The sequence below is a fragment of the Moschus berezovskii genome, chromosome X (assembly GCF_049115385.1).
Source record: "Moschus berezovskii isolate FMDL1 chromosome X, NW_MosBer_1.0, whole genome shotgun sequence".
NCBI classification, from domain to species: domain Eukaryota; kingdom Metazoa; phylum Chordata; class Mammalia; order Artiodactyla; family Moschidae; genus Moschus; species Moschus berezovskii.
Genome location: NC_142488.1, coordinates 32,462,950 through 32,535,038, shown reverse-complemented (window position 1 = coordinate 32,535,038; position 72,089 = coordinate 32,462,950). Strand labels below are relative to the sequence as shown.

Genomic DNA, 72,089 nt, shown 5'->3' with positions numbered 1-72,089 from the left:
TTTTTCTGGAACTCTCCTGCTTTTTCGATGATCCAGCAGATGTTGGCAATTTGATCTCTGGTTCCTCTGCCTTTTCTAAAACCAGCTTTATCATCTGGAAGTTCACGCTTTACGTATTGCTGAAGCCTGGCTTGGAGAATTTTGAGCATGACTTTACTAGTGTGTGAGATGAGTGCTGTCATGAAAGATGGTGTGATAAAGGAATAATCCAAGATGAATTTGCCTGTATTTAATCTTTATAAAACAGCTTTTCACAGGTAATGTTTTAAGTAGTGTAAAAGAGATAAAAATCCAACTGATACTATTCATGATAAAATCAAGGATTGAAATTGAATCTATATAGTAACAAATATGAATCTGTGATGTTAATTGTTTACTGCTTAAGAGGAAAATGTCTCAGTTTTCAAAATCTAATGCATTTACTTTTATTTCTTTGGTGCTTTATTTTCCTCTTATAGATCATAGGATGTCACCACTGTTTAAAAATCTCATATTATTCTTTCATTTAAAAATTATTTGTTAAAAAACTTAAGAGGGTGAGGGTGGGATGATTTGGGAGAATGGCATTGAAACATGTATATTATCATATGTGAAATGAATCGCCAGTCCAGGTTCGATTCATGATACAGGATGCTCGGGGCTGGTGCACTAGGATGAACCAGAGGGATGTGATGGGGAGGGAGGTGGGAGGGGGGTTCAAGATGGGGAACACATGTACACCCAGGGCAGATTCATGTCAATGTATGGCAAAATCAATAAAATATTGTAAAGTAATTAGCCTCCAATCAAAATAAATAAATTAAAAAAAAACTTACAGAATTTTTAAAGGTTACTTTCCATTTGTTTTGAACATTGGGATGCATGTATATTTTTGAATTAGAATTTTTGTTGTTTTTTGGATATGTACCCAGGAGTAGAATTGCTGGGTCATATGGTAGTTCTGTCTTTAGTGTTTTGAGAAACTTCCATACTGCTTTTCACAGTGGCTGCACAGATTTATATTTCCACTTTTCTCCACATCCTCCCCGACATTTGTTATTTATCAACTTTTTTGATAGTAGCCATTTGGACAGGTGTGAAGTGATATCTCATTGTGGTTTTGGTTTGCATTTCCCTGATTATTAGTTGCAGATGCTGATTGCAGCCATGAAATTAAAAGACGCTTACTCTTTGGAAGGAAAGTTATGACCAACCTAGATAGCATATTAAAAAGCAGAGACATTACTTTGCCAACAAAGGTCCGTCTAGTCAAGGCTATGGTTTTTCCCGTGGTCATGTATGGATGTGAGAGTTGGACTGTGAAGAAGGCTGATCGCCGAAGAATTGATGCTTTTGAACTGTGGTGTTGGAGAAGACTCTTGAGAGTCCCTTGGACTGCAAGGAGATCCAACCAGTCCATTCTAAAGGAGATCAGTCCTGGGTGTTCATTGGAAGGACTGCTGCTAAAGCTGAAACTCCAATACTTTGGCCACCTCATGCGAAGAGTTGACTCACTGGAAAAGACTCTGATGCTGGGAAAGGTTGGGGGCGGGAGGAGAAGGGGACGACAGAGAATGAGATGGCTGGATGGCATCACCGACTCTGTGGACATGAGTTTGAGTGAACTCCGGGAGTTGGTGATGGACAGGGAGGCCTGGCATGCTGTGATTCATGGGGTCACGGAGAGTCGGACACGACTGAGTGACTGAACTGAACTGAACTGAGCATCTTTTCATGTGCCAGTTGGCTATCTGCATTTCTTCTTTGGAAAAACATCTTTTCAGTTCTTCTTCCCATTTTTAAAATTGGGTTGTCTGCTTTTTTATGTTGAATTGCATATATATATGTATGTTTGATATTAATCCCATATTGTTCATATCATTTTCAAATATATTCCTCCCATTCATCAGGTTGTCTTTTCATTTTGTTGATGGTTTCCTTTGCTTTGAAAAAGCTTTTAAGTTTAATTAGGTCCCATTTGTTTATTTTTTCTTGTATTTTCTTTACTTTAGGAGAGGGATCCAAAAAATACAGCAGAAATAAGCCAAAGGGGGGAAAAAGTTCAATGAAACTAAAATATGGTTCTTTGAAAAGATAAGCAAAATTGATAAATTTTTAAACTCATCAAGAAAAAAAAAAGGAGAGGGCCTAAATCAATAAAATTAGAAATGAAAAAGAAGTTACAACAGACACCACAGAAAATAAGGAATGGAGCAATCTAGAAAAAAATGTTTAAATTCTTAGAAAGGTACAATCTCTCAAGATTGATTACCAGTACTGAAGTTGAATCAGTAATTAAAAACTCCCAACAAACAAAAACTCCCAACAACTCCCAACAAAAAAGTCCAGGACAAGGTGGCTTCACAGATGAATCCTACCAAACATTTGTGCTTCGTCACTCATTCGTATATGACTCTTTGTGACCCCATGGATTATATGTAGTCCGCCAGGCTCCTCTGTCCATGGAGATTCTCCAGGCGAGAATACTGGAATGGATTTCCATGCCCTCCTCTAGGGGATCTTCCCAACCCAGGGATCAAACCCAGGTCTCCTGCATTGCAGGCAGATTCTTTACTGTCTGAGTCACCATGGAAACCAAATATTTAGAGAAGAGTTAATACCTATCCTCCTGAATCTAATCCAAAAAATTGCAGAGGCAGGAATACTTCTGAATTCATTCTTTGAGGTCACCGTCACTCTGGTAGCAAAACCAGACAAAGGTACCAGAGAAAAAGAAAATTACAGGCCCAATATCACTGATGAGCATAGATGCAAAAAGTCTTACAAAATTGCTAGCAAACTGAATCCACCAATACATTAAAAAGATCATTTGCCATGAGCAAGTGGGATTTATCTCAGGGATGCAAGTGTTTTTCAATATATAAAATCAGTGTGATATACCATAATATTAATAACAAATTGAAGCATAAAAGTCGTATGATCATCTCAATAGATGCAGAAAAAGCTTTTGATAATATTCAGCATCAGTTTATGGTAAAAACTCTCTAGAAAGTAGGTCTAGATGGAACCTAGCTCAACATAATAAGGGTCATATATGACAAGCCCACAGCTAACCTCACACTCAAAAGTGAAAACCTGAAAGCATTCCCTCTAAGATCAGGAACCAGACAAGGATGCTCAGTCTTGCCATTTTCATTCAGTATAGTTTTGAAAGCCCTAGCCATAGCAATTGGAGAAGAAATAAATAAAAGGAATCTAAATTGGGTTTGCAGATGACATGATACTATGGTTTTTCCTGTGGTCATGTATGGATGTGAGAGTTAGACTGTGAAGAAAGCTGAGTGCCGAAGAATTGGTGCTTTTGAACTGTGGTACTGGAGAAGCCTCTTGAGAGTCCCTTGGACTGCAAGGAGATCTGACCAGTCCACTCTAAAGAAGATCAATCCTGGGTGTTCATTGGAAGGACTGATGCTAAAGCTGAAACTGCAATACTTTGGCCACCTCATGCGACGAGTTGACTCACTGGAAAAGACTCTGATGGTGGGAAAGGTTGGGGGCGGGAGGAGAAGGGGACGACAGAGAATGAGATGGCTGAATGGCATCACCGACTCTGTGGACATGAGTTTGAGTGAACTCTGGGAGTTGGTGATGGACAGGGAGGCCTGGCGTGCTGTGATTCATGGGGTCGCGGAGAGTCGGACACGACTGAGCGACTGAACTGAACTGAACTGAACTGATACTATTATACATAGAAAATCCTAAAGGCACCAGTAGGAAACCACTAAAGTTCATCAATGAATTTGATAAAGTTGCAGGGTACAAAATTAATGTATAGAAATCTATTGCATTTTTATATGCTAACAAAGAAATGTCAGAAAGAAAAACTAAGGAGACAATCTAATTTGCTATCTCACCAGGAAGAAAAAAATCCCAGGAATGACTCACTGGAAAAGACTCTGATGTTGGGAAAGTTTGGGGGCGGGAGGAGAAGGGGACAACAGAGAGTGAGATGGCTGGATGGCATCACCGACTCGATGGACATGAGTCTGAGTGAACTCCAAGTGTTGGTGATGGACAGGGAGGCCTGGCGTGCTGTGATTCATGGGGTCACAGAGAGTTGGACACGACTGAGCAACTGAACTAACTAACTAACTAAGGAGGCAAAAGACCTGTACTCCAAAATCTGCTGGATACTAGATGTCAACAGAATAATGCCTAATGAAAATTATTTTATACCAACAATTTATACCGTCAGAAGACCAATTCTGTGAGAGAAGTATGGTAAAATTTTTTCCTATCATGCATTCATATAAAAAAATCTATCAAAAGTACTTTATCAAATATTAATTTGATTCATGTCAAAGTGTTCTGCCTGTTTTCTTCTAGGAGTTTTATAGTGTCCTGTATTACAGTGAGGTCTTTAATCCATTTTGAGTTTATTTCCATGTATGGATTTAGAAAAATTGCCAACATCCGTTGGATCATAGAAAAAGCAAGAGGCCAAGAAAAACATCTACTTATGCTTTATTGACTATGCTAATGCCTTTGACTGCGTAGATCACAGCAAACTATGGAAAATTCTTAAAGAGATGGGGATACCGCCACTTCACCTGCCTCTTGAGAAATCTCTATGCAGGTCAAGAAGCAACAGTTAGAACCAGCCATGGAACAATGAACTGGTTCCAAATTGGGAAAGGAGTACATCAAGGCTCTATATTGTCACCTTGTTGATTTAACTTATATGCAGAGTACATCATGCGAAATTCTGGGTTGGATGAAGAACAAGCTGGAATCAAGATTGCCGGGAGAAATATCAATAACCTCAGATATACAGATGACACCACCCTTATGGCAGAAAGCGAAGAGGAACTAAAGAGTCTCTTGAAAGTGAAAGAGAAGAGTGAAAAAGCTGGCTTAAAACTCAACTTTCAAAAAACAAAGATCATGGCATCTGGTCTGATCAATTTATGGCAAATAGATGGGGAAACAATGAAAACAGTGACAGACTTTATTTTTGGGGGCTCCAAAATCATGGTGACTGCAGCCATGAAATTAAAAAATGCTTGCTCCTTCGAAGAAAAGCTATGACCAACCTAGACAGCATATTAAAAAGCAGAGACATTACTTTGCTGACCAAGGTCCATCTAGTCAAAGTTATGGTTTTTTCCATAGTCATGTATGGATGTGAGAGTTGGACTGTAAAGAAAGCTGAACACCAAAGAATGGATGCTTTTGAACTGTGGTGTTTGAGAAGACTCTTGAGAGTCCCTTGGACTGCAAGGAGATCCAACCAGTCCATCCTAAAGGAAATGAGTCCTGAATATTCATTGGAAAGACTGATGCTGAAGCTGAAGCTCCAATACTTTGGCCACCTGATACAAAGAACTGACTCATTTGAAAAGACCCTGATGCTGGGAAAGATTGAAGGCGGGAGGAGAAGTGGATGACAGAGGATGAGATGGTTTGATGGCATCACCGACTCAATGGACGTGAGTTTGAGCAAGCTGTGGGAGTTGGTGATGGACAGGGAAGCCTGACATGCTGCCGTTCATGGGGTTGCTAAGAGTTGGACACAGCTGAGTGACTGAACTGAACTGATGATGTTAGAGAATGTTCTAATTTCATTCTTGTACATGTAGCACCACTTATTGAAGACTGTCTTTTCTTCATTTTAAATTCTTGACTCTTTTATCAGGGATTATTCTATTGAGATCTAGTATCCAGCCGTTATAGTAAAGAGTACAGTGTACATCTGATTATTCTTCCTTAGTAGATCCCTTGTTTTTCTGCTCTGACATCTTTATAAAAAAACTTATACATGGGGTTCTGAAATTTCATCAGCATGTTTCAGTATGGATCTTTTTAAATAATATTTTTAACTCTACTCTGTTATCTTATTTCAATCTGAAAGCTAAGGTATTTCTTTAGCTCGGTAATATTATTTTACTAATGTGCTCTGGGAGTTGGTGAAGGACAGGGAAGACTGGCGTGCTGCAGTCCGCGGGGTTGTAAGGAGTCAGACAGGACTGAACTGAACTGAACTGAATGACCCTGATGATTTCTTCTCTGTTTCATATGTTATCTGATTTTAGAACTTTTGCTAGTTTTGTATTGGACTTAATCACCACATTTCTTAATTATGCATCATATATTTAATCACTTTACATTTTGTTCAACATTCTGTAATATTTCTTCAATTTTATTTCCCTTTTGCCTGATTCATTACATTATTTAGTTCACCTACTCAAGATCCAAATTATAGAAATAGTATTTAATTATTTATTTTTACTATGTAATTGTAGTATAGTATATTACCTATAGTATATATATATACACTATATATATACTATATAATTGTAACATTGTGTTAGTTTCAAATGATTAATCTTTATAACTTGTTTAAACTGAATTGTAAATACAGAAAATATTTGCTTATCTGATTTTTTTCCCAAGGATGTTCCACTTGATCTATGAGAGTTTAGGTACTCCTTGAAAAAAAAATTTTTTTTTGATATCAAATGGGTTTGGAAACACTGCTTTTTAAAATATTAAATTTATTTCTTGAATCCTTTATTATAAATAGCATTTAATGAACTCATGGACATTAGGCAACCCTAAAGCAATTTTATAAGGAAAATTTTTCAGGTTTATTTTACTAAAAATATTTATGAATTAACATATTCAGTCTCTGGGCAGTTTAAGAAATGGAACAATGTGACTTTAGAATATATTGCATTGAAAAAACATTTTTTATAATCAAATTTTGTTCAATTTAATGTGTATTTCTAGAAATTTCTAATATGTTTGTATTAAATATAATAAATGCTTTCTGAAAATAGGAGCAAGGGAATATCATTTATTCCTCCTTGCCCCATATCATTTCCTCCTCCAGGATTTCAAAACTAATTTTTCACAGTTTTATTTTGGTGACAAGTTAGAGTTTGGTTGTCTTTTCTCTAGATGATTATAATGATATTAAATGAATTCATTTAAAATCTTGAAATTTGGATGCCAGTTAAAGTACTGCAGAAAGGCTTGACTAAGTTTATTCAACTTCCCTTCTTATCACTATTATGAAAAAAAAGTATTCAATCAAGATCTGTCTGTATGGAGACAGTTTACAGGGTCTAAAAAGCACTGTGTAAGATTATTTCTTGTAGAAAATTTTTTATGATTAGATCAAAAGTGGGCCACAGAAATAGCTTTGTAAAAGCTTCCTATACCTTTGTAATGTAGAGAACTGTATTACTTGTATATTTACTGTTTTGTTGCCAAATTACAGGAAAAAAGACATTTGTTTACTGCAGTAACTATTTTACCCAACAGGATGGACAAAACATTCTCAGAAACATTATATTTTCAATGTAGTCAGTTTTGTCTTTCAGTTCAGTTCAGTTCAGTCACTTAGTCGTGTCCGACTCTCCGCGACCCCATGAATCACAGCACGCCAGGCAGCTCTATTTATTTTAATTGATTTCACACATGGTTACGTATTTGTAAGGACTTTGGCATGTAAATCTTTGGTGCATTATTGTGCATTTTTGAACTAGAGTTCATTAGACAACAGTTTTAAGAACTTTATTTTTTTTCCTTTATTTACCCAGAAGTAAATAAATAAGAGTCTTTCTCTAAATAATAAATTTTTTAAACTGTTGGTGAGATGGCTTTACTTTAAAAAAAGACTAGCAAAAATAAACAAATAAATGAAAAGCTTGTTGCTATCTTCTACCATCATCATCTTGCAGAACACGAATTTCATATTCACATTAAAAAGACATATTGCTCATGTTGATCATTAACTAGGAAAATGAGCCATAGGGGATACATTATGCTAAAGAACAGTTAAATGAGACAAATTCCCAAAATACTTGCCTCTTGAAAACAGCCTATAAGTAAAATATTTTTAGCACCATATTATCATTTGATAAACTGTTATATTGAAAAGGTAAAAGTCAGTACCCAAATTTGAGATGTCACCACATGCATATACTGTGTGACTTCATTTGTCTGTAATTGGCATCCTCTTTTTACAAGTGGTGATTGCTACAACAGGAAAGGCGGAATAGCAGAGTACAACTTGTTCTAGAAAATGAAAGTATATCTTATTTTTCCTTTATTAGAGGCTCTGGTACATATGCTATTGCCCTAGTTTCAGTGGTTAGGGTCCAAGGTTTCAAGATGAATATTTCATTTTTAATTATATTGCTGAATGTCAGTGTGGAATAACATACACAATTCGAAGACATTGACTTGGATCTCACACTTTAGATAACTCAAGTTATGTGGAGTTTTCTCAGTTATAAAAATGACAGTAATACTTTTGGGTTTCTCTATATTGTAAACCTTAAAAAAAAATCAAAGATTGTGAATGGGCTTTGAAAACTTTAGAAGGCTACACTGACACAGATACATAACGCTCTCCTGATTTCTCTGTCTTAAAAACTACAGGTTTGAGGTCAGATTATTTTTTAAAGTCTCATTGATGCTAAGTAAATAAATCCAAAACATCAAACACTGCTCTTTTTTATTTCTATATGGCAACTAATAGCAATATAGGTAATTACAGCAATGAAAAAACCCACATAATTTCTCCAAGGAAAGTTTATTTCACTGGAAGTAGCCATCACCAATAAGCGAAAGAAAGCTTTACTAGTGACTCTCATTTTGCTAATACATTGTTTTCATCTTAATAGATGAGATTTGACTGAGCTTTAATTGAAGGCTATCACATGGGATAAACACCATTAACGCTTTTCTTTGTCTTGGGTTCTTTCTTCCTTTTTAGAACTCTCTTTCCTTCCACTCTTCTACAAATATATGCTGAGTGTCCTATGAGGGCTTCCCTTGTGGCTCAGTAGTAAAGAATTGACCTGCCAATGAAGAGACGTGGATTTTATCACTGGGTCAGGAAGATCCTTTGGAGAAGGAAATGGCAACCCCTGGTAACTCAGCTGGTAAAGAATTCACCTGCAATGCAGGAGACCTCGGTTTGATTCGTGGGTCACGAAGATCTGCTGGAGAAGGGATAGGCTACCCACTCCAGTATTCTTGGGCTTCCCTGGTGGCTCAGAGAGTAAAGAATCTGCCTGCAATATGGGACACCTGGGTTCGATCCCTGGGTTGGGAAGATCCTCTGGAGAAGGGAATGGCTACCCACTCCAGTATTCTTTCCTGGAGAATTCCATGGGATCGCAAAGAGTAGGACACAGTTGAGCGCCCTTCACTTTCACTTTCAGCAGTATTCTTGCCTGGGGAATCCCATGGACAGTGGAACCTGGTGGGTTATAGACCATGGGGTTGCAAAGAGTCAGATCCTACTTAGGGACTAAAAAATGACAAACAACAAATTGTTCTGTGATGCTTGTAATATTTGGCACTTATGTAATCATTTAATTCTAACCAAAATTTGAGTTTGATGAAGTGGTTTTCATTTTACAGATGAGGACATATGTTCTGTGAAATGTAAGGTCACTTAACCAAAATGTGGAAAAGCAGATTTTATGGAACAGAATAGTAAATGTATAAGGGAGGAAGTTGCTGCACAAAGTCTAAGACTTGAATGGAAAGTCACAGAAACCAGATAATGCTGAGCCAGAGGACATAATATTGCCCTCTTTGATATCTGAATAGATAAGTTTGGCAATTTTCTAGATTTTGAAGGCATTAGTCACTCATTTCTCTAGGGTATTAGAGTGAGTTCTTTAGTAGAAGGCAACTGGCAAATGAGAGCCCTTGTCTAAAAATATCGGATCTTAATAAAACCAACCATAAAATTGGCCTTGAAGAAAAGAGCATTTAAACAGGATCACAGTGGTCTGAGTGAAGTCCTAACAATAGGGAAGACCATGTACTAAGACAGAGAGGTATGAAAAGAACATGTTGACTGAAATCTGGCTCTGTGTGTGTGTGAGAGAGATGTGTTTCTGCATATGGGTAAGTTTAGATGAGTCTGGAGAATTAATAGTCATATGAATTTGATCAGATTTGCATTTTAGAAAAATGTGCTTAAGAAGAGAGACTAACTTGGAAATCATTGTGTAAATAAGATATAGCAGTGATACAGATTTAAGGTTATGGTAAGAAATTTTAGTTTAGAAAGAAATTCTAGGCTTTGGCTTACAAAACTATATAGAAAAGACCTGGATCTTCAGGCACCTGATGGTCACAGGCAAACTTCATTTGAAATAGAAAATTTGCACATACACAGATGTCCTCTTGTATAAGGATGAAATATATACATACACTTCCATTTATAGATGAATTCCTCCAGTAATGGAAGCAGAAATGCACTCTAGATCTGTACTATAAATTTTCCTAGCTACAAGTTTTCCTGTCCCAGACAGTTTTAATTATTATTTTGGAAATGTAAAGCAGTTGCTTGATTTCTTATATTAAATTAACGAGTGAATTTTAAATTGCTATTCATGAAATGCAAAGAATATGAAGAGATTTGTGAGGATATTTGATGTGGTTCTGTAGTTTTGCTTAAATATGTATTTTTCAAACTAGATTTGCCAGGGACTTGAAGAACTCTGCTGTTCTGTATCTGTGTTTATAATAATGGAATGACTCCTTTGTAGTAAATTTTTATCAATATTGTGAAATTTAACAAATATATTCAGTTGGGAGGCATGACTCAAGTTTTACCTATAATTTAAGTAAGTAGTTTTCAATTTGGTTTTTGAGGGCTCGATGGAATCTTAAAAGGGGAGATCATTTCATTATTAAGGAGAGTTAACGTTGTTTGGAAGGCCTCCTCAGACAGTCATTTTGCTTTTCTGAGGAGGCCTGACAACTAGCTGTGAAAAGAAGAGGAGCGAAAAGCAAAGGAGAAAAGGAAAGATATAAGCATCTGAATGCAGAGTTCTAAAGAATAGCTAGGAGAGATAAGAAAGCCTTCCTCAGCGATCAATGCAAAGAAAGAGAGGAAAACTACAGAATAGGAAAAACGAGATTTCTTCAAGAAAATTAGAGATACCAAGGGAACATTTCATGCAAAGATGGGCTCGATAAAGGACAGAAATGGTATGGACCTAACAGAAGCAGAAGATATTAAGAAGAGGTGGCAAGAATACACAGAAGAACTGTACAAAAAATATCTTCACGACGAAGATAATCATGATGGTGTGATCACTCACCTGGAGCCAGACATCTTGGAATGTGAAGTCAAGTGGGCCTTAGAGAGCATCACTACAAACAAAGCTAATGGAGGTGATGGAATTCCAATTGAGCTATTTCAAATCCTGAAAGATGATGCTGTGAAAGTGCTGCACTCAATATGCCAGCAAATTTGGAAAACTCAGCAGTGGCCACAAGACTGGAAAAGGTCAGTCTTCATTCCAATCCCAAAGAAAGGGAATGCCAAAGAATGCTCAAACTACCGCACAATTGCACTCATCTCACACGCTAGTAAAGTCGTGCTAAAAATTCTCCAATCCAGGCTTCAGCAATATGTGAACCGTGAACTTCCAGATGTTCAAGCAGGTTTTAGAAAAGGCAGAGGAACCAGAGATCAAATTGGCAACATCCTCTGGATCATGGAGAAAGCAAGAGAGTTCCAGAAAAACATCTCTTTCTGCTTCATTGACTATGCCAAAACCTTTAACTGTGTGGATCACAATAAACTGTGGAACATTCTGAAAGAGATGGGAATCCCAGACCACCTGACCTGCCTCTTGAGAAACCTGTATGCAGGTCAGGAAGCAACAGTTAGAACTGTAAATGGAACAACAGACTGGTTCCAAATAGGAAAAGGAGTACGTCAAGGCTGTATATTGTCACCCTGCTTATTTAACTTATATGCAGAGTACATCATGAGGAACGCTGGGCTGGAGGAAGCACAAGCTGGAATCAAGATTGGTGGGAGAAATATCAATAACCTCAGATATGCAGATGACACCACCCTTATGGCAGAAAGTGAAGAGGAACTCAAAGGCCTCTTGATGAAAGTGAAAGAGGAGAGTGAAAAGGTTGGCTTGAAGCTCAACATTCAGAAAACAAAGATCATGGCATCTGGTCCCATCACTTCATGGGAAATAGATGGGGAAACAGTGGAAACAGTGTCAGACTTTATTTTTTTGGGCTCCAAAATCACTGCAGATGCTGATTGCAGCCATGAAATTAAAAGACGCTTACTCCTTGGAAGGAAAGTTATGACCAACCTGGATAGCATATTAAAAAGCAGAGACATTACTTTGCCAACCAAGGTCCGTCTAGTCAAGGCTATGATTTTTCCAGTGGTCATGAATGGATGTGAGTGTTGGACTGTGAAGAAGGCTGATCGCTGAAGAATTGATGCTTTTGAACTGTGGTGTTGGAGAAGACTCTTGAGAGTCCCTTGGACTGCAAGGAGATCCAACCAGTCTATTCTAAAGGAGATCAATCCTGGGTGTTCATTGGAAGGACTGATGCTAAAGGTGAAACTGCAATCCTTTGGCCACCTCATGCGACGAGTTGACTCACTGGAAAAGAGTCTGATGCTGGGAGGGATTGCGGGTGGGAGGAGACGGGGACGACAGAGAATGAGATGGCTGGATAGCATCACCGACTCTGTGGACATGAGTTTGAGTGAACTCCGGGAGTTGGTGATGGACAGGGAGGCCTGGAGTGCTGTGATTCATGGGGTTGCAAAGAGTCGGACACGACTGAGCAACTGAACTGAACTGAACATTGTTTTGACTATGAATTTCAGTTTTTGGTTAACAATATAATTGTCATAATTATTTCACTACAATTTTAGTAAGTGAAGCTATACAATTCTCTTATCTTGGCACTATTATTTTCATATTCGTCCCATGATGTACTGACTTAAATAGATCATTTCTTTTGGGATGATTTGGGAGAATGACATTGAAACATGTATATTACCACATGAGAAATGAATCGCCAGTCCAATTTCGATGCATGATACAAGATGCTCGGGGCTGGTGTACTGGGATGAACCAGAGGGATGGGATGGGGAGGGAGGTGGAAGGGGGATTCAAGATGGGGAACATATGTACACCCGGGGGAGATTCATGTCAATGTGTGGCAAAACCAATACAATAATGCAAAGTAAAAAAAAAAAATTAAAAAAAGAAGTGTATGTCAAAAAAATAAATAAAAGGTACAGAAACAAACAAACAAGAGTAATTCTGCTTTTATTTATGGCTTCATTTTCACCACTAATTGATATAACAGTATAATTCTCAGAGTACTACAAAAATGTGAGAAAAGTGTATATGAATGTTGGTCTCATAGTTGATAAAATATTGATGAACCTGAACTTTAATAGATATAGGTTTATTTAGATTTTCTGTTTCTTCTTGAATGAACTTGATTAGTTTTTATGTTTTAAGGAATATATCTATTTCATCTATCTTGTCAAAATTTTAGTCAGAGTATTTGTATTACTTCTTGTGTCCTTTAAATATCTGTGGAATCTGTAGAGTGATGTCACCTTTTTCTTTGTTGATTTTAATAGTCTTTTTTTTTCACTAATTAGACTGGCTTGAGGTTAATGTATTTTGTTGGCCTTAAAGAATCAGCTTTTACTTTCATTGATATATCTCATTTTCCTGTCTTCTGTTTGAGGTCTCCTCCCAATTTTGTTCTACAGTTGATATCCATTTCGCTCTTAAATGTCTTTTAAATTTCACACTACTTAAAAAAATTACCTTTTCCTAAATACTGCATCATCACTGATTTTAATATATAGGAAATCTTATGTGTTTACCCATGTAGTTATCAATTTCACTTCTCTTTATTCCTTTAAACACTTATTTCCATCTGGTATAATTTTCTTTCTTCCTAGATGAAATCATTCAACTGTTTTAGGGGTACTTTATGTCTGCTGGTAATGAATTTGTTCATAGTATTTAAAAACAAATCCCTATTTTTTGCCTTGATTTAAAGAGGTGTTTTCACTGTGTATAGAATTCTAAGTTGACCAGTTTTTTTTTCTTTCTTTCTTTAAGAAGCCTGTCCACTGTTTTCTTAATTGCTTTATTCAAATAAGAGGTCTGATTTCATCTTGATTTTTGTTTCTTTGTATGTAATGTGTCTTTTTTCCCTCTGGCTCTTTTAAAAGTTTTCTGTTTATCATCATTTTTGAACAATTTTCTTATGATATGATTTGCCATGTTTTATGTTTCTTTTGCTTAAAGTGTGTCAAAGTTCTTGGATCTGGGGATTTATACTTTCCATCAGATTTGGGTTGCCATTATTTCTTCAACCATGTTTTTTGTCCTGCCTTCTCTCCTTTAGAGCCTCTAATCTAGAGATTAGATTGTTCAAAGTTTTCTTCAGTTCACTGATGCTCTGCTCATTAAAATTTTTTTCTTTGTTGTTTGTGTTTTATTTTAGTTATTATTTCTTGCTTAGTCTTTAAGTTCATTAATCGTCTACAGTGTCTGTCATTAAATGCCATTCGATGTGTTCTTTTTTTTTCATCTTACACTTTGAATTTTTTCATTTTTAGAAGTTTGATTTAGGACTTTAAAAAATGCATTCCATGTCTCTAACTTAACTTTTTGAACATTTTGAGTATAGTTACAGGAATTGTTTTATGGTCATTTCTGCTGATTCTAACATCTGTATCAATTATGAGCTGGCTTTGATTGCTTCTTTATTACAAGGGAGATTACTGCCTCTTTGTAAACTTTACTTCTTTGGATGCTGGATAATATTCTTTACAAATATTTTTTACCTTTTCTCTGAGGTATTGTTAAGTTGCTTTGAAATGGTTTGATCCTTTTAGGTCCTTTTTAAGATTTGATACAGATATAGCAGTCTCCTGTTATATGGTTAAATAATGTTGTTGCATTATTAATTATAAATGGTTAAATATTCACCACTGAGGCAAGACCTTTCCATGTATATTATCCACTGCCTTATTAATCTTGGTTTTACAGTTTGGCTGATAGGAAAAGTGTGTTTCAGGCCCTACATGAGTGTTAGTCATTGTTTTCTATAATCCATCTAAGGGTTTCCTTTCCTGGCCTCTAGTAATGTGTTCACAGACATAAACTGATCAGTAATCCGACAGGCTACAGTCCATGGGGTTGTAAAGAAGTCAGACACAACTTAGCTACTGAACAACAACAAATCGGGTGAACTGTTATGGAAGTGCAAAATTCTAGAGTTCCCACTCTGTGAATCATTCTCCTCTCTGATACTATATCTTGAGAACTCTACCCACTTTGTTCTCTAGGTTCTCTCAGCCCTTTCTCCTCAATTTAGTGAGACTGCTGGTCTGCCTGTGATCTCTCTCCCTGAGCTGAGGCCTTGAAACTCAGGTTATATGAAGTAATCATTAGGCTCACATCATTTGTTTCCTGCCTCTGAGACATCAGTTTCTGCTCCATAATGTCCGGTGTGTTGCAAACTGTTGTATTATTTCCCTAACATTAAATTTAAAAAAATTTTTTTAAAGGTGTTCCAGAGGGTAACTCTTATCCCTGATACTCTGTTTTGGCCAGAACAGAAAATATAATTTATCTTTTCTTGCTTTGTCTTCACCAATTTGTCAATATATTAGTAGCTTCTCAAAGGTCACCAAAGACCACCAAGTATAGACAGTCCCTGACTTACCATGGTTCGACTTTGTGATGGTGTGGAAGTAAAACACATTCAGTAGAAACTGTATTTCAAATTTTGAAGTTTTATCTTTTCCTAGGCTAGTGATATGTGATATGATACTCTTTTATGATGCTGGACAGCAGGAATGAGCTGCAGCTCTGAGTCAGCCACACGATCATGAGTGTGAACAACTGGTATATACTTAAAGCCATTCTGTACCCATAAACCATTCTGTTTTGCACTTTCAGTATAATATTCAGTAAATTACGTGAGTTATTTAACTCTTTATTTAAAAGTAGGCTATTATGTTAGTTGATTTTGCCCAACTCTTCAGTTCAGTCTCTCAGTCGTGTCCAACTCTTTGCAACCCCATGAATCACAGCACGCCAGGCCTCCCTGTCCATCACCAACTCCCGGGGTTCACTCAAACCCACCTCCATCGAGTCGGTGATGCCATCCAGCCATCTCATTCTCTGTCGTCCCCTTCTCCTCCCACCCCCAATCCCTCTCAGCATCAGACTCTTTTCAAGTGAGTCAACTCTTCGCATGAGGTGGCCAAAGTATTGGAGTTTCAGCTTTAGCATCAGTCCTTCCAATGAACACCCAGGACTGATCTCCTTTAGAATAGACTGGTTGGATCTCCTTGCAGTCCAAGGGACTCTCAAGAGTCTTTTCCAGCACCACAGTTCAAAAGCATCAATTCTTCGGTGATCAGATTTCTTCACAGTCCAACTCTCACATCCATACATGACCACGGGAAAAACCATAACCTTGACTAGACGGACCTTGGTTGGCAATGTAATGTCTCTGCTTTTTAATATACTGTCTAGGTTGGTCATAACTTTCCTTCCGAGGAGTAAGCGTCTTTTAATTTCATGGCTGCAATCAGCATCCGCAGTGATTTTGGAGCCCAAAAAAATAAAGTCTGACACTGTTTCCACTGTTTTCCCATCTATTTCCCATGAAGTGATGGGCCCAGATGCCATGATTAGCAAATTGCCTACAGTCAATGACCAGTTATGAAAACATCCGATATTCAAATACCTTTGAAAGTTCACTATCTCCCCACTGTGTTATATGGTATATACTTTTTCCATATGAGGAGAGATATACAACTGAAATTACACACACCCATTATTATAGTTGTCAACTGAAATGTAATAAATCCACATCATGTGGTCCAAGTAATGCTTCCAGAACTCCCTTCACTCAAATGAAAGAGATTACTTTATGATAGGAAAATCAACATCTTACATCCATCCTACTCTGGTCATGGAAGTCAATTATCTAGAGATAAGGCTATTATAAAGAAACCTGCTGAGATTGTTAAAAAATATCTCCAAAAGTCTATTTCTGAAAAGTGATTATCGATGTAGAGTCCCATCTCTTTGCTCAATTGCCCCATTATTTGTTTCTTAAAGCATTAGGGAGAATATTAATGTTGTATCTCAAAGGTAATTGTTACCATAATTTTGGTTCTTTATACCAACACATAATAAGAACATTTTTGATATCTTATTATCTAGCTAACCTTTTCAATATCAGGTTATTGTACTATCTTTCTCTTTTAGTTTTCATTTTGATTTTCCTTTTTTTGAATCAACACGGCATTGTTAATTATTTCTGTATATTCTTGGCTTCTGTGTGTCGCTTTTCTTTCCTTTGACATCTATCAGATATTGTATATAATTATGCTTCCACTTAGTTGTCTGCTTTACAAGTTTTCCAAAATTTAGTCTCCCTTGTTTAATATTTCTTTATAAATCATTCCAGGCATACAACATTCTGTTCATCTTTTCTGAACTTCAATTTCATCTAATTTTTCCCTTAATTTTCACTATGGAAACATGCGAAGTTTGTTCTTGCTGAAATATCAAGTTCATATTTTGTTTGAATACTCAAATGAAAAGAACTTAACTGTGAAATTTTAGATTCATTTCTGGACTTGAAAAAGGAAGCAGAAGCAAGATGCTATGTTGTGTGAAGTTCAACCTTTATAGCATCAGAATCATAATGTGATAATCACAGACCAAAACTTTGTGAATTTTAGAAATTAAAGTGTTAAAAGATGAAATTCAGCTTTGAACTGTCATGAGAGGCATGGATTCTTTCCTTCTCTGATAGCTCAGATGGGAAAGAAGTTGCCTGAAATGTAGGAGATCAGGATTTGATCCCTGTCAGGAAGATTCCCTGGAGAAGGGAATGACAGCCCACACCAGAATTCTTGCCTGGAGAATTCCTTGGACAGAGGATCCTGGCAGACTACAGTCCATGGGATCGCAAAGAATTGGACATGACTAAGTGAGTAACACTTACTTACTTTATAGGAAAATAGATGGGGAAACAGTGGAAACAGTGTCAGACTTTATTTTTTTGGACTCCAAAATCACTGCAGATAGTGATTGCAGCCATGAAATTAAAAGACGCTTGCTCCTTGGAAGGAAAGTTATGACCAACCTAGACAGCATATTAAAAAGCAGAGACATTACTTTGCCAACCAAGGTCCGTCTAGTCAAGGTTATGGTTTTTCCAGTGGTCATGTATGGATGTGAGAGTTGGACTGTGAAGAAAGCTGATCGCCGAAGAATTGATGCTTTTGAACTGTGGTGTTTGAGAAGACTCTTGAGAGTCCCTTGTACTGCAAGGAGATCCAACCAGTCCATCCTAAAGGAGACCAGTCCTGGGTGTTCATTGGAAGGACTGTTGCTGAGGCTGAAACTCCAATACTTTGGCCACCTGATGAGAAGAGCTTACTTATTTGAAAAGACCCTGATGCTGGGAGGAATTGGGGGCAGGAGGAGAAGGGGACGACAAAGGATGAGATGGCTGCATCACCGACTTGATGCACGTGAGTTTGGGTGAACTTCGGGAGTTGGTGATGAACAGGGAGGCCTGGCATGCTGCGATTCATGGGGTTGCAATGAGTCGGACACGACTGAGCAACTGAACTGAACTGAACTGAACCAAGGTAAAAACTCACTTCTGATTTCTTAAATAAAAAAATATATTTTATCTTTTTAGAAATATAAGTCTGATACATGTTATTTTTTCTCCATTTTCCTGGATCAGATTTTCAGCATGTCTCATCAGAAAAAAAGTACTATTATCCTCATGGCCTCTCTTATGTCAAGCTTGTACCCCTCCACTTTCTCCACTGATGTAGAATATGCTCTTCTTTTCTTAAATAACAGCTTTATTTTGATTATAATTCAAATACCATATAATCAGCCCATTTAAAGTGAACAATTCAATGGCTTTTAGTGTATTCACTTAGCTGTGCAGCTATCATAGCAATCAATTTTAAAACATTGTCATCATCCCTAAAAGAAATATTGTACCTATTAGTAGCCACTCCCTATTACTCCCAACTCCCTCAGGCTTTGACAACCACAAATCTTTTTGTCTGTAGATTTTCCCATTTTGAATAGTTCATGAAAATGATTACATAGAATATGTGGTCTTCTGTGACTGGTTTATTTCACTTACCATGATCTTTTTAAGATTTATCTATGTTGTAGCATATATCAGTACTTCACTTCTTTTTATTGCTAAATGGTATTCCATTGCATAGATATACAATATTTTATTTTTCTACTGTGAATAAAGCTGCTATAAACATTTGCATATACTTTTTTATGTGGCATACATTTTTGTATTTCTTGGGTATATGCCCAGGAATGGAATTTCTGAGTCATACAGTAACTCCATGTTTAAGTTTTAGAGGAGTTGTGAGATTATTTCAAAGCACCTGCACCATTTTACATTCCCAGTAGTAGTGTATGAGGGTTCTAATTTCTTCACATCCTCTCCAACACTTGTTATGTCTTTTTGATGACAGTCATGTAAGTCTGTGTGAAGTGGTATCTTGTTGTTTCAATTTGCATTTCTCTGATGGTTAATAACAGTAAACTTTTTTTCATGAGCTTATATTGTATATCTCCTTTGGAGAAATATTAATTCACATATTTTGCCCATTTATAATTGTATTGCTTGTCTTATTAATCTATAAGAATTTTTTATATATTCTAGATTATTGGCCCTTTATTATATATATATGCTTTGTAAATATTTCCTCCCATTCTGTAGATTGCCTTTTCATTTTCTTGATGATGTTTTTTGAAGCATTAATCTTTTCTAAAAAAAATTTATAAAGTCCAATTTATTTATTTTTTCTTTTGTTGCTTGTGCTGTGATTTTTATGTCATATTTAAGAAGCTATTGCCTAATGTAACATCACAAAGATTTGCCCCTATGTTTTCTTATAAGAGTTTAGCTCTTACATTTCCATTTTGAGTTAAATTTTTATATGATATGAGAGGTGGGTCATAATTCATTCTTTTGAATATGAATATTCAGTCATCTCAGTCCCATTTGTTGAAAAGATTCTTCTTTCCCCCATTGACTTATCTTAGCAGTGCTGTTGAAAACCAGTTAACTGTATACATGAAGATTTAATTCTGGACTATCCATTATATTCCACTGATCTATATGTCTAGCCTTATGTCAGTACCAAACTTGCTTGATTATTATAGTTTTGTTTTATATTTTGAAATATGAAAGTGTGAGTCCTCCATTTTTTATCCTTTTCAAGGTTGTTTTTGCTATGCTTGATTTCTTGACTGTCCATATAATTTTAGGATCAATGTGTCAAATTCTGCAAAACTAACTGGAATTTTGATGGGTATTGTGTTTAGGTAAAGATAAATTGGGGGAGTATTGCTACCTTAACAATATGAAGTCTTCTGACCCATGATGTCTTTTCATTTATATAGTTTTTTAATTACTTTCAACAATGTAATGTTATTTTCAGAGTATAAATTTTATGCTTCTTTTGTTATAAGCCTCTGCCTATGAGTAGAGGCTTTAAATGTTTTTTTTTAAAAAAATAATATTCACCAGTTATGCTGGCGTATGGATTTACTTTTCATATCATCATTCCATAAGCACTAGTGTGAGAATAATCTTGAGGTGGTTTCTGATAATATCCATTTCTTCCTTGAATTATATTGCTTTCTCATTACTTTATATACAATTAATTACCATTTTCTAAATGTGATGTGCCATCTGCCTTACAAACGTTGTTTTTCATTTTTTCCATGATAATCTAGGCACAGAGAATGACTCACTATGTCCTGAAAACACCTGTACCTTTTAGTAATTATACTTTAAAATATGCTGGAGAGGATGTGGAGAGAAAGGAACCCTCTTACACTGTTGGTGGGAATGCAAACTAGTACAGCCACTATGGAGAACAGTGTGGAGATTCCTCAAAAAACTAGTAATAGAACTGCCATATGATCCAGCAATCGCACTCCTGGGCATACACACTGAGGAAACCAGAATTGAAAGAGACACATGTACTCCAATGTTCACTGCAGCACTGTTTATAATAGCCAGGACATGGAAGCAACCTGGATGTCCATCTGCAGACGAATGGATAAGAAAGCTTTGGTACATATACACAATGGAGTATTATTCAGCCATTAAAAAGAATACATTTGAATCAGTTCTAATGAGGTGGATGAAACTGGAGCCTATTATACAGAGTGAAGTAAGCCAGAAAGAAAAACACCAATACAGTATACTAACACATATATATGGAATTTAGAAAGATGCAAATGATAACCCTGTATACGAGACAGCAAAAGAGACACAGATGTATAGAACAGTCTTTGGGACTCTGTGGGAGAAGGTGAGGGTGGGATGATTTGGGAGAATGGCATTGAAACACGTATGTTGTCGTATGTGAAACGAATCACTAGTTCAGGGTCGATGCATGTTATAGGATGCTCAGGGCTGGCATGCGGGGATGACCCAGAGGGAGGATAAAGGGAGGAGGGAGGTGGGAGGGGGGTTCAGGAGGGGGAACTTACGTAAACCCGGGGCAAATTCATGTCAATGTATGGCAAAACCAACCAATATAATATTGTAAAATAATTTGCCTCCAATAAAAAATAAATTAATTACCAAAAAAAAAATGTATCTGTTTACATAGCTCTTTCTTCTACTTCTGTCAAAGAGTTTTCAGTCTTTGAAAGATCCCTCAAGTACAACCTTTTTTATGAATCCTTTTTCAGTCTCTGGAGGCAAAAGAAGTATTTCTATCATCTGCCTATATTAGCAATTTGAAATTCTTCCATAGCCCTTATCCCATTAAACTGCTTGAGAGTCATTTTACGTATACTTTTCTAATATACTATTCTATGAGCACTATATAGGTAAGATTCTTACCTTTTTATTCATTTCCACAATACTTAGCCTAATTCCTTTATTATAATAGAATCTCAAAATTTTTTGCTGAATCCACCTGAATCCCTTGCATGCATACTAAGTCGCTTCAGTTGTGTCAGACTCTGTGAAACCCTATGGACTGTAGCTCACCAGCCTCCTCTGTCCAGGGAGATTTTCCAGGCATGAATACTCGAGTGGCTTGCCCTGCCCTCCTCCAGGGGATCTTCCTGACCCAGGGATTGAACCTGAGTCTCCAGCATGGGCAGGCAGGTTCTTTACCAATAGCACCACCTGGGAAGTCCCCTTTGTGTCCCTTAAGGAATTCTAAATATAAAACATTCAAAATTGATCATGGGGCAATTTAAATTTGATCTCTTTTCATTTACTAAGCCATTAAAGCACTATATTTTATCTTTTAATTAAGGAATCTAGCAAAAGGAACAAAACTAGCCTTTTAGCCTTTACTGTGACTGCAGCAACACCATAGATTACAGTGTAGATTACACTGATTTATTGCTAAGTAAATGGAGACTTGTGGACTAGTCAACACTGTGAATACTCTGATCATTGGTCATATTAGGTCACAATATTGCTTCTATTTGCAGTGGTTTAACTGACTTAGGGGGAAAATAAAAATCTTTTCCTTCTCGGAGCTTTAACAGATCATATTTAGTTAAAATAAATAAGTGAAAGTGAAAAATAGAATGGTTGTAAGGATATGGGTCATTTACCATGGTGATTGCTAGCCAGCGACCCCAGTTATCCTTTGGGAACTGTGGCTTGCTGCTGCCCATCAAGGCAAGAGAATCTTTTGGTCCATGTATTACTAAAATAAATACTTATGAAGAAATAAAATTTCCAAGGAGTGGGTAGCATTAATAAGCACTGCTTTGCATTGATTTGATAATTTAGAAGTATCAAAAGTGATTTGACAAATGTTACGAGCATTCACAGTCATTTAGATATTTTTTTCCAGAATTTTTTTAAAATGTGAAATTGAAAACAGATGAAATTTGGACTTGATGGTAAGCAGCCCTTAGATTTGCCATGAGATGGCATAGAATCCATTTTCTTCTATGAAAAAGATAATGGAGAATTTGAATATCATACTTGCACAGTCTCAGACTTGTTTTCCAATCTATACATTTTTCTGTGGTGAGGCATGATTCATTTCAAATTTATGTTATATTTTTGATGGGTTTTAAAAATTTATTTCATATTGGTTGTTTTGGATTGTTTTGCTTTATTTGATCTACCAGGATATATTGACAAAGAATTATAGCAGGGCATATAAGTACATACGTATACAAACACACACACACAGAAAAATACAAATAAGAAAAAATAAAATAAGGAAAACATTAGGGTCTTTCTAATATTATTCTCATGTCTCATTTTTCTTATTTCAACCTAAATCTATGCTTGAAAAACAGTTCATCAAATAAGATAGAATACAGTTTTAAGATGGGGTCTTATTTTTTCCAATTTAATGTCTTATGACAAAAAATCTTGCACCCAGATTACCTTTCTAAAATTGGTAATTTTTATTACTGACATCTAATTGAGGTTTTAAAATGACTAGAACTATGATTTTATAAATCAATTCATTGAAATTTCTTACAACACATGCTATGTATGTAATCCATAGATACAAGACAACAACAAGATGTGTGGTTCAGGTAAAGCTCAGATTTCAATTTAAACAGTAGTTTATTTTCTAAAAGAATTTCTAAATATCTTTAGCATAATTTTGTGCGTGCGTGCTGAATTGCTTCAGTCGTGTCTGACTCTGTACTACCCTAGGGACTGTAGCCTGCCAGGCTCCTCTGTCCATGGGTAGCCTGCCAGGCTCCTCTGTCCATGGGTAGCCTGCCAGGCTCCTCTGTCCATGAGATTTCCCAGGCAAGAATATTAGAGTGGGTTGCCATGCCCTCATTCAGGGCATCTTCCCCTACCCAGGGGTTGAAACCATATCTCTTACATCTCCTCCTTAAGTAGGTGTGTTCTTTCTTTCTTTATTTTTTAATTGGAGGCTAATTACTTTACAATATTGTAGTGGTTTTTGCCATATATTGACATGAATCAACCATGTGTGTACATGTGTTCCCCATCCTGAATCCCCCTCCAACCTCCCTCCCCATCCCATCCCTCAGGGTCATCCCAGTGCACCAGCCCTGAGCACCCTGTCTCATGCATCAAACCTGGACTGGTGATCTGTTTCACATATGATAATATACATGATCAAATGCTATTCTCTTCAAATCATCCCATTCTCACCTTCTCCCACAGAGTCCAAAAGACTGTTCTATACATCTGTTTCTCTTCTGCTGTCTCACATATAGGGTCATCGTTACCATCTTTCTAAATTCCATATATATGCGTTAGTATACTGTATTGGTATTTTTCTTTCTACTTACTTCACTCTGTATAATAGGCTCCAGTTTCATCCACCTCATTAGAACTGATTCAAATGTATTCTTTTTAATAGCCGAGTAATATTCCATTGTGTATCTCTACCACAGCTTTCTTATCCATTCGTCTGCTGCTGGACATCTAGGTTGCTTCCATGTCCTGACTATTATAAACAATGCTGCGATGAACATTGGGGTACACATTTCTCTTTTCATTCTGGTTTCCTTGGTATGTATGCCCAACAGTGGGATTGCTGGGTCATATGGCAGTTCTATTTCCAGTTTTTTAAAGAATCTCCACAATGTTCTCCATAGTGGCTGTACTAGTTTCCATTCCTACCAACAGGGTAAGAGGGTTCCATTTTCTCCAAACCCTCTCCAGCATTTATTGTTTGTAGACATTTGATAACAGCATGAGATGGTACCTTATTGTGGTTTTGATTTGCATTTCTCTGATAATGAGTGATATTGAGCATCTTTTGTTGTGTTTGTTAGCCATCTGTATGTCTTCTTTGTAGAAATGTTTGTTTAGTTTTTTTTGGCCCATTTTTTGATTGGGTCCTTTATTTTTCTGGAATTTAGCTTCATGAGCTGCTTGTATTTTTTTGCTTGTCAGTTGCTTCATTTGCTATTATTTTCTCCTATTCTGAAGGTTATCTTTTCACCTTGCTTATAGTTTCTTTTGTTGTGCAAAAGCTTTTAAGTTTAATTAGGTCCCATTTGTTTATTTTTGCTCTTATATCCATTACTATGGGAGGTGGGTAATGGAGGATCCTGCTGTGATTTATGTCAGAGAGTGTTTTGCCCATGTTTTCCTCTAGTTTTATAGTTTCTGGTCTTACTTTTAGATTTTTAATCCATTTTGAGTTTATTTTGTGTATGGTGTTAGAAAGTGTTCTAGTTTCATTCTTTTACAAGTGGTTGACCAGTTTTCTCACCATCACTTTTTAAAGAGATTATCTTTCCCCCATTGTATATTCTTGCCTCCTTTGTCAAAGATAAGGTGTCCATCGGTGCGTGGATTTATCTCTGGGCTTTCTGTCTTTGTGTCAGTACCATAGTGTCTTGATGACTGTAGCTTTGTAGTAGAGCCTGAAATCAGGCAGGTTGATTCCTCCTGTTCCATCCTTCTTTCTGAAGATTGCTTTGGCTATTCAAGGTTTTTTTGTATTTCCATACAAATTGTGAAATTATTTGTTCTAGTTCTCTGAAAAATACCGTTATTAGATTGATAGGGATTGCATTGAATATATAGATTGCTTTGGATAGTATACTCATTTTCACTATATTGATTCTTCTGATCCATGTACATGGTTCGGTTCAGTTCAGTGCAGTCACTCAGTCGTGTCTGACTCTTTGCGACCCCATAAACCACAGCACGCCAGGCCTCCCTGTCCATCACCAACTCCCGGAGTTCACTCAAACTCATGTCCATCAAGTCTGTGATGCCCTCCAGCCATCTCATTCTCTGTAGTCCCCTTCTCCTCATGCCCACAATCCCTCCCAGCATCAGAGTCTTTTCCAGTGAGTCAACTCTTCGCATGAGGTGGCCAAAGGATTGGAGTTTCAGCTTTCACATTAGTCTTTCCAATGAACACCCAGGATTGATCTCCTTTAGAATGTACTGGTTGGATCTCCTTGCAGTCCAAGGGACTCTCAAGAGTCTTCTCTAACACCACAGTTCAAAAGCATCAATTCTTCAGCGCTCAGCTTTCTTCACAGTCCAATTCTCACATCCATTCATGACCACTGGAAAAACCATAGCCTTGACTAGAAGGACCTTTGTTGGCAAAGTAATGTCTCTGCTTTTTGATATGCTACCTAGGTTGGTCATAAGCCTTCCTCAATGATCAATGCAAAAAAATAGAGGAAAACAACAGAATAGGAAAAACAAGAGATCTCTTCAAGAAAATTAGAGATGCCAAGGGAACATTTCATGCAAAGATGGGCTCGATAAAGGACAGAAATGGTATGGACCTAACAGAAGCAGAAGATAGTAAGAAGAGGTGGCAAGAATACACAGAAGAACTGTACAAAAACAATCTTCACAATGAAGATAACCACGATAACGTGATCACTGACCTAGAGCCAGACATTTTGGAATGTGAAGTCAAGTGGGCCTTAGAAAGCATCACTATAAACAAAGCTAGTGGAGGTGATGGAATTCCAGTTGAGCTATTTCAAATCCTGAAAGATGATGCTGTGAAAGTGCTGCACTCAATATGCCAGCAAATTTGGAAAACTCAGCAGTGGCCACAGGACTGGAAAAGATCAGTCTTGATTCTAATCCCAAAGAAAGGGAATGCCAAAGAATGCTCAAACTACCACACAATTGCACTCATCTCACACGCTAGTAAAGTCATGCTCAAAATTCTCCAAGCCAGGCTTCAGCAATATGGGAACCGTGAACTCCCAGATGTTCAAGCAGGTTTTAGAAAAGGCAGAGGCACCAGAGATCAAATTGCCAACATCCGCTGGATCATGGAGAAAGCGAGATAGTTCCAGAAAACCATCTATTTCTGCTCCATTGACTATGCCAAAGCCTTTGACTGTGTGGATCACAATAAACTGTGGAACATTCTGAAAGAGATGGGAATCCCAGACCACCTGACCTGCCTCTTGAGAAACCTGTATGCAGGTCAGGAAGCAACAGTCAGAACTGGACATGGAACAACAGACTGGTTCCAAATAGGAAAAGGAGTGCGTCAAGGCTGTATATTGTCACCTTGCTTATTTAACTTATATGCAGAGTACATCATGAGGAACGCTGGGCTGGAAGAAGCACAAGCTGGAATCAAGATTGCCGGGAGAAATATCAATAACCTCAGAGATGCAGATGACACCACCCTTATGGCAGAAAATGAAGAGGAACTCAAAGGCCTTTTGATGAAAGTGAAAGAGGAGAGTGAAAAGGTTGGCTTGAAGCTCAACATTCAGAAAACAAAGATCATGGCATCTGGTCCCATCACTTCATGGGAAATAGATGGAAAAACAGTGGAAACAGTGTCAGACTTTGTTTTTTTGGTCTCCAAAATCACTGCGGATGCTGATTGCCGCCATGAAATTAAAAGACGCTTACTCCTTGGAAGGAAAGTTATGACCAACCTGCATAGTATATTGATAAGCAGAGACATTACTTTGCCAACCAAGGTCCGTCTAGTCAAGGCTATGATTTTTCCCATGGTCATGAATGGATGTGAGAGTTGGACTGTGAAGAAGGCTGATCGCCGAAGAATTGATGCTTTTGAACTGTGGTGCTGGAGAAGACTCTTGAGAGTCCCTTGGACTGCAAGGAGATCCAACCAGTCCATTCTAGAGGAGATCAATCCTTGGTGTTCATTGGAAGGACTGACTCTAAAGCTGAAACTGTAATACTTTGGCCACCTCATGTGACGAGCTGATTCACTAGAAAAGACTCTGATGTTGGGAAAGGTTGGGGGCGGGAGGAGAAGGGGACGACAGAGAATGAGTTGGCTGGATGGCATCACTGACTCTGTGGATATGAGTTTGAGTGAACTCCGGGAGTTGGTGATGGACAGGGAGGCCTGGCGTGCTGTGATTCATGGGGTTGTGAAGAGTTGGACATGACTGAGCGACTGAACTGACTGACTGACTGACTAGGTTGGTCATAACTTTCCTTCCAAGGAGTGAGCGTCTTTTAATTTCATGGCTGCAGTCAGCATCCGCAGTGATTTTGGAGCCCCCAAAAATAAAGTCTGACATTGTTGCCACTGTTTCTCCATCTATTTCCCATGAAGTGATGGACCAGATGCCATGATCTTTGTTTTCTGAATGTTGAGCTTTAAGCCAACCTTTTCACTCTCCTCTTTCACTTTCATCAAGAGGCTTTTGAGTTCCTCTTCACTTTCTGCCATAAGGGTGGTGTCATCTGCCTATCTGAGGTTATTTATATTTCTCCTGGCAGTCTTGATTCCAGCTTGTGTTTCTTCCAGCCCAGAGTTCTTCATGATGTACTCTGCATATAAGTTAAATAAGCAGGGTGACAGTATACAGCCTTGACTTACTCCTTTTCCTATTTGAACTCGTCTGTTGTTCCCTGTCCAGTTCCAACTTTTGCTTCCTGACCTGCATATAGGTTTCTCAAGAGGCAGGTCAGGTGGTCTGGTATTCCCATCTCTTTCAGAATGTTCCACAGTTTATTGTGATCCACACAGTCTTGTCATCTTTGATTTCTTTCATCAGTGTTTTATAGTTTTCTGCATATAGGTCTTTTGTTTCTTTACACAGATTTATTCCTCAACATTTGATTCTTTTCATTGCAATGGTGAATGGAATAGTTTCCTTGATTTCTCTTTCTGTTTTCACATTGTTAGTGTATAGGAATGCAAAGGATTTTGTGTGGTAATTTTATATCCTGCAAATTTACTATATTCATTGATTTTCTGATGGCGTCTTTAGGGTTATCTATGTAGAGGATCATGTCATCTGCAAACAGTGAGAGTTTTACTTTTTCTTTTCCAATGTGGATTCCTTTTGTTTCTTTTTCTTCTCTGATTGCTTTGGCTGAAACTTCCCAAAACTATGTTGAATAGTAGTGGTAAGAGTGGGCACCCCTGTCTTGTTCTTGACTTTAGCAAAAATGCTTTCATTTTTTTACCATTGAGGATAATGTTTGCTGTGGGTTTGTCATTTACAGCTTTTATTATGTTGAGGTATTTTCCTTCTATGCCTGTTTTCTGGAGGGTTTTATCATAAATGGATGTTGAATTTTTTCAAAGGCTTTCTCTGCATGTATTGAGATAATCATAGGTTTTTATCTTTCAATTTGTTAATGTGGTGGATTATATTGGTTGATTTACAGATATTAAGGAATCCTTGCATCCCTGGGATAAAGCTCACTTGATCATGATGCATGATCTTTTTAACATGTTGTTGGATTCTGTTTTCTAGAATTTTATTAAGTATTTTTGCATCTATGTTTATCAGTGATATTGGCCTGTAGATTTCTTTTTTTGCGTGGCATCTTTGTCTGGTTTTGGTATTAGGGTGATGGTGGCCTCATAGAATCAGTTTTGAGGTTTATCTTCCTCTGCAATTTTCTGGAAGAGTTTGAATAGGATAGATGTTAGCTCTTCTCTCAATTTTATGTAGAATTCAGCTTTGTATTTTATGTAGAATAAAGCTGTCTGGTCCTGGGCTTTTGTTTCTTGGAAAATTTCTGATTATAGTTTTGATTTCTGTGCTTGTGATGGGTCTGTTTTGATTTTCTATTTCGTCCTGATTCAGTTTTGGAAGTTATACTTTCCTAGGAATTTGTCCATTTCTTCCAAGTTGTCCATTTTATTGGCATATAGTTGCTGATAGTAGTCTGTTATGATCCTTTGTATTTCTGTGTTGTCTGTTGTGATTTCTCCATTTTCATTTCTAATTTTGTTTATTTGGTTCTTCTACCTTTGTTTCTTGATGAGTCTGACTAATGGTTTGTCTATTTTATTTATCTTCTCAAAGAACCAGCTTTTAGCTTTGTTGATCTTTGCTATGGTCTCCTTTGTTTCTTTTGCATTTATTTCTCCCCTAATTTTTATGATTTCTTTCCTTCTGCTAACCCTGAGGTTCTTCATTTCTTCTTCTTCTAGTTGCTTTAGGTGTTAAGTTACGTTATTTATTTGACTTTTTTCTTGTTTCTTGAGGTAAGATTGTATTGCTATGAACCTTCCCCTTAGCACTGCTTTTACAGTATCTCATGTGTTTTGGGTTGTTGTGTCTTCATTTTCATTCGTTTATATGCATATTTTGATTTCTTTTTTTATTTCTTCTGTGATTTATTGGTTATTCACAAGTGTGTTGTTTAGCCTCCATATGTTGGAACTTTTAATAGTTTATTTTTTCCTGTAGTTAACATCTAATCTTACTGCATTGTGATCAGAAAAGATGCTTGGAATGATTTCAAATTTTTTGAATTTACCAAGGCTAGATTTATGGCCCAGGATGTGATCTATCCTGGAGAAGTTTCCATGTGCACTTGAGAAAAGATGAATATCATTGTTTTGGAGTGAAATGTCCTATAGATATCAATTAGGCCTAACTTGCCCATTGTATCATTTAAAGTTTGTGTTTCCTTGCTAATTTTCTGTTTGGTTGATCTATCCATAGGTGTGAGTGGGGTATTAAAGTCTCCCACTATTCCTGTTTTATTGTTAATTTCCCCTTTCATACTTGTTGGCATTTGCCTTACATATTGCGGTGCTCCTATGTTGGGTGCATATATATTTATAATTCTTATATCTTCTTGGATTGATCCTTTGACCATTATGTAGTGTCCTTCTTTGTCTCTTTTCACAGCCTTTATTTTGAAGTCTATTTTATCTGATATGAATATTGCTACTCCTGCTTTCTTTTGGTCTCTATTTGCGTGAAATATCTTTTTCCAGCCCTTCACTTTCAGTCTGTATGTTTCCCTTGTTTTGAGGTGGGTCTCTTGTAGACAGCATATATAGGCGTCTTGTTTTTGTATCCATTCAGCCAGTCTTTTTCTTTTGGTTGGGGCATTCAACCCATTTACATTTAAGGTAATTATTGATAAGTATGATCCCGTTGCCATTTACTTCGTTGGTTTGGGTTCAAGTTTATACACCTTTTCTGTGTTTCCTGTCTAGAGAAGATCCTTTAGCATTTGTTGGAGAGCTGGTTTGGTGGTACTGAATTCTCTCAGCTTTTGCTTGTCTGTAAAGCTTTTGAATTCTCCTTCATATTTGAATGAGATCCTTGCTGGGTACAGTAACTTGGATTGTAGGTTTTTCTCTTTCATCACTTTAAGTATGTCCTGCCATTCCTTTCTGGCCTGTAGAGTTTCTATTGAAAGATCAGCTGTTATCCTTATGGGAATCCCCTTGTGTGTTACTTGTTGTTTTTCCCTTGCTGCTTTTAATATTTGTTCTTTGTGTTTGATCATTGTTAGTTTGATTAATATGTGTCTTGGGGTGTTTTGCCTTGGGTTTGTCCTATCTGGGACTCTCTGGGTTTCTTGGACTTTGATGACTATTTCCTTTCCCATTTTAGGGAAGTTTTCAACTATTATCTTCTCAAGTATTTTCTCATGGCCTTTCTTTTTGTCTTCTTCTGAGATTCCTATGATTCGAATGTTGGGGCATTTGCAGTTGTCCCAGAGGTCTCTGAGGTTGTCCTCATTTCTTTTCTTTTTTTTTCCTTTCTGCTTCATTTATTTCCACCATTCTATCTTCCACCTCACTTATCCTATCTTCTGCCTCAGTTATTCTGCTGTTGGTTCCCTCCAGAGTGTTTTTTATCTCATTTATTGCATTATTCACTATTGATTGACTCTTTTTTATTTCTTCTAGGTCCTTGTTAAACATTTCTTGCATCTTCTCAATCCTTGTCTCCAGGCTATTTATCTGTAACTCCATTTTGTTTTCAAAATTTTGGATCATTTTTGCTGTCATTATTCTGAATTCTTTTTCAGTTAGACTCCCTATCTCCTCCTCTTTGGTTTGGTTTGGTGGACATTTATCATGTTCCTTTACCTGTTGAGTATTTCTCTGCCTTTTCATCTTGTTTAGATTACTGTGTTTGGGGTGGCCTTTCTATATTCTGGCAGTTTGTGGTTCCTCTTTATTGTGGATGTTCCTCCCTGTGGGTGGGGTTGGACAAATGGCTTGTCAAAGTTTCCTGGTTAAGGAAGCTTGCCTGGGTGTTCTGGTGGGTGGAGCTGGGTCACTTCTCTCTGGAGTGCAATGAAGTGTCCAGTAGTGAGTTTTGAGATGTCTGTTGGTTTGGTGTGACTTTGGGCAGCCTGTACATTAAAGCTCAGGGCTATGTTCCTGCATTGCTGGAGAATTTGCATGGTATGTCTTGCTCTGGGATGTGTTGGCTCTTTGGTGGAGCTTGGTTTCAGTGTAGGTATGGAGACTTTTGGATGAGCTCTTATCGATTAATGTTCCCTGAAGTCAGGATTTCTCTGGTGATCTCAGATTTTGGACTTATGCTTCCTGCCTCTGGTTTTCAGTCTTATTCTTACAGTAGCCTCAAGACTTCTTCATCCATGCAGCACCGATGATAAAACATCTAGGTTAATGGAGAAAAGATTCTCCACAATGAGGGACACCCAGAAAGGCTCGCTGAGTTACATGGAGAAGAGAAGAGGGAGGAGGGAGATAGAGGTGACCAGGAGGAGAAGAGGGGGAATAAAAAGGGGAGACAGTAATCTAGCCAGTAATCAAATCCCTTTGTGCTCTCCACAGTCTGGAACACCCAGAGATGTTCACAGAATTACATAGAGAAGAAAAGAGGGAGGAAGGAGATAGAGGTGACCAGGAGAAGAGTGGTAGGGAGGTCAAAAGGAGAGAGACAGATCTAGCCAATAATCAGTTCCCTAAGTGTTCTCAACAGTCCAGGATACCCAAAGAGATTCACAGAGTTGGGTAGAGAAGAGAAGGGTGAGGGAGGAGATTGAGGTGACCTAGTCGGAGAAGGCAATGGCAAGCCACTCCAGTACTATTGCCTAGAAAATCCCATGGATGGAGGAGCCTGGTAGGCTGCAGTCCATGGGGTCGCTAAGGGTCGGACACGACTGAGCGACTTCACTTTCACTTTTCACTTTCACACATTGGAGAAGGAAATGGCAACCCACTCCTGTGTTCTTGCCTGGAGAATCCCAGGGATGGGGGAGCCTGGTGGCCTTCCATCTATGGGGTCACACAGAGTCGGACATGACTGAAGTGACTTAGCAGCAGCAGCAGGGGAGAAAAAAGAGAGTCAAAAAGGGGACAGGACAATCAAGCCAGTAATCACACTCCTAAGTAAAAATAGGTACTGAAGATTAGATTCTTAAAGCTACAAAATTGATAACAAATACAAAAAAGCGAAGGTTAAAAATCTAGATTAGAGGTTAGACTCTCAAAGATACAATATTTTTTAAAAATCACAAAAATTATAAAAAATATATAGAACTTTGCTTTAAACATAGGGTCTTTTTTTTGCATGGTAATAGGTTATAAAATGAAAATTAGAGAAGTAATAGAGGACTTAAAAATAAAAGAAAATTTAAAACATTTAAAAAATGATAATAGTAAAAATATATCTAGGAATTTCTCTGGAGCTGTTGCAGGCAGTGTGGGGTCAGTTCAGTTTCAGATAGTTCCTTGTTCCAGCTTATACTTCTCAAGATCTATAGGCCCTTTCCAGTGTAGTTGGTGCTAACTACAGGGTTTTAATCGGTTGCACCTGTCACTTCCAAAGCCGTTCCCTCTGTTTATTTTGGCTTCTTCTGTTTGCAAGTCTCTTCAGTGTCTAATTTCCATCCTGACACAAGGGGGCGAAGGTGGTCACTTGTTTAGGCTCACTTGTTCAGTTGTATTTTGGGGAAGGAGGAACACTAAACAAATATCACTGGCGTGTGTGGGGAGTGCTCGCAGGGTCTCGGCCACACTGGGTTTCCCCCACTCACGGTGTGTGTGCTTTCCCAGTCCACACTGCTCAGGCTCAAAGTTGCTCTGCAGGGGAACTGTCTAAAGTGAGCCCTGGGTTGCATGCACTTCCCAGGTCTAAGCTGATCAGGTTCAGGTTCTCGGCTATTCCCCAAAGGCACAGACTCAGTTGGGCCTGCATTTTGTGCCCTTCCCAGATCCAAGCATCTCAGGCGACCAGGTACTTGGCGAGTACACACTCCCCAGGTGCGGTGTGTCTTATTGCCTCCCCGATTCCAGCCACTCAGTTTCCTGGGTGTGCAGTGGGTGTGCCATCTCAGGTGTGCCGTGTGTCTCTTCTGGGGAGATGATCTCTGGCTGCGACCCTCCCGGTGGATGTCAACTGTCCACGATCCCAGGAAGACTTGGTTATCAACTGGGAGCCTGCTCACAGTTTGGTAGAGGATGCCGTCTCTGGGGCTGAGATTGCCCCTTTCCAGCTCTGGCTGCCACCTGCCTGCCTCCCTGCCTGTGGCAGGGGATGGGCCGGTCTGCTGCCAGATAGCTCTCCTCTGGTATTCGCTCAGTCCTTTGTTCTGTGAGCGGGTTCTGCAGTGCCTTAGGTTAGGGCTTTTCATGGAAAAGTTCTCTCTCTCTCTCTTTTTTTTCCTCTCTCTCTCTGGCTATCCCAGAGTTTGGGTTGCTATCTCATGTTAGCTCCCTCAGATTGTCTTCAGGGCATTCAGGCCCAGTCCTTACCCTAAGCAATGCAGCCTGCACCTCCCTGTTTAGCCCCCGCTTGCTGGTGGTGGATGTGAGCATCTGTGCTCCTTCTCTGATGGGAGTTGCTGTTAGGCACATAATCTGTGGGTTTTATTTATTTATTTTTCCTCCTGGTTATGTTGCCCTCTGAGAATCCAAACCTCCCCACAGACCAGCCAGTGAGAGTGTTTTCTGGTGCTTGGAAACTTCTCCTCTTGTAGGACTCCCTCCCAGGACAGGTCTCCATCCCTAACTCTTTGTCTCTCTTTTTATCTTTTATTTTATTTATTTTTTTAAAAACTTATTTATTTTAATTGCAGGCTAATTACTTTACATTATTGTATTGGTTTTGCCATACATTGACATGAATCTGTCCTGGGTGTACATGTGTTCCCCAGCTTAAACTCCTCTCCCACCTCCCTCCCATCCCATCCCTCTGGTTCATCCCAGTACACCAGCCCCAAGCATCCTGTATCATTCTTCAAACCTGGACTGGCGATGCGTTTCACATGTGATAACATACATGTTTCAATGAAATTCTCCCAAATCATCCCACCCTTGCCCTCTCCCACAGAGTCCAAAAGACTGTTCTATACATCTGTGTCTCTTTTGCTGTCTCATATACAGGGTTATCATTATCATCTTTCTAAATTCCATATATATTATCTCTGCTAATAGCTTTCTTCCTGGTACAGGATCTTTTCCAGTGTAAAATTTAGGCTGTTGAGGGGGAAGTAAAGGACTTTTCCTGAATATGTTGGGTTTTGATTGCCTTTAACCCAAAATAAGCCTTATGCCAGAAATACATACTTTGGGGTAGGAAACTACCTAGTAACAGGAATAAAAACAGGGTTTTAATAGCAGGTGCAAAGGAGGAAAGGAAAGATATAAGCATCTGAATGCAGAGTTCCAAAGAATAGCAAGGAGAGATAAGAAAGCCTTCCTCGGTGATCAATGCAAAGAAATAGAGGAAAACAACAGAATAGGAAAAACAAGAGATCTTTTCAAGAAAATTAAAGATATCAACGGAACATTTCATGCAAGATGGGCTCGATAAAGGACAGAAATGGTATGGACCTGACAGAAGCAGAAGATATTAAGAAGAGGTGGCAAGAATACACAGAAGAACTGTACAAAAAAGATCTTCACAACGAAGATAATCATGGTGGCGTGATCACTCACAGGGAACCAGACATCTTGGAATGTGAAGTCAAGTGGGCCTTAGAAAGCATCACTACGAACAAAGCTAGTGGAGGTGATGGAATTCCAGTTGAGCTATTTCAAATCCTGAAAGATGATGCTGTGAAAGTGCTGCACTCAATATGCCAGCAAATTTGGAAAACTCAGCAATGGCCACAGGACTGGAAAAGGTCAGTCTTCATTCCAATCCCAAAGAAAGGGAATGCCAAAGAATGCTCAAACTACCGCACAATTGCACTCATTTCACACGCTAGTAAAGTCATGCTCAAAATTCTCCAAGCCAGGCTTCAGCAACATGTGAACCGTGAACTTCCAGATGTTCAAGCAGGTTTTAGAAAAGGCAGAGGCACCAGAGATCAAATTGCCAACATCCGCTGGATCATGGGGAAAGCAAGAGAGTTCCAGGAAAACATCTATTTCTGTTTCATTGACTATGCCAAAGCCTTTGACTGTGTGGATCACAATAAACTGTGGAACATTCTGAAAGAGATGGGAATCCCAGACCACCTGACCTGCCTCTTGAGAAACCTGTATGCAGGTCAGGAAGCAACAGTTAGAACTGGACATGGAACAATAGACTGGTTCCAAATAGGAAAAGGAGTACGTCAAGGTTGTATATTGTCACCCTGCTTATTTAACTTCTATGCAGAGTACATCATGAGGAACGCTGGGCTGGAAGAAGCACAAGCTGGAATCAAGATTGCCGGGAGAAATATCAATAACCTCAGATATGCAGATGACACCACCCTTATGGCAGAAAGTGAAGAGGAACTCAAAGGCCTTTTGATGAAAGTGAAAGAGGAGAGTGAAAAGGTTGGCTTGAAGCTCAACATTCAGAAAACGAAGATCATGGCATCTGGTCCCATCACTTCATGGGAAATAGATGGGGAAACAGTGGAAACAGTGTCATTTTGGGCTCCAAAATCACTGCGGATGCTGATTGCAGCCATGAAATTAAAAGATGCTTACTCCTTGGAAGGAAAGTTAAGACCAGCCTAGATAGTATATTGATAAGCAGAGACATTACTTTGCCAACAAAGGTCCGTCTAGTCAAGGCTATGATTTTTCCCGTGGTCATGTATGGATGTGAGAGTTGGACTGTGAAGAAAGCTGATCGCCGAAGAATTGATGCTTTTGAACTGTGGTGCTGGAGAAGACTCTTGAGAGTCCCTTGGACTGCAAGGAAATCCAACCAGTCCATTCTAAAAGAATTCAATCCTGGGTGTTCATTGGAAGGACTTATGCTAAAGCTGAAACTCCAATACTTTGGCCACCTCATGCGAAGAGTTGACTCACTGGAAAAGAGTCTGATGCTAGGAGGGATTGGGGGTAGGAGGAGATGGGGACGGCAGAGAATGAGATGGCTGGAGGCATCACCGACTCGATGGACATGAGTTTGAGTGAACTCCGGGAGTTGGTGATGGACAGGGAGGCCTGGCATGCTGTGATTCATGGGGTCGCGGAGAGTCGGACACGACTGAGCGACTGAACTGAACTGAACTGATATCTCCTGTAAAGGTTCAGTGGTAATAAAGAACCTGCCTGCCAATGCAGGAGACGTGGGTTTGATCCCTGGGTCAGGAAGATCCCCTGGAGATGACAACGGCAACCCACTCTAGTATTCTTGCTGGGAAATCCCCTGGACTGAGGAGCCCGGCAGGCTATCGTCCATGTGGTTGGAAAAGAGTTGATGCGACTTAGTGACTAAACAGCAACATACCTCCTATATATGTGGGAGATGCCCAGGATAACTGAGTATCTCCCCGAAATGAACCGAGCCACCATCTTATATACCATCTTGAGCTAGAGACAATGAAGATGTTCAGTGTGGGGTGCAGTTATGGGAGGTTACCAGGCAGAGAGAACTTCCCAGGTGGCGTAGTGGTAAAGAATCTGCCTGCCAATGCAGGAGACGCAGGAGAAGCCAGTTGGATCCCTGGGTTGGGAAGACTCCCTGGAGTAACAAATGGTTATCCACTCTAGTATTCTTGCCTGGAAAATTCCATGGAAAGGAGCCTGGCGGCTATGTCCATGAGATAACAAAAGAGTGCCACAGGAGTGAGCCCACACACACACACACACACACACACACACCAGGCAAAGCACAGTAAATAAGGATATGTTTGTTATGTAGATTTAAGTCACTGTCCTCTTTATTGATAAGAGTTTCTATAGATTTAAGGCCATCCTTCCATTTCTGATATAGATGGGGAGACATCCTTATAAATGGAGAGTGCCCATATGAATGTAAATGTCATTTACAAAAGGGTAACTTCTGCTTCTGGAGAAGGAAATGGCAACCCATGATAGTGCTCTTGCCTGGAGAATCCCGTGGACCAAGGAGCCTGGTGGGCTACAGTCAGTGGGGTCGTAAAGATTCATACATGACTGAACACACAGCACGCGCACACAAACACACAACTTCTACTTGGTTTTCTGAGTTTCTTCTGTGACTGCTCTTTCTTTAAAATAACCAGTCTAAAATAATTCTTATGCCAAAGAGGCATAATTTGAGGTAAAAAATTTTACTCTACTTTTGTATAATGGATGATAGAATTTAATTAATGTTAATTTTCATAAGTGTGATAGAGTGGATATGGATTTGTATCCTATTACAGGGAAAGACATAATGAAATATTTAGAGGTAAAATATAATATTCTCAGGCTAACATCAGATTTTTTGATAAAAGAGAGATAGGCATGTGTGTGTGTGTTTGTGGACAGAAGAACTGGCCTTGTGGTACATTGATATGTTATCCTGTGCTCAGTCACTTAGTGATGTCTGACTCTTTATGAACCCATGAACTATAGCCCGCCAGGCTACTCTGTCCATGGAATTCTGTACATTCATAGTTGGTATATTAATTCAGTACACTGACTTTTCAACTTTTCTTGGAGTTTGATACTTTTCCCACAAAAATACAAAAAAAATAAAATACAAATTAAAAATTTCGGTTAACTGCTTGTAGACATTATCAGCATATATGTGTTTATGATGCTGTAAAGATTTTAGCAGTATGTGAACTGTGAACTTCCAGATGTTCAAGCTGGATTTAGAAAAGGCAGAGGAACCAGAGATCAAATTGCCAACATCTGTTGGATCAACGAGAAAGCAAGAGAGTTCCAGAAAAACATCTAATTCTGATTTATTGATTACTCTAAAACCTTTGACTTTGTGGATCACAACAAACTGTGGAAAATTCTTCAAGAGATAGGAATACCAGACAACCCTACCTGCCTCCTGAGGAATCTGTATGCAATCAAGAAGATCTAGACATGGAACAACAGACTAGTTCCAAATAGGAAAAGGAGTACATCAAGGCTGTACATTGTAACCCTGCTTATTTAACTTATGTGCAGAGAACATCATGAGAAATGCTGGGCTGAAGGAAGCACGGGCTGGAATCAAGATTGCCTGTAGAAATATCAATAACCTTGGAGAAGGCAATGGCAAGCCACTCCAGTACTCTTGCCTAGAAAATCGCATGGACAGAGGAGCCTGGTAGGCTGCAGTCCATGGGGTCGCTACTAGTTGGACACGACTGAGCAACTTCACTTTCACTTTTCACTTTCATACATTGGGAAGGAAATGGCAACCCACTCCAGTGTTCTTGCCTGGAGAGTCCCAGGGACGGCGGAGCCTGGTCGGCTGCTGTCTATGGGGTCGCACAGAGTCGGACACGACTGAAGCGACTTAGCAGCAGCAGCAGCAGCAGCAGATATGCAGATGACACCACCCTTGTGGCAGAAAGTGAGGAAGAACTAAAAAGCCTCATGATGAAAGTGAAAGAGGAGTGAAAAAGTTGGCTTAAAGCTCTATATTCAGAAAACTAAGATCATGGCATCCGGTCCCATCATTTTATGGTAAATAGATGGGGAAACAGTGGAAACAGTGACAGATTTTATTTTTGTGAGCTCCAAAATCACTGCAGATGGTGACTGCAGCCATGAAATAAAAAGATGCTTACTCCTTGGAAGGAAAGTTATGACCAACCTAGACAGCATATTAAAAAGCAGAGATATTATTTTGCCAACAAAGGTCCGTCTAATCAAAGCTATTGTTTTTCCAGTTGTCATGTATGGATATGAGAATTGGACAATAAAGAAGGCTGATTGCAGAAGAACTGATGCTTTTGAACTGTGGTGTTGGAGAAGACTCTTGAGAGTCCCTTGGACTGCAAGGAGATCCAACCAGTCCATCCTCAAGGAGATTAGTCCTGGGTGTTCACTGGAAGGACTTATGCTGAAACTGAAACTCAAATACTTTGGCCACCTGATGCAAAGAGCTGACTCATTGGAAAAGACCCTGATGCTGGGAAAGATTGAGGGGAGGAGGAGAAGGGGACGACAAAGGATGAGATGGTTGGATGGTATCAATGGACATGGGTTTGGGTGGACTCCGGGAGTTGGTGATGGTCAGGGAGGCCTGGCGTGTTGCAGTTCAAGGGGTCTCAAAGATCACGCATGACTGAGCGATTGAACTGAACTGAACTGAACTAATCTTCATATTGCTATCAAAAACCTATCCATAGGCTATAACTACTTTCAAAAAGAATTTGTTATTCAGATAAGATTGTTAGTTTATTTTTGGAATTAGGCCAAAATAAATAAATACTTTGAAACCTAGAAAGAAAATACAGAGAAAATTCTTAAGATAGAAATATTAATGTTCACAATCACATTAATTGATGCTGTGTATTTAAACTGATATACTATAATGGAATACACAGATCAGGTGGAGCTCAAGATGACTCTGGTATAAATCTTAACTTCTGATTTGTCAGGTCAGATAAAATGAATATGATTTGAAAGATCAATATATAATGATAATTATTATTATTGTGTTAATAATACTACTCAGCAACTGTGTTGAGGCAAATGAAGTTTGAAAGTCAGAGTGTTAAGCAAGGTTTATGATAAAAGCAGCATACGCTGGTAGAATGAGAGAGGGTAATATGAAGTCAAGTGAGAGCTATGAGGTATTGGTGGTTGTTCGAACAGGAAGCATATTGTCTCCTAAATGCTTCAGTAGCAAGAATTAAGGATTCCATTTTTGGGGAAAATGGTAGATTATAATGTCATAATAGGCCTAGAACTAAGACATTAAGGCATTTACTTGTCTTGTTGCTGTTCATTTGGGAAATCATGTCCAACTCTTTGTGACTGTCTCAGACTCATTATGACCATTTTCTGGGTACAGGATGGATCCTAGATAAGACATTGTCCTAGTTTTCTTTTGCTGCATAAGAAATTAGTACAAATGTAATGTCTTGAAACAACACCCCTTTAATAGCTCAGAGTTCTGTAGGTTGGGATACTGCCATGGTTCTCTTAAAGTCTCTTTAAGACTTTAAGGTGTTAAAGGTCTGAAATCAGCATTTACATAATTGTAAGATAATTCTAAAATCTAACTCATCCTGATTTTGCATCATTTGTCATTAATTATCCAAGTTGTTATGTATCAAGTTGTTATAGTATGAATAGTGATATTTGATTGTTTTTGGACATTCTGGCTATTATGTTAGGATACTTTGGTCCCTATTTAAAGTCTTTTTGTTTTGTTTTCATTTTAGCAGGACTTTTTTTTTTAAAGGTTTGGCACATAGTTCCTCAACTTTTGTGGACCACGGTTCCATGACAATCTAATTTTCAGAAGCTTTATGGTACCTTTTGTGTTGTGCAGGTGGAGCTACTTCTGGTCCCGCCTCATGCTGCTTATGGGTCAGAAGCAGCTTCTCCAGGATAGGCCACTTGGTGCTACTGGTGAGGGAAGAGAATCTCTGGACCACTTGATGAAGAGTACTTCCTGTCCCAGGCACTTGTGACAGGTTCTCCCTTGACTGTAGAGAATGAAGGGTACTTACCAGGTTGAAAACTTTCTGTGGAGGTACCAGCAAGTTGCCTAATGTCTCTGGATAGGAGAGAGGAGTCTCAGGCCCTTCTGAGGAGGAGAGCACTTTCCAAGTGTGAGCTTTTTGTGGTGGGATCACTTTTTCTGGCTAAGGAGCCACTGGTGTGTACGGGTGGTGAAGGGGAATCTCAGGCCGAGTGGGGAGAAAATCGCTTTATCTGGGCATTTATTGTCATCAGGGATTTCAATTGTTCCCTCTTTTAGGTTCTATAGTGCTCATTTGGTACTTGTGGGATTCCTATTTGACGTGATGTTGGAAGAGCCCATTTGAGCCACTTCCTGTTACTAAGTTAGAGGGAATGCTGGGTTTAGGTCACATTTCTTCTTGGTAGAGGTCATAAGGTGCCCTGACATGAAATTGCTCAGTCATTCTAAGGGTCCCTAGCCAATTCACCTTCTTCTTTAGACCTTTCAGAGTTCCTGTTTGGTTGTCTTATATTGTTTCCAGGATATATAGTTGGGCTTATAAGAGGGAAGGAGGGCAAGAAGAGTATAAAGCATTTTATATGAATTAGAAGTCATCTCTGTGCCTTTTAAGTGCTCACCTGATTGGGACATGCTCACTCTGGATAATTTCCCAATCAACTGTGCTGTTTATCATAATCTAGTAATGGGAATGATATTCCATCACATTTACAGGTCTCATACTCAAGGGGAGGGGCTACTACGAGGATCATTAGGATCTTAGAATCCTGTCAACCACAGAAGGTGTAAGTGAATGTACTGAGACGTTAATTACGTCTTCCTTTGGAAGACTGGAACCTGTTAGGATAGTATGAAAACCAAGTACTGTTATAATGATTCTACTCGCAGTAGATGAAGTACACCTGGTATCAGAAGTGGTTAATAAAAATCAGAATATTCATTCAAATTTCAGTATTAGTTAATGTCAGTTTCCGAGGTTTGACCTAAAATTTCATGTGTGGCCATGCAGATATCTTTTGTGTGAAAAATTTGCTGGCTGAAAGGTGAATTAAAAACTTCATTTATATTTTGTAGTTACATGGAAATACTGTGGTCACCAGCAATTCACATAGAAAATAAAGGTCAGTGATATTTCTGACTTTAATATTTAGAGCAGGTTTATACTTAACACTACCTACGTTTGAACAGGTTGCACATTTTACAAAGTTATGACTGTTGCTTTAGGTTGTAATATAATGTACTCTCACCTGTATCAGGATGGAAAATGTTAAGGGAAATTTTTTTTACTGGCCAATAGGGTCTTTTCCACTAGTCGGTTCTCCCATCATGTGGCTAAAGTATTGGAGCTTCAGCTTCAGCATCTGTCCTTCAGGTTAGATTTGGCTAATGTGAACTACTGCCAAAGGATTAGAAGTCAGGAGGAAAGAAGGTAAGGGTATTCATTTCTATGATGCACCCTCTCCAAAACTTTGGATTGACAGTGGCTGCCATTTTCTCAGTTTATAGCTCTTGCTGGGTGGACTTCTACTGCAACTCTTAAGACATTTGGGATTGCAGGAACTATTATCTCTCTATGCCCCTTCAAACCTAGAGGCTCTAATACTGGCTTTTCAGTTGCTAGCCTCAGGGTACTTCATCATCTTTTGGTTTCTCTTCATTATTTACACATTTTAGTCTCCTCATTAAATGATATTCTATCACTGTTTTAAATGTGCCATCAGGTTTTGGCTAGGACTCTAATACATTAGTAGTGGGGAATAGGAGAAACTTTAATGTAGTATTGGGGAGGGTGGGATCAACCGCTGAGAAGGGATAAATGGAAGAGAGAACCTGGACAAAAGGGGATAAACAGGAAGAGAAGGGTTTCAAACTTTTTATGGCATTCTATGAATATAACATGACTTTCATATGTGAATGACTCTAATACAGTCTTGCTTCTAAATTATTTAGTTGGTTTCCTGTTTCTTTGCATGCACACCCAGGATTGAACAGGGCTAAGAGGTATCTGGGATTTATTTGACTAGAAGATACTACTAGGATCTATCTGGATTGATTATATCATACTAGAACTTTTCTCTCATGGCATCAGGAATATCCCAACCCAGTGCACATACTACGTTTCTGTTGAAATTCAGTGCACTGCCATGGTGTGTAACTCATTTTTATTGTCAGATAGGATAACACTGTTTGACTTTTTAATATTTCCTTTTATTATGAAACAGAAATTGGGGAAAGCCCAATAATTTCTTCAGGAACATGTAGTTCAGTTCAGATTGTTACATATAGATTCAGATTGTTATACTTAAATAGCTCTAAAAGTAGACATGGCTTAGCTGACTGATGGCCATCACTGTAACACTTTATATATCTCAGAATTCGTAGCTCACATAGAATTATCTGCCTCGGCGGGATCCACTACTGGCCCACGACAAATAGGGCAGGTTGAATTTTCTTCCAGCCACTGATCAATGCAATTGTCATGATATTCGTGGAAGCATGGTAGGACTCGTAATGTGTTGCCTGCGGTGTATTCTGTGATGCAAATTGTACACACTTTTAACCCTTCAGTCTCTTCAAAAGATCTTAAAGGCAAGTTGTCAATCTGTGTTCTCGTAAGGCCTGTAGTTTGGTGTGGGTCTTCTTCATTTAATAAGAAAAACTGATCCAGATTAAGGGAGGACTCAGAGTCACTATCATCAGTTGTTATTGGGGTCATTAGTTCGCCTTCTTCCCTGGTCTCTAATAAGCCTGTTGATAAGCTTCTTTCTTCACTGTCTTCAAAGGTCAGTGAGCTAATGTCTGAGTCTTCATCATGTGAGCTAAAAGTCAATATATAACTTGATGTAGAGCTAGCAATATAATAGGGGCTTAAATCTGATATCACTATTAAACTTGAATCAGGATCATATGTAGCATTTGAAGCAGAACCAGGTCTACTCTCACTACCACTAGGTCCATGTCTTTCATTTGGTGACTCTGCCCTTTCTATGTTTTCACCTGGAGGTGAGACACTATGCTCTAAATTACTGTCACTGTCCATAAGATTACTTGAGTTACTAGATCCTGTCATTGTCTCCCAAAACGTAATCTGAATTGGGATGCATATTGTATCATTTAAGCTAGTATTTAAAATTCTTTGAATGGGATTTCTGATGGAATTGACGTAAGTACTCTCGTTGACCTCATCAGAATCTGAAAACGTGTTATTTGGTGAGTCAGATGTTAACTGAGTTGTACTAACACTGAAGTCTCTTTGAGAATCTGCTGGACTATCAACTGCTTCTACCTCAAGATTGAAGTGTGTGTTTGCATTTGTTTCCCTCACTTCCCAGGATTCACTACTGCACGTTGTGTCTGAATAGCCTTCTCCATGAAGAGGATTCCTAGTTGTAGAAGTTTCAATAAGACCCCTATTTTGCAACTCATGTCCAGGCATTTGCTGTCTTGATGGTTCTTCATGCCCAGATCTGGAAAATCTCTCATTTTCTCTTATGAGAGTTTGTTCAAAAGTCTGAGATGGTGTATCTTCATTAATTCTTTGAACAGTTTCCCACTGTGAATGTGGAAGTGACCAACTGTCAGTCCTTGCTCTGGTTCTCAGATAGACTGGGCTCCTACTTCTCAGTCTTCTCTTACTTGTAGTCGGTGGGACTTCCATTAATGTTTCCTTTGTATCTTGTTCTGATGCAGATGGTGTTGTAAATAGTGACTCAGGTTGTAGATTTTCCACTTGCCTTTGGCTGTCTTCTGTATCTTCTCTTCTGGGAAGTTTTGCAGATGCTACATAGTCCTTCTCTGGATTTGAGTTTTCATCATCACATTCAAGATTTCTTTCTAAGCCAAATCTGAGCTCATCACTGTTAGCACTAACTTGGCCCTCTTCTCTCCAAGACTGATTTTCTTTTTGTTCTCTTGTCTCATTTTCAGCTTGTGCGAAAGTGGTAAGACAGTCTAGTAGAGAGTCGTCACTGGATCCATTATGTGAAGCATCTCCTCTATCTGTTAATTAAAAAAGTGGGGGAGGGGCCATAAAAGAACTACCAAAATTAGAACTATCATAAAATAGCACTCTGAAACTTTCTTTAAAAAGCAAACAAACATGAGAACTTAACACTCAGATGTTTCAACTGATTTCACAAATTACAGAATTAATACTTTAAAAGCTTTATTATCTAGATTTATAAGTAAAGGCAGGGGAGTTTCAATTCCATCTGAAAAAGTGTACACTAATCCTAGATAAACAGAGGAAAACAACAGAATAGGAAAGACAAGAGATTCTTCAAGAAAATTAGAGATACCAAGGGAAAATTTCATGGAAAGATGTGCTCGATAAAGGACAGAAACGGTATGGACCTAACAAAAGCAGAAGATATTAAGAAGACGTGGCAAAAATACACAGAAGAACTGTACAAAAAAGATCTTCACGACCAAGATAATCACGATGGTGTGATCACTCACCTAGAGCCAGACATCTTGGAATGTAAAGTCAAGTGGGCCTTAGAAAGCATCATGATGAACAAAGCTAGTGGAGGTGATGGAATTCCAGTTGAGCTATTTGAAATCCTGAAAGATGATGCTGTGAAAGTGTTGCACTCAATATGCCAGCAAATTTGGAAAACTCAATAGTGGCCCCAGAACTGGAAAAGGTCAGTCTTCATTCCACTCCCAAAGAAAGGCAATGCCAAAGAATGCTCATACTACTGCACAATTGCACTCATCTCACACGCTAGTAAAGTCATGCTCAAATTCTCCAAGCCAGGCTTCAATAGTACGTGAACCGTGAAATTCCAGATGTTCAAGCTGGTTTTAGAAAAGGCAGAGGCACCAGAGATCAAATTGCCAACATCCGCTGGATCATGGAGAAAGCAAGAGAGTTCCAGGAAAACATCTATTTCTGCTTCATTGACTATGCCAAAGGCTTTGACTGTGTGGATCACAATAAACTGTGGAAAATTCTGAAAGAGATGAGAATACCAGACCACCCGGCCTGCCTCTTGAGAAACCTGTATGCAGGTAAGGAAGCAACAGTTAGAACTGGCCATGGAACAACGGACTTGTTCCAAATTGGAAAAGGACTACATCAAGGTTGTATGTTGTGACCCTGCTTATTTAACTTATATGCAGAGTACATCATGAGGAATGCTGGGCTGGAAGAGGCACAAGCTGGAATCAAGATTGCCAGGAGAAATATCAATAACCTCAGATATGCAGATGACACCACCCTTATGACATAAAGTGAAGAGGAACAAAAAAGCTTATTGATGAAAGTGAAAGAAGAGAATGAAAAAGTTGGCTTAAAGCTCAACATTCAGAAAACAAAGATCATGGCAACTGGTCCCATCACTTCATATGAAATAGACTGGGAAACAGTGGAAACAGTGTCAGATTTTAGTTTTTTGGTCTCCAAAATCACTGCGGATGCTGATTGCAGCCATGAAATTAAAAGCCGTTTACTCCTTGGAAGGAAAGTTATGACCAACCTAGATAGTACATTAAAAAGCAGAGACATTACGTTGCCAACCAAGTTCCATCTATTTCAAGGCTATGGTTTTTTAGTGGTCATGTATGGATGTGAGAGTTGGACTGTGAAGAAAGCTGATTGCCAAAGAACTGATGGTTTTGAACTGTGGTGCTGGAGAAGACTCTTGAGAGTCCATTGGACTGCAAGGAGATCCAACCAGCCCATTCTAAAGGAGATCAATCCTGGATGTTCATTGGAAGGACTGATGCTAAAGCTGAAGCTCCAATACTTTGGCCACCTCATGTGACGAGTTGACTCACTGGAAAAGACTCTGATGCTGGGCGGGATTGGGGGCAGGAGCAGAAGGGGACGACAGAGAATGAGATGGCTGGATGGCATCACCGAATCGATGGAGGAGGGTTTGAGTGAATTCCAGGAGTTGTTGATGGACAGGGAGGCCTGGTGTGCTGTGATTCATGGGGTCACAGAGTCTGACACGACTGAGCGACTGAACTGAACTGAACTGAATCCTAGATAAATTGAGAGTTTTTTACAAAGGGTATCTGAAGGAAGTCTGTTTTTCAATATTTTGTCATATACACAGCCTTGTATACCACTGTGGGAGGTATGTCAAGGGACAAACTTTTTTCTCAGCCCACTGTCAATGGGCCCATGATAATGTATAAGTTGTTTAAAATAAAAGATTATTGCCCCAATATAAACAAAGTTTATAGGTTTAAAAGTATTTGAATGTTGAATACTTCTTAATATTAACAGGGATTTAAATTGTCATTAAGGTGAAAGTCAGATCATACGAATAGACTGAACCTAGCATGGCACATATAAAACCATATTCAAGAACCCAAGTATTATAGTATCCTCTTCATTAGATAGTAAAATCCTCTATTTTACACTGGGAGAGAAGGCACCAGATCTGAGGTTCCAGCAGGGTTTCTCAGCCTTAGAACTATTTACCTTTTGGCACTGGGCCATTCTTATTTTGGGGAGCTACCCTGTGCATTGTGTCATATTTGGCAGCATCTCTAGCCTCTGCCCACTAGATGCTAGTAACATCCATGCGTCCCTCTGTGGCAACCAAAAATATCTCCAGCTATTGTCAAATGTCCCTTGGGGTGGGGCAGAGCAAAAATGTCCCCAGTTGAAAACTACTTGATTAAAATATAAAATATTTCTATTTGCTATTTTTTTACATGTCGATATAGATAGAGAGGGCTTCCCTCATAACTCAGTTGGTAAAGAATCTGCCTGCAATGCAGGAGACCCCAGTTGGATTCCTGGGTCGGGAAGATCCTCTGGAGAAGGGATAGGCTACCCATTTCAGTATTCTTGGGTTTCCTTGTGGCTCAGTTGGTAAGGAATCCACCTGCAAAGCGGGAGACCTGGGTTCCATCCCTGGGTTGGGAAGGTCCCCTCCATTCCAGTAGTAGTCCATGGGGTTGCAAAGAGTTTGACACGACTGAGCGACTTTCACTTTCATAGAAAGAGAAAATAATTCGGGACATAGGAGGAACTTTCCATTGAGGTACAAAACCAAAAAACAAACAAAAACCAATAGTCTACTTCGCACTGTTTCCCAATTAAAACAACCCAAATGTAAATCAAGGAACAAAACCTACCCTGGCATTCTCACCGCAAACCAAGTAAATATCAGTTCTTTTATATGAGAAGTTCCTTACCAAATAATTTATGCCACTTCTGTATACTTTACTGTTTACTACTATGAAGTGATTATTTAATACTAAGAAGTTCCTTTTTCTTCCGATCCTATTCCCCCACAAAGAGAAATATACCTGTATTTTCATCTGAGTTTTGTGGTGGTTTTTCTTTACTTTCACCTGGGCATCCGAGCAAATTGTTGTTTCTCATAAGTATGTAATCTTGTTCACTCAGATCACTTACGAATCTGTAGTAATCATCTTCTCGAGCTAATCGGTCTTTCTCACCTCTGTGTTGGACTGAAACTCTGTCTCCTTCATCGTCGGAATCTGAGCTTTCCATCTCGATGAACAAGTGTATAATTATCTGAACTTCATAACATAGTGGAGAAACGATAAACCGCCGTCGAGCAGGCTTTAATTTCTGCTTCTGCCTGGGAGTGGCCGGAACACACTCATTCGGACAACGGTCTGCCTAGGTTCCCCGCTGCTCCGCTATTGCAACTCAGCTCTGTAGCCTCTGGTGAGGCAATAATTGAGATGCGCCTCTACCTCATAACTTGCGTAGGCGTTGCCTAGGCATCCATTGTCTTCCTTATGTGACTGAGTAGGGACTGGATTCAGGTTGGGGTTCATTTCATTCAAAAGCAGCCCATATTTCGGAGGGTTTATAATGTACCAAGCACCATCCTTCGCTGTCCACCCGCCCCCCTGTCCCCCCGCAGCCTATTCTCAGGCTTTCAGAAGGCGTTTTCATTCGCTACATTTTATATGATAACCTGCTTCAAAATGCCATGTCAAAGTCAGCCTCATTAAATGTAGCATGTCTCATTTTCAGGTGCCGAGGGACCTCTGCCTTTTCTCCTCGTGAATTCCTCAGATCGTAGACTCTCACTAAGAAAGTAGTTCACAATTTTTGATGATTCACCAGGGTCCTAGTTGAATCTCTTCAGTGTGTCCTCTCCCTTTTACCTCCTAATGATTTCATCTTGATTATACGACCCCTCAGTCCTGTTTCAAACAAACAGAAAACCCCAAAGCTTGGGCAGGCTTTTGTGCTCATCCAGGGAATTTCTTCTCCACTAAAGCATTCGGTTTCGTTTTTGTCCTTGGGTCTCTTGCAAAGGAAACTCGTCAGACTGTCACAGGAACTTTAAAAAATGGATCCGTAATATTTACCTATGGTAATGAGTACCAACTTTGCTGATTTTGTTCCATGTGTCTCAGTGCAACCCGGATGTCTTTATTTATTGGTGAAAATAAACTAATGCTTATTTGTAATGCTACCTGAAGGAGACCTCTGCGAATTTGTGGACTCGTCAATACTACCAGCTCCACGTAACACTTGTTTGAGAGTTTCATTCAAATTATTCATGCAAGGACAAGATTTGGCCACTGAATTTGAGATTATTTAATTTGACTTCTTTAATAATTAATCCATCCAACATAAACTGGGTCAGTTATTGTCCTAGCTCTAGAGATATGTCAATTGTTGGATCAATTTGTACTCCCACGTGATTCACACCAAGTGAGGCAAACACCATCTAGAAACTATCAAAATACAGTATATTTTATAATAGATTTATATATGTTTTATTGTGTAAGTACAGAGAATTATGCAACAATTATTTAATGGGAGTTGGGAAATGTTTCACAGAGGTATTGTATTTAAATCTGAATCTTTAAATATAGTTATTAGTTTCTATAGATGGGAAATGGCAGTTATGTGTTGGTAGAGAAAAGCTCTGTCAGAAAAAGTAGACTTGAAAGACCTTGGCGTATTTGGGCAAGTGTGGCCACAATTTTGGGGCAGGGGTGAAAACATGAAATTAATCTCAGAAAAATAACTGGCACAAACTATAAATTGAGGTTTGAGTTTTTTGCATGTAAGAAATAGGATACTGATTAAATGTTTTGGTATATTTTGAGAACAAGCAGTGGATTTTATTTTTTCCTGCTTAGTGTCCCTGTAACATATTTGTGTTGATAGCATCCTGATTTTCATGGTGGAAAAACTCATTCTACAGTCTTAGTCCAGTTGGTTTAAGTTTAGCAGAATTCACCACCATGGCTAAAGGATAGGACAGATGATGCAGCCATGTCCAATCAGCATGTCTCAAATTGGCTATGGTAATTGTTCAAGACATGAGCATGTGAGCAAACGTAATTTAAGAGCTAAATCTGAAATGTTAGCTAGAACTACTGAAAATGAGAGATTCTTTTCCACTGGGGTTACTAAGCTGGTGAGATACAAACCTAAACATACTTGTGGCTATGTTTTGTCCCAAGAGTGAGGAAAATTGCCATTAAGAGACAGAGGAAAACAAAGATGGGGAAAGAACGAGATATTTGAGAGAAAAAATATTGAGGAGTACCTGAAGCTAGATGTGCCTTGTGAGTTTTAGATCTTTAAAACAATGTATTCCCTTTGGAAACTATAAGATTGTGATTGGAAGGCTCCTAATAGTTGTCATAGGAGAGTAATATGATTGGCGATGATGTAGTAGTAGTTGTTGTTGTTAAGTCGCTCAGTTGTGTCCAACTCTTTGTGACCCCAAGGACTGCAGCATGCCAGACTTTCCTGTCCTTTACCATCTACCAGAGCTTGCTCAAATTCATATCCATTGGGCCGATGATATAGTTAGATGTCAAAAAGTAATTTGATAGAGGGGAGGGGGTTCAGGGAATGAGTGAAATAGGTGTGGGAGATTAAGTGGAACAAACTTCCAGTTGCAAAATAAAAGAGTCAAAGGGATGAAATGTACAGTATGGAGAATATAGTCAATAGTAATATAATATTTTTGTAGGATGACAGATGGTCACTAGGCTTATGATCATTTTTTAATGTACAGAAATATCTAATTACTCTGTTGTGCACCAGAGACAAACAGTGTTGTAGGCCAAGTATATTTCAAAAGACAAATAAACAAACTCATAGAAAAAGAGATAAGATTTGTGGTAACCAGAAGTTGGGGAGTGGGGGTTGGACAAAGGAGGACAAAGGATACATGCTTCTAGTTAGAGGATAAATAAGTACAGGAATGTAATGTGCAACATGATTAATATAATAAAGACTTCTATGTTGTCTATGAAAGTTGTAAGAATAAATCCTAAGAGTTCTCCTCACAAGGAAAAATATTATTTCTCTTTTATTTTCTATCTATATGAGGTGATAGATGTTTACTAAACTTATCATGGTTATCATTTCATGATGTATGTAAATATAGGAGAACAGCACTTGCCACCTCAAAATGTTTCTTTGGCATGTAGAGTATTTCAAGCTGGGAAAAAGTAAAAAATCTAGGCCTAAAGTCTCAGGAAGGAACTTAGACCTTGCTCCTAACTGCCTAATAATTTCAGATAAAGGGCCTATTCTCCAATAGAGCAATCACCAGAGATATCTACAAAGAACATGGCTAGTTGTGGTGGGGAAAACACAGCATGGTCTAGAGACCTAAGACCGTTCTGTGTCCTGTTGACTACATGGCCCATTTCCCAAACATTTCCTTTTCCATCTTCATATGAACCACTTTGCTCTCCTTTGACGTCTCAAATACTATCCATGACATCCTCTTTTATCTTTAGTTAAAGATGGTATTCAAGGTGAGAGTTTCAGCCATTTGGGTTTGTCAGATTTCCTGGGTCTTTCTCATATGTTCATGTTATTAAACTTTGATTTTTTTCCAGTAAATTTGTCTCATGCCAATTTAATTCTTAGACCAGCCAGATGAATCTAGAAAGATAAAGGAAAATTTCTTAGTGCCCAACGTAAGTCAAGTCATTATGCTGTGTGCCTCAAACTTAGTGTTAAATGTTAATTATATCTCCAAAATCTGGTAGAAAAAATAAATAATTTATAATTAAGATAGTATGTAAAATTTATTGGCTTTTGTCCAGTCTACAAGGAGATCCAACTAGTCCATTCTAAAGGAGATCAGTCCTGGGTGTTCATTGGAAGACTGATGCTAAAGCTGAAACTCCAATACTTTGGCCACCTCATGCGATGAGTTGACTCACTGGAAAAGAGTCTGATGCTGGGAGGGATTGGGGGCGGGAGGAGATGGGGACGACAGAGAATGAGATGGCTGGATGGCATCACCGACTCTGTGGACATGAGTTTGAGTGAACTCCGGGAGTTGGTGATGGACAGGGTACCTGGCATGCTGTGATTCATGGGGTTGCAAAGACTCGGACGTGACTGAGCGACTGAACTGAACTGAACTGAACTGATAAGGTTAGTATGTTCATGTAATTTCAATTTAATTGGATTTAGTTTTTATGAACAATTCAGAAAACAATATTTCTGTCATTCATTTATTTAATAAGTATTTATTAGGCATGGAATTGTGTTAACTTGAAAGAAGTGAGCAATCCTTTTAAATTGATTATAAGTGAAATGTAGTTATGATATATCTATATAATGGCAATATTGTGGATAAATTTCCTACATCTTTGTACCTTGAGATCCTTTCAAAATGTCCTTATATTTGCACGTTTCATTTATTATACATTGTATTCTGATACCTTGGCCCAGTAATACTGATGTAATTCCTATATAAGGAAAAAGTATCCTGAGATGAAATATCACTGAACATTTGGTTTATATGAAGAAACAGAATGGTCCTGATGGGAATTCTAATGTCTTTCACTGAAACCTTAATGAAGAATGAGATAATGTTATGTGACCTGTTAGCTTCCTAGTGGGATTTTTAGGATGCCTAAGTCAAGAGATTGGCGAAAGCAGTGGCAACCCACTCCAGTACTCTTCCCTGGAAAATCTCATGGATGGAGGAGCCTGGTGGGCTGCAGTCCATGGGGTCTCTATGTGTTGGGCACGAATGAGTGGCTTCACTTTCACTTTTCCATTTCCTACATTGGAGAAGGAAATGGAAACTCACTCCAGTGTTGTTTCCTGGAGAATCCCAGGGAAGGGGGAGCCTGGTGGGCTGCCATCTATGGGGTCGCACAGAGTCGGATACGACTGAAGTGACTTAGCAGCAGCAGCAAGTCAAGAGATATCTTGAGTAATAGGCAAGTTTGGCTTTGGAGTACAAAATAAAGCAGAGGAAAGGCTAACAGAGTTTTGACAAGAGAACACACTGCTAATAGCAAACACCTTCTTCCAACAACACAAGAAATGACTCTACACATGGACATCACCAGATGGTAATACCAAAATCAGACTGATTATATTATTTGCAGCCAAAGATGGAGAAGCTCTATACAGTCAACAAAAACAAGACCAGGAGCTGACTGTGGCTCAGATCATGAAGTGCTCATTGCAAAATTCAGACTTAAATTGAAGAAAGTAGGGAAAACTACTAGACCATTCAGGAATGAAAGTGAAAGTCACTCAGTTGTGTCCAACTCTTTGTGATCCCATCAGAATACTGCAGTGGATTGCCTTTCCCTTCTCCAGGGGATCTTTCCAAACCAGGGATTGAACCTAGGTCTTTCACATTGCAGCTGAATTCTTTACTAACTGAGCCAGAAGGGATGCCCAAGAATAATGGAGTGGGAATGGAGAAGCTTATCCCTTCTCCAACAGATGTTCCTGACCCAGGAATCAAATCAGAGTCTCCTGCATTGCAGGTGAATTCTTTACCAACTGAGTTATGAGGGAAGCCCAACCATTCAGGTATGCTGCTGCTACTGCTGCTGCTGCTAAGTCGCTTCAGTTGTGTCTGACCCTTAGTGACCCCAGCAGCCTACCAGGCTGCTCCATCCATGGGATTTTCTAGGCAAGAGTACTGGAGTGGCTTGCCATTGCCTTTTCCGATTCAGGTATGGCCTAAATCAAATCCGTTACATTTACACAGTGGAAGTGACAAACAGTTTCAAGGGATTAGATCTGATAGAGTGCCTGAAGAAGTATGGACAGAGGTTCATGACATTGTGCAGGAGGCAGTAATCAAGACCATCACCAAGGAAAAGAAATGCAAAAACGCATAATAGTTGTCTGAGGAGGACTTACAAATAGCTGAGAAAAAGAGAAGTGAAAGGCTAAGGAGAAAAGGAAACATACCCATCTGAATGCAGAGTTCCTAAGAAAACCTTCCTCAGTGATCAGAGCAAAGAAATAGAGGAAAACAATAGAATGGGAAAGACTAGAGATCTCTTCAAGAAAATTAAAGATATCAAGGGAACATTAAATGCAGAGATGGGCACAATAAAGAACAGAAATTGTATGGACCTAATAGAAGCAAAAGATATTAAGAAAATGTGGCAAGAATAGAAAGAAGAACTATACAGAAAAGATCTTCATGAACCAGATGAGCAGGATGGTGTGATCACTCACCTAGAGCCAGACATCCTGGATTCTGAAGTCAAGTGGGCCTTGGAGAGCATCACTACAAACCAAGCTAGTGGAGGTGATGGAATTCCAGTTGAGCTCTTTCAGATCTGAAAAGATGATGCTGTGAAAATGCTGCACTCAATATGCCAGCAAATCTGGAAAACTCGCCAGTGGCCACAGGACTGGAAAAATAAGTTTTCTTTACAATCCCAAAGAAAGGCAGTGCCAAAGAATGTTCAAACTACCGCACAATTGTATACATCTCACACGTTAGCAAAGTAATGCTAAAAATTCTCCAAGCCAGGCTTCAACAGTACTTGAACCGAGACCTTCCAGGTGTTCAAACTGGATTTAGAAAAGACAGAGGAACTAGAGATTAAATTGCCAACATCCGCTGGATCATGGAGAAAGCAAGAGAGTTCCAGAAAAACATCTGTTTCTGCTTCATTGACTAGGCCAAAGCCTTTGACTGTGTGGATCACAATAAACTGTGGAAAATTCTGAAAGAGGTGGGAATACCAGACCACCTGACCTGCCTCTTGAGAAACCTATATGCAGGTCAGGAATCAACAGTTGGAACTGGACATGGAACAACAGACTGGTTCCAAATAGCAGAAGGAGTATGTCAAGGCTGCATATTGTCACCCTGCTTATTTAACTTCTATGCAGAGTACATCAGGAGAAACGCTGGGCTGGAAGAAGCACAAGCTGGAATCAGGATTGCCCGGGAAAATATCAATAACCTCAGATATGCAGATGACACCACCCTTATGGCAGAAAGTGAAGAGGAACTCAAAAGCCTCTTGATGAAAGTGAAAGAGGAGACTGAAAAAGTTGGCTTAAAGCTCAACATTCAGAAAACTAAGATCATGGCATCTGGTCCCATCGCTTCATGGGAAATAGATGGAAAAACAGTGGAAGCAGTGTCATACTTTATTTTTCTGGGCTCCAAAATCATTGCAGATGGTGATTGCAGCCATGAAATTAAAAGACTCTTACTCCTTGGAGGGAAAGTTATGACCAGCTTAGACAGCATATTAAAAAGCAGATACATTACTTTGCCAGCAGCGGTCCTTCTAGTCAAAGCTATGGTTTTTCCAGTGGTCATGTATGGATATGAGAGTTGGACTGTGAGGAAAGCTGAGTGCCGAATAATTGATGCTTTTGAACTGTGGTGTTGGAGAAGACTCTTGAGAGTTCCTTGGACTGCAAGGAGGTCCAACACATCCATCCTAAAGAAGATCGGTCCTGGGTGTTCATTGGAAGGACTGATGCTAAAGCTGAAGCTCCAATACTTTGGCCACCTCATGCGAAGAGTTGACTCATTGGAAAAGACCCTCATGCTGGGAAGGATTGGGGGCAGGAGGAGAAGTGGACAAGAAAGGACGAGATGGTTGGATGTCATCACCGACTTAATGGACATGGGTTTGGGTGAACTCTGGGTGTTGGTGATGGACCAGGAGGTCTGGCGTGCTGCGGTTCATGGGTTTGCAAAGAGTCGGACACGACTGAGCGATTGATATGAATCAGGCCATATATAGTATCAGTTCTGCATCTCTTCTATGAGATTCCATTGTCAAAGCAACCATGGGCCGGACTAGGTTCAAAGGAAGGAAAAAAGAATCTCTCAGTGAAAGAAATGTGAAGATTTGTGGCCATTTTTAATCTACCATAGTCAATTCCCTGGACAGATATTATGAACAGTTTCAGATTAAAAAGTACATCCACCCCCTTTCAGGGCTTCCCTGGTGGCTCAGAGGTTAATGCGTCTGCCTCCAATGCGGGAGACCTGGGTTCGATCCCTGGGTTGGAAAGATCCCTAGAGAAGGAAATGGCAACCCAGTCCAGTACTCTTGCCTGGAGAATCCCATGGACAGAGGAGCCTGGTAGGCTACAGTCCATGGGGTCACAAAGAGTCAGACACGACTGAGCGACTTCACTTTCACCCCCTTTCAAGACCATTAAGCTCTTATTTTCTTATGATAACATATGATCATCTTGGACTTTGCCATTTTAATTAGGTCTGGATATAGAAAACACTTCAGGTGTATTTCCTTAAGTTTTATTCCTCTTAAAGAGAAGACCTGTGGAATAAAAAGACAGGTTATCCACCCTTTTCACATCTAACATATAATACTGAGATGGGCATGAAACTGAAACTCTTAGTTGCTCAGTCATATCTGACTCTTTGCAATCCCATGTACTGTAGCCTGCCAGGCTCCTTTGCCCATGGTATTCTCCAGGCAAGAATACTAGAGTGGATTGCCATTTCTTTCTCCAGGGGATATTCCCAAAGAAGGGATCAAACCCCAGTCTCCTGTACTGGCAGACGGATTCTTGACCATCTGAGCCACCAGAGAAGCCCTAAGATGAACATAGGATGGCCTTAGTTGACAGTTCTATTCAAAAGAAGGAATCAGTTCAGTTCAGTTCAGTCGCTCAGTCGTGTCCGACTCTCCGCGACCCCATGAATCACAGCACGCCAGGCCTCCCTGTCCATCACCAACTCCCGGAGTTCACTCAAACTCATGTCCACAGAGTCAGTGATGCCATTCAGCCATCTCATTCTCTGTCGTCCCCTTCTCCTCCTGCCCCCAACAGCTCACAGTAATTCTAAAATTCTACTGGATTTTTGATTCCAGTTTCTTGGTTTATGGCCCAGGCCCATTCCTGGGTCACCAGTTAGCCCTTTAATATCTTAGTTCATCCTTCTGAGTCATCCTGCTGCTGCTGCTAAGTCACTTCAGTCGTGTCCGACTCTCTGTGACCCCATAGACGGCAGCCCACCAGTCTCCTCTGTCCTTGGGATTCTCCAGGCAAGAATACTGGAGTGGGTTGACATTTCCTTCTCCAATACATGCACGCATGCTAAGTTGCTTCAGTGTGTCCATCTGAGTCATCCTATCTTCCTTAAATGGTCTGTGTTTGTAGCTAAGTAGGTTTCTTAGAGTGTGCACAACGTTGAGGGTATCAAGTATTCTTTTCATTCTGAACTGGGTCTGTCCCTTTTAGTCTTATCTCATGGTGCTTCTAACAAGTACAAAATTTCCCTCTCCCTTTCTCCCTCCCACATCCCCCCCCCCCAATCTATGTTGGGCTTGCCTGAGATTCTTATTGGGTGTTCACTCCATTAAACAAAATCTACATTCACATTTCTTTCTAAGATAAGACCTTATCTACCTTGGGTCACCTCTGTCTGAGGCTAATGTTGGTGGCCTAGCAAAGAGATTTGGAGAGGAATGCTCTAAAATCATTCTAAGATCTTAAACAAGGATTGTATAGCTCCTTTACTTCTTTACCCTGAGACTACATTTTACTTTTCCAGGTTTTATTTTTTGCTCTGAGGTCATTGTTGAACTCTGATTCTTTTCGTAGCTTGGAAGTCTATCCTGGGCATTCTATGTTTTATGTACATTCTTTTCTAAAACTGAATAATTCCTTCTTTAGTTTATCTCTTTCTTATATTATCAGGGGCATTTGAAGAAGTCAATCAATTTTTTTTTTTACTCTTTCTAGATATCTCCTTAGCCAGATTTATGAGTTTACTAGGTCCACTTGCTATTTTCCAAAATACTCCAGGTGATAGTTTTGCTAATCATTTTGCAGTAAATAACTTATAGTCTAGTTCTCCATGTATTCATTGACTGTCTTTGAGTTGTTTCAAATTTTGACAGAATTATATCATGGTCCACTGAGGGACAGATAATATACATTTTTTTAGTTGTTTAAGCTCCTTTGTCACTTTCTCAATAGAAAGGATTTTAGTTCTTAATTACCTCCGTTTCCTTAAGAGAAACTATTCCCAGGTAAAGGTGAATTGATGGATTTGCTGTGCTTAGTCCCTCACTCCTATCCGACTTTGTGGTCCTATGGACTGTAGCCTGCCAGGCCCCTCTGTCCATGGGGACTCTCCAGGCAAGAATACTGGAGTGGGTTTCCATGCCCTCCTCCAGGGGATCTTCCCAACCCAGGGATCGAACCCAGGTCTCCCACATTGCAGGCAGATTCTTTACCATCTGAGCCACCAGGGGAGCCCAAATTGATGGATCAGTTCAGTTCAGTCACTCAGTCATTTCCAACTCTTTGTGACTCCATGGACTGCAGCACGCCAGGCCTCCCTATCCATCACCAACTCCTAGAGTTTACCCAAACTCATGTCCATTGAGTCAGTGATGCCATCCAACCATCTCATCCTCTGTTGTCCATTTCTCCTCTTGTCCTCAATCTATCCCAGCATCAGGGTCTTTTCAAATGAGTCAGTTCTTCGCATGAGGTGGCCAAAGTATTGGAGTTTCAGCTTCAACATCAGTCCTTCCAATGAACATTCAGGACTTATTTCCTTTAGGATGGATTGGTTGGATCTCCTTGCCGTCCAAGGGACTCTCAAGAGTATTCTCCAACACCATAGTTCAAAAGCATCAACTCTTCGGCGCTCAGTTTTCTTTATAGTCCAACTCTCACATCCATACATGACTACTGGAAAGACCATAGCCTTGATAGTTTGTCCCAATTAAAAATAAGAGTGTACATGTCAGAAATGTTAAAAATTGTATGGACTTTTATCCACTTAAAGCAGCAGTCCCCAATATTTTTGATACCAGGGACCAATTTCATGGAAGACAGTTTTTTCCACAGACCTGGAGTCAAGGGGATGGTTTCGGGATGATTCAAGTGCATTACAGTTATTGTGCACTTTATTTTTAATCTAATGCCATTGCTGATCTAAGAGGAGGTACTGGTCTGAGGCCTGGAGGTTGGGAACCAGTGATTTAAAGGACTCTGCCTTTATATAAATTAGTTTCATCAGAACAAGACATATATTCTTCATGAAAATTAGGTCTGATTTATGTCAGAAAGGAGAGGATGCAGAACTGGTTTGGGGGGACTTAGATTCCTGTCCTGACTGGTTGGATCTCCTTGCAGCCCACCCTAAAGGAAATCAGTCCTGAATATTCATTGGAAGGACTGATGCTGAAGCTGAAATCCTTTGACCACCTGATGCGAAGAACTGACACATTTGAAAAGACCCTGATGCTGGGAAAGATTGAAGGCGGGAGGAGAAGGGGACAACAGAGGATGAGATGGTTGGATCGCATCACTGACTCAACGGATATGAGTTTGAGTAAACTCTGGGAGGTGGTGCTGGACAGGGAGGCCTGGTGTGCTACAGTCCATGGGGCTGCAAAGAGTCGGACGTGACTGAGAGACTGAACTCAACTGTACTGTACAGACCCATTCAAGATGTTATACATTTCTCAGTTTATTTATCTACTACATGAAAAGATTGAAGTGAATTGGTTAAGTATATTCTCTGTGGGTTCTAAACCTCTCTACTTGGTAGAAAGGATTAGAAACTTGAGCCACTAGAAGAATGCTGAACCATACATTGTGGGTGTACAAGTAGAGGTGTCTCCTAAGAGAGTATACTGATCAATATGAACAAGTAATTAAAATCCCCTTTAAAGCAATATTTACAAACATACCTCAATAAATTCATTTTTTTGAATCTCATTCCCACATTTCATAAAGTTTCATAAAATCTTATGATTTTGGAGTTGTTAGCTTGAATTATACAACTAATAGCTTCTGAGTTTATTAACTTATAAGAAACATAACCTAAAACCCAGTATATAATTCTGGTCTATGGTGACCCAGTCAAGACCTACGTGAAAGACTGGACATCCTTCCTAGTCAGAACTTCCACACTTTATTGTCTTGTTGCTATCCTCAAACTGCAACATTTGGTATAAACTGGGTGAAAGATAATTATCTTAAGGCAGGGCTGTGATTTGCTTAAGTCCAGGCCTTTCAGTCAGCCACTCCAGTACTATTGCCTAGAAAATCCCATGGATGGAGAAGCCTGGTAGGCTGCAGTCCATGGGGTCACTAAGGGTCAGACATGACTGAGCGACTTCACTTTCACTTTTCACTTTCACACATTGGAGAAGGAAATGGCAACCCACTCCAGTGTTCTTGCCTGGAGAATCCCAGGGACAGGGGAGCCTGGTGGGCTGCCGTCTATGGGGTCACACAGAGTCGGACACGACTGAAGTGACTTAGCAGCAGCAGCAGCAGCAGGCCTTTCAGTCTTGAAAAAAAAAAAAAAGAGAAAAAAGTATGCCTTACAGTGGAATATTATTCATCCTTTAAAAAGGAGGAAATCCTGAGGGTATTATATTAACTGAAGTAATGCAGTCTCAGAGGCACAAATACTACATTCCACTTACATGAGCTATCTAACATTGTCAAACTCATAGAAATGAGAATAGAATGATGGTTTCTAGGGACTCAGGGAAGGGGGAAATGGGGTGCTCAACAAATATGAAATTTTAGTTATGCAAGATGAATAAGTTCTAGAGATCTGCTGTACAACATAACACCTACAGTTAACAGTACTACATTGTATACTTAGAATTATGTTGTCAGTAGATCCCATGTTAAGTTTCCTTATCACAAAACAAAATGAAACAAGACAGAAAAAATCCAGAGATACGAGGAAACTTTGGGTGGTGATGGACATGTCTATCACCTTAATAGTGGTGATGATTTCACACGTGGTGTACACATATGTTCAAACTCATCAAATTTGTATGCATTAAATATGTATAAACTAAAATATATTGAATATGCATTATATTGCATACAACATTAGGTATGTGTGACAATGTATGCATTAAATATGTACAACCATATATAAGTATATATTAATATAAATTATTTACATTAAATTTTTATAATTATACCTTAGTAAAGCAGTTTTAAAAACAATAACAAAGAATGGTTGGTATTTACATAAGAGCAATAACATGAAGCTTTTAACACCTCTCCAGCTGAAGGGCAAGAGTTGGAAAAGGTGTTACCAAAATTTGTGAGAACTAGCACTTTGGATGGAGAAGGCAATGGAAAGCCACTCCAGTACTCTTGCCTAGAAAATCCCAGGGACGGGGGAGCCTGGTGGGCTGCAGTCCATGGGGTCACACAGAGTCGGACATGATTGAAGTGACTTAGCAGCAGCAGCAGCAGCACTTTGGAAGTGGGCCTGCCCAGTGGCAGAGCTAGTTATCCAGGGATTCAGAAATTGCCCAAGATGTGGCTCTGGAGCATGTAAGAAATGGAGGGGATATCCACCAACCCTTTTTCTCCTAAATTATGTCTAGTTAATGTTCCCCTTTGGCTGAACTCTAAATGAAGCTAAGAGAGCCTTGGGAGATGGAGTTTGAATGGTATGAAAGTGAAAGTGAAGTTGCTCAGTGTGTCCAACTCTTAGCGACCCCATGGAATGTAGCCTACCAGCCTCCTCTGTCCATGGGATTTTCCAGGCAAGAGTACTGTGTTGGCCAAAAAGTTCATTTGGGTTTTTCTGTAAGATGTTATGGAAAATACCTGAATGAACTTTTTGGCCAACCCCGTACAACTTTCTAAGGCACAGAATGAGTAGAGAAGAGCAGAAAATGAAGCAGAGTGTGTAGCTAGAAGAGTGACTAGCTTAGCCTGTGTGTTTGTCTTGCCATCCTGTGGTCATGAATACCTTGATTCTGGCACTTATCTGTGCCAAATATCCACTTAGGAGACCATAAATAAGTAACCCTTTGTGTTTCCCTGCATTACACAAAAGGGATTTTTCAGGGTACTTTTGTTCTTGTTTTTTATTTTGGTTTTCCTTCTTGAAGTCACATATTCTTACTGAATTGACTATCTACCTCTAAGTCAACTGTGTTGGTGGTTTTATTTTAAAGAGTTATTGAATGAAGAAAATTTTCACATTAAATCTGAAAAATGGCATTATAATAAGACTATTTTGAGGGTACTTCTCAGTCCTTTCTGAATCCTTCTGATTCTGTTCATGTTTGCACTTTGTAAATTAATCCTCATGTTGAAATGAAGTCTGAGGCCTTGCCTTACTGACTCCTATTGGTCAATAAGATAAATTTGCTAATTCATCAGGGTTCACTCTATGATCAGATTTTATTTTATTCTTATATACCTTAATTGTGAAGTGTTATTTATGACTTGCTCTGTCATCATCCATCAAGACGTTTACTGAAAAGAAATATAAATCTTATCTACCAAGGCAGAAAAATGGGTTAGATTTTATGTTCCTTATGCTGTGCCAATTCTTTTTTCATGAGAAACTATATATAAAGCAAAAACTTGAGTCATAATTGAGTTCAAAGTGTGATCAAAATAGCATGGAGCTGACATCTGTATTCATAGATCAGATTCAACAATCGCTGTGATTATGAAAGAGATATTTTATCTATATCTATATCTCAGATACCATATCAATAAAATATGAGAACTGATGTGCTTTATATTTAATATTACATTCAGCTTCTAATATTCTTAATCAGGAAGTAAATTGAGGGTTACTGAAGGCTTTTTCTTCCAGTCAGTACTGTATAATATGAACAATGAGAAGACAAAGAAGGTGGCACTACATGATAAAATGATTTTTATTTCTACATAAAAATCTGTTTTTGACTCATTTTGTTGAAACATTATTCTCTTACCTGATTTGAAAAAAAAAAACCAAAAAACATACTGAGCAATAGAAAACATTGAACTTGTGATGTTTCCTTTCCTGAACTGAGAAATAGTTTCTTGAAACTTGTTTGTGCTCCCGGGTCAGCAGAACCAGCCAATTTATTACCTCTTTCAGCTAAGCATCAGCACTTAATTTCAGTGACTGTGATGATCATAGTATCTTAAGTTTGACTGATGCTCTTTTTGTTAATTATGGTGTAAATATCCACCAGGAGTTCAAAAATGATGAAAAGAAACTCTTTGTGCCACTTGACATCAAAAGATCTTGAAAGCAGATGAAGTAGTGCAGTCAGGAAAAAATGGCAATAAGAAAGGGAAAATAATGGAGAATGAGACATGAGGGACCCTAAAGAAAGCAGTTGGAGTCCTCCTTTTTCAAATATCTTGATATGAGAGGAAAAAAGAAAAGTCTTAGCTCATTATATTTTCTTCCATTTTCTTGTTTTTCCCATTTTCCTGATTACTTGAAACTGTTTAAGTTTGCATTAAAAATTAAAATATTTCTTTTAGTAAATATCGGTCATCAAAAGTATCTTATTTGGTCATTAGGTATTTTTTGCATTTCAGAAACAAACATAACTCACAACCAGACGTGGACATTTGAAACTGACTCTAATACACTGTCAGATAATTTAGTCTGGAAGATGATCTTAAATTCACTTTTGCTTTCTTCAGTTCATTTCCATTAAGACACTTCCAAAGGGCTTCGGGGCAGGTCTCCCTAGAATCTATTCATTCTTTCAAAAAATTTCAATTTATTTCTTTATATTCTTGGAGAGTTTATTATTAGAACCAAGCTTTCCCATGGGGTTGGAGAGTAGCACATTATTTATAATGAAAGAGCTAGGACTGGTAGCCATTTCTTATCACATCAAGTTGATAATTCTCAAACTCCATGGGCTTTTCTTTTCTCAGTCACTCCCTGGAGGGATGAAAGAGAGATTAAGCAATATCGGAAGATCTTGGAGTCTACTTTGCCAAGGAAGCAGTAGAACAACATGAGGAATGGGAAAGGGGAGAGAAGAATGAAGCAATCTTAATTTTACCCTTTATTTTTAAACTGAAGAATTTGTTTTGTATTCTAAGGCAGATAGTCAACTGCAACTCTAACTTCCTGGAAGGCAAGGGGTCCTTTTTATCAGCTTTTATAGATAGATTTATCTATCTATATAGATTTCTCCATCACTTTATGGCAAATAGATGGGGAAACAATGGAAACAGTGACAGACTTTATTTTTTGGGGCTCCAAAGTCACTGCAGATGATAACTGCAGCCATGAAATTAAAAGATGCTTGCTCCTTGGAAGAAAAGCTGTGACCAACTTAGACAGCATATTAAAAAGCAGAGACATTGACGACAAAGCTCCATCTAGTCAAAGCTATGGTTTTCCCAGTAGTCATGTATGGATGTGAGAGTTGAACTATCAAGAAAGCTGAGTGCCGAGGAATTGGTGCTTTTGAATTGTGGTGTGGGAGAAGACTCTTGAGAGTCCCTTGGACTGCAAGGAGATCCAACCAGTCCATCCTAAACGAAATCAGTCCTGAGCATTCATTGGAAGGACTGATGCTGAAGCTGAAACTCCAATACTTTGGCCACCTGATGTGAAGAGCTGAATCATTTGAAAAGACCCTGATGCTGGGAAAGATTGAAGGCAGAAGGAGAAGGGGATGACAGAGGGATGGTTGGATGGCATCACTGTCTCGATGGACATGAGTTTGAGTAAGCTCTAGAAGTTGGTGATGGGAAACCTGGCGTGCTGCAGTCCATGGGGTCACAGAGTCGGACATGAATGAGGGACTGAACTGAACTAAACTGATAGATAATATGTCATAGAGGGTAATGTGAATAAGAACTCTCTGGATGTTTTATGATGATAAGTAATGGAGGCATGCTTGTCATATGTTCCCAGACGTTTCATATTCTAACTAAATTTTAAAACAAATATGAGTGATATAAAGATGTTTCTTTGATTTATAAAAGCCATATTTTGTAACTAATATGATGTTTGAACTAAACCATGTTATTCAAACTTTTATGCTCTTAAAAATCATCCAGCAGACTTTTTGTTCTACTTTTTTATTAGAAAAATTTTTGTTTCTTGTGACAAGAGCTTTGAAGATTTAATCTCTTAGCAACTTTTAAATATACAACATTATTAACCGAAGTCATCATACTGAGTATTACATACCCACAGCTTATTTATTTTTTAATTGCAAATTTGTTCCTTTTGACCCTCTTCACTCATTTCACCCACCTCCACCACTCTTTTTTGTTTGTTTGTTTGTTTTAGATTCCGTGTATATGTGAGATCATTCAGTATTTGTTTTACTCTGTCTGACTTATTTCACTTAGCATAATGTTCTTATTTATGGTCTATTTTGTCACAAGTGGCAGTTTTTCATTCTTTTTTATGGTTGAATAATATTTCATTGTGTATGTTATGGGGAAGCAAAAGTTGCCAACCCCAAATGTGTCTCTTTGGTGTGAGGATTAATTAAGGCTTATTATTTTTAAGAAACAGAACACTCAGGAAATCTTTTTAATCGCAACCCCCCACCCTGCCCCAGGGGCCTGTTTTCAGAATAGAGCTATCATCAGAGATATTTTTAAAGTACATGGGCTAGGTGTGGTGGGGGAGACTCAGCAGGGCCTAGATTTAAGAGTCCACTCTGTGTCCCATTATCTTTGCATGGCCCAGCATATATTTGTTTAGGCAATATTTGGTAGATATTTGTTTATCAAACATTTGCTTTTCCATCTCCATGTCTACTGCCTTCCTCCTCTTTGAAGTCCCAAACCACTACCCGCAATATCCTTTTTTGTCTTTAGCTGAAGATTGTATGTAAGGTGAGGGCTTTGGCCATTTTGTTTTACTGGGTCTCTCTCATGTATACCTGTTATTAAAATTTTGTTTGATTTTCTCCTGTTAATCTGTCTCATTTCAATTGAATTTTTAGGCAACCCAGAAGAACCTAGAGATGTAGAGGAAAATTTCTTCCTCCTCAACAATATATTCCACAATTTATCCATTCATCCATCAAAGAACACGGGTTGTTTCCATACCTTGGCTATTGTAAATAATACTGCAATGTATGTGGGGGTACATATATCTTTTTGATGTAGTGTTCTGTTTTCTTCAGATAAACAGCTGAAAGTGGAATTGTTGGATCATATGTTAGTTCTATTAATTTTTTTGAGGAACGTCCATACTGTTTTCCATAGTGGCTGTGGCAATTTATATTCCCACCAGCAGTGTAGGAAGGATACCCTTTCCCCACATCCTCACCAGCATTTATTTATTGCTTGTTTTCTTTTTGAGGATAGCCAATACTGACAGGTGTGAGGTTGTATCTCATTGATATTTTGATTTGTATTTCCCTGATAATTAGTAATGCAGAGCATCTTTTCACGTACCTATTTGTATGTCTTCTTTGGAAAAATGTCTGTTTATTCCCCCTTCCCATTTTTAAATAGGATATTTTGTATTTTTGCTATTGAGTAGTATCAGGAGACTTAAAAATGCAGATTCTTATTCAGTCAGTTTTGAGTGGGGCCAGATACCCTGTATATCTTACATGTTCCCAGGTGAGACTGATAAGGCTGTACCTACAAACATACTTTGAGAAATAAAAGGTGATTGCATAGGGTTTGGACTCAGGCAAGTCAGTATTTGTGTCAAGGTTTAGCTATCTGTAGACATTTCCTTTTGACAAATTTAAGTTTTTACAGTTTCTTAATCTGTAAAACTGTAATAAATATACCTCATTCAGTTCAGCTCAGTTCAGTCGTTCAGTCATGTCCAACTCTTTGCTACCCCATGAATCGCAGCACGCCAGACCTCCCTGTCCATCACCAACTCCCGGAGTTCACTCAAACCCACGTCCATCAAGTCGGTGATGCCATCCAGCCATCTCATTCTCTGTCGTCCCCTTCTCCTCCTGCCCCCAATCCCTCCCAGCATCAGAGTCTTTTCCAGTGAGTCAACTCTTCACATGAGGTGGCCAAAGTATTGTAGTTTCAGCTTTAGCATCAGTCCTTCCAATGAACACCCAGGACTGATCTCCTTTAGAATGGACTGGTTGGATCTCCTTGCATTAGAGAGGCAATTTTGTGGCTATGAAATAAAATCTTATTAATATCATTAGCACTAAATGAAATACTTGGAACATGGATATATATTCTTATTGTATGACTGCTTTTATTTTTAGATAAAGGGTCTTATATTTAATATGGCTACTTTTATTTGACTAAATGATGGCTACCTTTATTTTTAGGTAAAGGATATTATATTTAATATAACTTTCTGTGTACATCTTAGGATGCTAGATAATATAAGGAGTTATTATTTTTGTTGGACAAGATTTCAGACTTTATAATGTATTCATTTTTATTCTGTTATCTAAAGCAAAGAGATAGAACTGCTAGAAAGGATAGAAATTCCACACAAAATAGACGAGTGCCCTTGAAGCACTCAGCTCACAGAAAATGGTTTGCTTTCATCCTTTCAAATGACATTAAGCTTGTCAGATCAAAACAAGTGCAGGGACATAGCAAAGATGGAAAAAATGCTGATGCTAGGAAGGTACAATTTGGGCTCTTTTTTTTTTTTAAAGACCAACAGTACAAAAACCTACAGGCTTAATTGTGAGTGAAATAATCCTATGTCACAGGATGGAAAATTAGGAGAGTGTTCATTATTTCCTAAAACAACATACCTTGACAGCTGCATTACCTCCCCCCGTTTTTTTTTTTTTTTTTTGGATGTTTGTTTGCTTTTCAAACCTTTTCAAGTCTCATAGCTCCCTCTTGTGTTTATAAAGGGATTACCTTTTCTCATCAGCCTGTGCTATTATCTCCTCATCAGGTCCACAGACTGCAACAGAGGGAACTTCGTTGTATGAATTTCCTAGTAAACAAGTTGAAATTAAAATATTTTACAGTCCCTGGAAAGTGGCAGGAGAGCACTGTGAAGGAATTTTATGGAGTACAGTGCTAGTATTTATTTAAAAGAAAATGCATTTTTCCATTTCTTTCCATTTCAAATCTGGTGTTTTCAGTTATAAAGTTGTCTCAAGTAATATGACTTTTATTAATCTGTTTGGACGTTACTGACATAGAATCTTCAGTCTACATTTCTAAAATGTAATTCACCATGCATTTCTTAGTGGTTATGTGCAATTTATAAAGCAAAATATCATGGGGTTGAGTGGGAAGACCAAGACCCAATTTCTCTCTCTAAGGCTCATACTCCTGGATGGGATGGACATGCCATGGAATGCATACATTACCTTAGCTATGATTTTGATCGTGCTTCTAGCTATCCATATGATCTCTTGGCATGGTACTTATTTTCAGGCAGAAAATTACAGTCATCTCACTTATTTCTATCCTTGCTAGACTGGGCCACTGGTTCCTAAAGTTGAGTGGTTATGAAGTCATCTGGATAATTATTAAAAGTATAGATGCCCAGACTCCGAAGATTCTGATTAAGTAGGTTTGAAGCAGCATCCAGGAATCTATATTTTCAATAAGCATCCTCCCTGGTGATTCTTTTCTTCAAGCAAGCTATGGATATGTGGAGATATATATCTTTTTCCTAAGTTTATTCTATCTAAAATATTCTATGATTTTACAGTTTCAAAAATAACTACAATTCAATGAGATGTATAGTATCTAAAGAATTATAAACACATGCTATTGGAATTCATTAAAAAAAAGTATTATTCTATCTTGAATGATCAGGGAAGTGTGTAAACTTTAAAACAAATGTGATTTGAATATATAGAAAAAGAAGAGTATAGTATAGCATATAGAGTATATGGGGGTACAGAATGAGAAAGATATAGAGTAATAAAACTAAATGTAAAGTAACTTTGGAAATACCTCCTCCATTTCTTTAGAGCATATGACTTATTTAATGGACTAGTGCAAGGTAAAGCTGAAAAGGTAAATTAGTTTATATCAAGAGGCTTGAGTCTATCAAAGAACTATATTAGAGTTATAACTATATATTTATATATCAGCTTATTATATGTATATATCAGCTATCCTATATTAGCTCATTTTATCTAAAAATGTAACTAATTAAAAGTTGTTGACTAGCAAAATTTAAGATATATTTTTATGTTAAATGGAGAACATATTAGGAAATAGGAGACATGAATATAGAGAAGGTTACCAGCCCATGGTGGTTCAGACAGTAAAGAATCTGCCTGCAATGCAGAAGACCCAGTTTCAATCCCTGGGTCAAGAAGATCCCCTGGAGAAGGGAATGGCAACACACTCCAGTATTCTGGCCTGGAAAATTCCATGGACAGAGGAACTTGGTGGGCTACAGTCCATGGACTTACAAACAGTCAGATATGACTGGGTGACTAACACTTTTTCACTGCTAAAAAAATTTTGATGGTTAAAGTTAGAAATGAGTCATTAACATGTATATTGAAATTAGAGAACATGATTGTGATCAAGAGAGAGTAGACAAGTTTGGTAGTGAGGAGGAGTTACCTGAGTAAAGTGTGACCTAGGTATAATATGTCCTTTCCCTCTTAAAATTTCAGGAGATAGTAATTCTATTTTATACACTTTTGAATTATATATCCCTTCCAAATTTTAAAGTATTTTTGCCATCATATTTCTAATGTCCTTTTACATTTCTTTCTTTATCATAATATTTATGATGTTGTACAGTCCTATCAACATCCTTTTATTACTGGAAGGGGGATCCCTTCCAGGGCCCAAGAGAAGGCTCTTGTCTAACACTCAGAAATGATTTGTCCCAGGAGACACACGTGTTGACAAAGCAAAACACTTTATTGGAAATGAGTGCTTGAGTGGAGAGCAGCAGGGTAAAGAATCAGGAGAATTGCTCTGCCATGTGGCTTGCAGTCTCAGCTTTTATGGTAATGGGTTAACTTCCCAGGTTGTCTCTGCCTAATCATCTTGCTTGTGCCCATATCTGGTCCAACCCAGGGTACTTTCTGGTGGCACGCATCTCTATTGAGATGGAGTCTAGGGTGAGGGTTTCTGGAAAGTTGGGAGGACATATTATGGGCTGATCTCTCCTCCCTCCTTTTGGCTCCTCCTGAATTCTTCCAGTTGGCCGCAGCTTGTCAGTTCTATGTTCCTTATTGGGATCTCCTGTTGTGAGATCACTCATGCAAGGGATTGTTATCATGCCTGGCCAGGTTATGCGGTTTTGGTCAATGGTTCTCTGACACTTTTATCTAGTTTTGCATGGACTGGGAATCTTTAGGAGAAGGTCCGCTTTTAAAAGACTGCCAAATAAACCCAAGATGTGCCATTTTTCCTTCTTTCCCAACTAAGTCAATAATATCTATGTCTTAAGTAGTATTAATAAAAGTATTTTGCAGATAGTTTTTATCCCTCCTCCCCAATCTTGCTATGACTAGAAAGTCTCTCTCTTGTGTCTGCTTTCTCCTGCATAGCTTGGCCTATTATCTATTATATCTTTTAGGAAGTGCTTGGATGTATAGACTACAATCATTATCAGTGCGGGCATGCTTGGTTGTGTTCGATTCTTTGTGATCCCATGGACTGTAGCCCTCCAGGCTCCTCTGTCCATGGGGTTTCCTAGGCAAGAATACTGGAGTGGGTTGCCTTTTCCTCCTGCAGGGGATCTTCCTGACCCAGGGATGAAACCTGTATCTCTTGCATCTCCTGCATCAGCAGGCAGATTCTTTAACACTGCGCCACTCAGAAGCCCTTTCAGTCACTGTCAGCCATTCCTATAATTCTTGGCTTTTATTTCAGCCTTGAAAAGTCTCTGGCAGGCATGAATAGGAGGACCATTTGTGACATGTTGTTAAGTATCATGAGGGATGAATCACTTTGAGCATGGCAATCTCAAAACATCAGCAATGAAAGAAGGCTAAAGGAATCAATGGTATATTAATTTGGGGATATTCTTTATTATCGGTGGGTGATATCTACTTGTTCTGCCTGTTACAGGTTTTGGGGTTTTGTGAAATGTGTGGGATCCACTTACTAATTTTGCTTCTGAGTTTATGAGATGAATTTGAAATCAAATTTTTCTTGTTATATGTATTAATTTCCAAGGGCAGATCTAATCCCTTGACTCTATTTGTCACCTGCAGTGTATAATCATAAGGAATTTGATTTAAGTCATACCTGAATTTAGTGCCCACCCTAATTCCAGGATGATTTCATTGCAAGATCTTTAATTACATTGACAAACACCTTATTTTCAAATAAGGTAACATTCTTAACTTCTGAGTGGACGTGAATTTAGGGGGGGAATGCTTTTCAAACCATTACAGTTCCTGTCCATAAATGTTTTCAGAGCTTCTTTTCCCCTTGATGAAAACTTATACAGAATTCCACTATATAGAACTTGCAAATACAGTGTTGAAGTTAGTCCTGGAAACCTAAAACGCTGGGTCTTATCCTGTTACCATAGTTGTTTCTGTCGTATTGGTACGAAAGTTAAGAGGAAAAAATGAATGTACATTTGGAAATCAATGAATAGGAAAATTTGTAGAAGGATTGTTTATCTCAAAAATGACTGAGCCTATATTTTGAAATGAAAATTGCAATTGTAAGGGAAGAAAATTTATCACCCCAAAATATGTCTCTGACATGAGGATTATAAAACAATCTAGGCCCAAAAAACTCAGGTATCTTTGACTCTGCTCCCAACTGCCTAAAATAATTTAGATAGAGGACCTATTCCTGGAATAGAGCTGTCACCAGAGATATCTACCAAGATTATGTGGAATCTAAAAAATAAATGAAACACAAAATAAGTGAAA

The 72,089-nt window shown here is 38.8% G+C and overlaps 1 protein-coding gene across 1 annotated transcript; it reads right to left on the bottom strand.

The window, feature by feature from the left end:
- Positions 1–43,704: 43,704 nt before the first annotated feature.
- LOC129564543 (E3 ubiquitin-protein ligase RLIM-like) lies at positions 43,705–48,801 on the bottom strand. The gene is made up of 2 exons (XM_055438618.2): positions 48,594–48,801; positions 43,705–45,320 (listed from the first exon to the last, which is right to left on the bottom strand). The coding sequence occupies exons 1-2, from the start codon at positions 48,799–48,801 to the stop codon at positions 43,705–43,707; spliced, it is 1,824 nt and encodes a 607-aa protein (XP_055294593.1).
- Between the last annotated feature and the right edge of the window lie 23,288 nt (positions 48,802–72,089).

Excerpts from the sequence above, each read along its gene's own strand:
- LOC129564543 (XM_055438618.2), bottom strand. The coding sequence starts at position 48,801 with ATGGAAAGCTCAGATTCCGACGATGAAGGAGACAGAGTTTCAGTCCAA. Across the intron at positions 45,321-48,593 it reads AAACTCAGATGAAAATACAG|ATAGAGGAGATGCTTCACAT; the intron begins GTATATTTCTCT and ends TTTAATTAACAG.